This window comes from Lontra canadensis, unplaced genomic scaffold (genome assembly GCF_010015895.1).
Source record: "Lontra canadensis isolate GAN:19392208 unplaced genomic scaffold, GSC_riverotter_1.0 scaffold114, whole genome shotgun sequence".
In the NCBI taxonomy this organism is placed as follows: Eukaryota; Metazoa; Chordata; class Mammalia; order Carnivora; family Mustelidae; genus Lontra; species Lontra canadensis.
In genome coordinates this window covers 5,448,038-5,520,126 of record NW_022631108.1, presented here as the reverse complement: position 1 = coordinate 5,520,126, position 72,089 = coordinate 5,448,038, and the positions used below count along the sequence as shown (strand labels likewise).

Here is a 72,089-nt window from a genome sequence, read left to right as displayed (position 1 = left end):
ACTGCATTAATTAAAGGGAATTACAGGAACACATGGAATACTTAATTGTGCCCATTACCACTCTCTAATATTTCTATGTTTATTATTTGGTACCAAACAGTTTATTATTATAATTTATTTATACTTTATTATTATAATTAATATTTAGTTCATACTTTCTAATTGAAATTATTGTCAGAGGGTGGTAAGGTTGAATTTTAGTATAGATAATTTTGCCAGTTTGTCCTGTCTTCTTGCTGCTCTGTTGATTTCCCTGTTATTTCATACCTCCCACAGCTATCCTACTATGGTGGAGGTATCGGTACAGCTAAAAAAAATTAGTAGTTCAGCATCTCAAGCAAGTAGAAATCCATGGCCTTGCTACATGACTGCACTTTCCCTGTATGGAAGAACAAGAAGATGATGTAATGGATATTTTCCCATGATATACTTCTGTCTGAAACACAGAGGGCTGGTCAGATACCAGAAGGGAAACTATCATTTGGACATTGCTTCTTTTTCATGTCCTATTTTGCACCCAAATATTTTTAATCATATCTTTTCTTCCTCATAAGGTCATTTTAGGTCTTATCTTTAAAATATCACATGAAAGTAAGTTGTTATAGAACTATGCTTAAGAAAGCAATTCAGAACCACTGACGCTAACCTCTGTTCAAGTTTATAATCAAGAAGCTCTGCTTGAAGGGTGAGGAGGGAGAAAAAAAAAATGCTCTATCTTATAAATTGGTAGGTTGGGTCTCAGATTAAGGAACATTTCCTTTGAGGAAAATGTAAAAGCTAAATATATGAAATGGGCATTTTTAAGATGTTGCATCAAGGTAGTAATTAAAAGGATATTTTTAAAGTTTTTGTTTAAATTCCAGTTAGTCAACATACCATATAATATTAGTTTCAGGTGCAGAATTCAGTAATTCAACAATTAGATACAACAAAAATTCTTGATTTCTTGAATTGTTATTTCTCTGAAAGACTTGGTGTCATAATACCTGAAGGACTTTGAAATGTTAGATAATAATAAAAGTACATGTTTTTCATTGTGAGTTTTAAAGACTTGAATATAAGGGACAGATAATTCTGTAAAGTCATGGTGTATTTGTAGCTCATAGGGGAAAAGAGTGATGTCAATAATGGCTTCAAGTTTGTGTCCATATCTCCACTACTCCTTCTTCATGCACACCACATTCCTGGATACAATGAAAGGAAAGAAGATGAGACATAACTTATGGGTGTCTGACATTACTTTATAGTCTTTACTAATGTTGATCATTTAGCCACTTTATCCTTCCTGTTAGATTTATATCTGGCCCATACGTGTTGCAAAGCCAGGAAGTTTTAGGCAAACCATGAATCATGCAACACTAAACCAAAAAATAATGATGTACTGTATGGTGACTAACATAACACAGTAAAACAATAAATAAAGGTAAAATTCAATTTAAAAAAAGAAAAAGATATTTCTTGAGGGGTGCCTGGGTGGCTTTGTAGGTTGAGTGTCTGCCTTCAGCTCAAGTAATGATCCCAGGACCCTGGGATCAAGCCTGCATGAAGCTTCCTGCTCAGCGGGGATCCTGCTTCTCCCTCTCCCTCTGTGTTCCTGCTCTCTTGCTCACTCTCTCTCTCTATGTCAGATAAATAAATAAAATACTAAAAAAATAAAATATTTCTTGAGTCCAAGTTGGGAGTTACATTTTTCTCTTATATTACTTTCTTCAGGGTCAGGAGTAATTGTTTTCATTATGAAGTATACTGTATAGGGAAAACACATCTTTTTCTTCCTTTTATGTATTTCTCACTTGTCCCCTCCTTCCTTCTTACCGTCTTTTCTTCCTTCCTCCCTCCTTCCTTCCTTCCCTCCTTCTTTCTTTCTTCATTTCTTTTTTCTTTCTTTCTCACTTGCCTTTCTTCTTTTCCACCGTCCCTTCTTTTTTTATTTTACTGAAGTTGATTCTACGTGCCATCAACACATGACAATCACAAATGAAAATAGGTAAGAAACAGAAAGTTGCTTCATATAAATTGTGCTTCTCTCAAACATTATGTATGTCCTGTTTTTCTATGAGATTGCAATTTCTAATCACTTATTCCATTTTTCTTTATTTTTGCATTTTTCTTGATATAACATTGTCACCTACAATATTATTAGGGACAGGCAGGGGACTAAATTTAATGCTGGAGAATCTCAGATTTCCAGTGTGTGGAAAATACATCTTGAAAATTGCCCATTTTACTTGGCAAGAAGGATTTAAAGACTTTTGTGATTGTTATTTCCCATGTTAAATGAATTTTTAGCGTCTCTCTTTCTTTTTAATTCTCTTCTTGGTACTTATTTCCATATGTTCTTTTCTCCTCATTGCACAGTGAAAAAAACAGTCAACAAAACTAAAAGGCATACTATGGAATGGGAGAAGATATTTACAAATGACATATCTGATAAAGGGTTAGTATCCAAGATATATCAAGAACATATAAAAATCAAGACAACGCAAATTAATCCGATTTAAAATGGGCAGAAGACATGAATAGACTTTTTTTCCCCCAAAGAAGACATCCAGATGGCCAATATACATATGAAAAGATGCTTGACATCACTGATCATCAGGGAAATAAAAATCGATATTACAATGAGATATCACCGCATACCAGTCAGAATGGCCAAAATTAATAACACAGGAACAACAGGTAGTGAAGGGGTTGTGGAAAAGGGGGAACACTCTAACAAGTGCCTGGGTGGCTCAGTCAGTTAAGTGTCTGTCTTTAGCTGAGGTCATGATTTCAGGGTCTTGGGATCAAGCCCAGCATTGTCGGGCTCTGTGCTCAGCCAGGAGTCTGTTTGTCCCTATGCCTCTTACGCCCTCGGCACATGCATGTGCATACATGTGCTTTCTCTCTTGCTCTCTCAAATAAATAAATAAAATCTTTAAAAAAACGGAAAAGGGGGATGCTCCAGCACTCACTTTGTGGGAATACAAACTGATGCAGGCACTCTGGAAAAAAGTTCAAAACAGTTTGACATTTTAATTTCAAAAAGCTATGATCCAGCAATTGCATTACTAAGTATTTACCCAAAGGATACACGAATACTAATTTGAAGGCATACCTGCACCCAGATGTTTACAACAGCATTCTCAACAATAGCCAAGTTATGGAAAGAGCCCAAACGTCCATTGACTGATGGATGAATAAAGATGTGGTGTACACACACACACACGCACACACACACACACACACACAGGAATATTACTCAACCATAAAAAGGATGGAATCTTGCCATTTGCACCAGTGCGTATGGAGGTATAGAGAGTATTATGCTAAGTAAAATAAGTAAGTCAAAGAAAGACAAATAATATTATTTCACTCACATGTGGAATTTAGGAAGCAGAACAGATAATCATATGGGAAAAAGGGAGGTAAACCAAGAAAGACTCTTAACTATAGAGAACAAACTGAGGGTTATTGGAGGGGAGGTGAACAGGGGTATGAGTTAAATGGGTTAAATGGGTGATGTGTTGAGGAGGGTACTTGTACTGATGATCACCAGGTTTTGTATGTAAGTGATGAATCATTAAATTCTACACCTGAGACAAATATTACACTGTATTCTAACTAAATAGAATTTAAATAAAAACTTGAAGAAAGAAAAAAAAAGGGGGGGCAAATGACCATATAGAAGTTAATGCTTATATATGCTGGCTGGCAGATGAAAAGCATACCTTTTTTTTTTTTTATAAGATTCAAGCCTGTCACCTTAGTTTTTGCAAGTCTCAGCTATCTAATCCAACTCTCCTGCTTCATAACGGAGACTTGATCATGTCCACTTCTTGTCTTTAAACATAGTTCCTTAACAATAAATGAGATGATTAGAGCAGCCAATCAAGGGGATCCTCAAATGCATTGATGTGGTGGTGCCTTAATGCTAAGTTGAGCTCCAGCAGAGAAGTATCCATTAATATCTCTAACTTGATATTTTTTAAGTTTTTAAGTCTGTTGGTTTGCAGACCAAGAAATGTCTCTAACTTGTATTGACTTCTACCTTCTAATGTCAATTTATGTCTTTATATACACATACTACCAAGGAAAATGAAATTATAATAATAGCTAATGCATAGAGTGGTCCTCACTATGTGGCAGACACAATTTTAATCAATTCCCAGGAACCTGTCTTCACAATAACGCTAGGAATTAGGCAACATTTTTACCTTCATTTTACAGCTAAGTAAACACCCTTCAAAAGAGAGGTTAGACACTTGGCCAAATTTACATAACTAGTAACAGTTTGAACTCAAGACCATGTACTCAACTAATGTACTCTATTGAAAATACTTCTTGATTGTAGTTAGAAAAATAACAAATGTTGCATTAAAAATGCAAAATGAGATGGCAAATAACAATTATTTATAAATGCCTTTCTCTCTACAGGATTACAAAGCTTATATACAAATGTCCAGCTATTTCTGCATTTCTTCCCCTTTTTTTAAGATTTATTTATTCATTTATTTATTTGACAGACATCACAGGTAGGCTGAGAGGCAGGCAGAGAAAGAGGAGAGGAAGCAGGCTCCCTGCTGAGCAGAAAGCCCGATGTGGGGCTTGATCCCAGGATCCTGGGATCATGACCTGAGCCAAAGGCAGAGGCTTTAACCCACTGAACCACCCAGGTGCCCCTGCATTTCTTCCTCTTGCTCAAAGTTAAAAGCAAACAAATATTATTGAATTTCTTTGTTTTACATATTCAAATCTACTGTAATGTGAACACAGTAAAAACTCACAGGGGACAGTACCATACTGTTCTGATCATGACAACTTTGTAATATGACTTGAACTCTGGAAATGTGATGCTTCCAGCTTCCAGCTTTGTCTTTCTTTTACAAAGTTACTTCAGTTATTCAAAGTCTTTTATGGTTCCATACAAATTTTAGAATTGTTTGTTCTAGCTCTGTGAAGAATGCTGTTGGTATTTTGATAGGGATTGCTAAAAGTGCATAGATTTCTTTGGGTAACACAGACATTTTAACAATATTTGGTCTTCCAATCCATGAGCATGGAATGTCTTTCTATTTCTTTGTGTCATCTTGAATTTCTTTCATGTGTTCTATAGTTTTCAGAGTATAGATCTTTTACCTTTTTGGTTAGGCTTATTTCTAGCTATCATATGGTTTTTCTTGTGCAACTGTAAATGAGATTTATTCCTTGATTTCTCATTCTGCTACTTTTTTATTGGTTCATAGAAATGCAACAGATTTCTATGGGTTGATTTTCCATCCTGCGGTTTTCCTGAATTTGAGTATCAGTTCTAACATTTCTTTTTGCTAAAGCTGTAGTGATCAAAAGAGTCTGGCACTGGCACAAGAAGCAGACACATAGATCAATAGAACAGAACAGAAAGCCCAGAAATGGACCCACAACTATATGGTCAATTAATCTTTGACAAAACAGGACAGAATATCCAATGGGAAAAGGTCAATCTCATCAACAAATGGTGTTGGGAGAACTGGACAGCAACATTTAGAAGAATGAAACCACTTTCTTACACCACACACAAGAATAAATCCAAAATGAAAGACCTAAATGTGAGACTTGAAACCACAAAAATTGAATTGAACCACAAAAATTCTAGGGAAGAAGACAGGAAATAATGTACTTGAAATGTGTCATAGCAACTTCTTTCTGATATGTCTCTTGAGGCAAGTGGAACAAAAACAAAAATAAACTATTGGGAGTTTATCAAAATGAAAAGCTTCTGAATAGTGAAGGGAACTATCAACAAAACTAAAGGCAACTTACCAAACAGTAGAAGACATCTGCCAATGACATACGTTATAAAGGGTTAGTATCCAAAATATATAAAGAACATATAAAAACTCAACACCCAAAAGACAAATAATCCAATTTAAAAATGGTCACAAGATATGAATAGATATTTTCCCAATCAACAAAACAAGAAAAAACAAGTGTTGTTGAGGATGTGAAGAAAGGGTAACTCTCTTGCACTGCTGATAGGAATGCAAACTGGTGAAGCCCCTCTGTAAAACAGTATGGAGTTGCCTCAAAAAGTTACAAATCAAATTACCCTAGGATCCAGCAATTGCACTACTAGGTACTTACCCAAAGAATACAAAAATATTAATTCAAAGGGATACATGCACTCCATTGTTTATAGCAACATTATCCATAGTAGTCAAATTATGGAAACAGCTCAAGTGTCCATCGACTGATGAATGGATACATATATTTATAATATCTTACAATATATAATATCTATATTAAAATTTATATTAAATTAATAATTTAATAATTAATAATTATTAAATTTATATGTGATAAATAGTGAAATAAGGTAGTTAGACAAAGACAAATACCATAGGATTTCTCTCAAGTTTGGAATTGAAGATGCAAAACAAATGAGCAAAGTGAAAGAGAGAGAGAGAGAGAGAGAGGCAAACAAAGAAATAGAACCTTAACTACAGAGAACAAACTGATGGTTGCAAGGGGGGAGATGTGGGTAGGTTCATGGGTTAAATATGTGATGGGGATTAAGATGTGCATTTATATTGATGAGCACAGGGTGTTGTATTGAATTGTTGAGTTACTGTATTTTTTTTAAACCTGTTTACTTGAAAAAGAGAGTAAAGGGAGGAGCAGAGGGAGAGGGAAAGAGAGAATCTCAAGCAGGCTCCCCACTGAGCATGAAGTCTGACATGGGGCTTGATCTCAGGACCTGCAATCAAGACCTGAGTCAAAATCAAGAGTTGGACACTTTAACCAACACATAACCAAGCCATCCAGGCACTCTGAATTACTATATTGTACACCTAAAACTAATATTACACTGTATGTTTACTCAGTGTAATTTAAATTTAAAAAATTAAAAAAAAACTCACAAAGGACTTGACTGTGCAGGGCAAATCAGTTCTATCCATTTGTAAACAGCTACATCCTTATATAGAGAAGAGTTTTACTCTTTAGATGTGGCTGATCTGCCTATTTGCAACTTAGCTCTGAAAATAGGTTATAATGTATCATGTGTAGTGTGTGAAAGTCACATAAATTTAACCTCTTTTAAAAAGCTATTGGCCTTGTTTTTTTAAAAACAAAGTTAATCCCTTCAGAGAACATATAAAACCCTCTGGCTCCCTTATACTTAGATGATACCCAAAGCCTGATGGCTGATTTTGATGATGGGTGAAATTGATTAATTTAAAGTGATTTCACACACACACACACACACACACACACAATTCACACACTCTTGCCATTTTAAAAAATTATTTCTGGAGGTACTTAAAGGGCACTCCAATCTCTTTACTGCACCTCTCCCTGGTTGCCTTTAGGTTCAATTTTACTGGTAACTATTTGACAAGAAAGAAATCCAGTTAAGGTCAAGTAGTGATAATTATGACCTCTCTGGCTAGCTGAATCTACACACAAACAGCGAAGTGGATAATTGAGGCAACTATCAGGATTATTCAAAATAAAGCAACAAAAAAAGAATTATTGCTTTGATAATCTGGTTGTTTCAGATGAGTGTGTTTCAAACTGAATTACTTATCTAATTGCTTTAATTTTCTACTTCACCTTGTACAGGGTGACCCCAAGTTGCTAGGTGCTAAGCTGATGAATATATCTCTCCAAATTTACTGTTTCACCCTTTCATTTACCAATTTTTACACTAGACTGGCATTTTTATTTTTTATTAGAGAGAGATAGAACATAAGTGGGGGGAGGGGGCAGAGGGAAAGGGAGAGAGAAAATCTTAAGCAAGCATGGAGCCTGATATGGGGCTCAATCTCACGACCCTGAGATCATGACCTGAGCCCAAATCAGGAGCTGGACATTTAACCAACTAAGCCACCTCGGTAGCTCAAGCCTGACATTTTAAAAATCAAGTCCTTCAGGAGTTCTAAGTTGTTCTAGATTTAGAGGTTGTTTTTTTTTTTTTAGATTTTACTTATCTATATGAGAGAGAGAGAGGATGAGGGGGGAGGGTCAAAGGGAGAAGCAGACTTCCTGCTGATCAGGGCGCCTGACATGGGGCTTGATCCTGGGACTTCAGGATCATGACCTAAGCTGAAGGCAGCCGCTCAACCAACTGAGCCTGGCACCAACCAAACCAGGCACCCTGACTTAGAGGTTTGAATTCCATTGTGACCTTGGGAAGTTGTGGCATCTCTCAGTACCCCATGGAAAATTTAATAATCTCATAGGACTCTTCCAGTTTTGACATTCTGTGAAAAATTTTCTCCCACAAATCTAGGATTAGAAAAGTCTGTACAAACAATAAAGCTTAGTGTAAGGCCACTTATGTCCATATAGGCAACATCCATGCTCATGATGCTGGACACTGACAGCCTGTGGCTGGATCCTCAGCTCCAGAGCTGCAGTCCCAGGAACAATCTCCCCATTGCTATAGAGCTTGTCTGGCTGCTGCTCTATTCTGAAAATTTGGTGAGGAAAGCATAATTTTCAAGAGAAAAATATCCCCATGTATTTGTGCAAATATATGCTAGAACATCTACTGCTGCTATCCTTGTAAAGCATTTCCTTTCCAGAGCAGTGACAGTTAACAAGCAGCAGAAGCTGCCTGCAGGGAACACCAAGAGGAAAGTAAAAGGTGAAAGAGTATAGTGGTGTTGCCTGGTGGTGTCAAATACTTATTAAATGAAACTGTCAAGTTGATTTTCAAAAGGATAGGTTTCAGAGACCTATTAATGAGTTGAATTCATTTGCCATGTGAATTAACTGGAGTCCCCATTTCTACAGCAGCCTGCTGTTAGACCTAATGTAAACACTATCAACTGCTTCTGTGATTCTTATGGAACCAAGCTAACTCAACAGCTGAGTTAGGTTTTACTTGCAGATTGAAAACTGTATTGGTAGATTGCTCATTTGTTCCAAGAACAGGAAAGATGTTAAGCTGTTTTTTGAGATATTTTTTCTTTACCTGCAATAGTGTTTTTATTTCTAATGCTGCAATCCTTTGGGAATGGAGATACCCATTGGCTGCTTGGTTCTCCCCACCCCGACCAGCCCCTGGTGCAATGCGCCATGCCTCTAAAAGGAGGTGGGAAGTCAAGTAAGGATCTGTCTTTCTGACGGCCCCACCCACAGTGGATGAAGGACCCCCAAGAGTGACTGAACACTAGGACTTACTCCTGGATTAGGAGTGGTGGGTGGGCAAAAGTCTCACTCTTGCCCAAGGGGCCCCACATTTTAATTTTCTACTGGGACCAATAAATTATGGGTCAGTTCTGCTGGAGAGGTAATCAACCAACCAATTTTAAGTGGCATCCAAGTGGCCCACTGGCAAGCTATGATCATGTAAATAGGATTTCCTAATTTGAGCATGCTATGGTGGCTCAAACCCTAAAAAGGGATTGGGAAATCTGGATACAAGACAACTCTCTCAATTACCTCACTCTGTGATTGTGAGTCTCTTTATTCTCTGACCTTCAATTTATTCATTAGTAAAATGAGAGGGTTATTTTCTTTTTTTAAGGCCCTTCCAATGTTAAAATTCTGTGCTTTCTGTGAACATTTTATTAGAAATAATTTGTGCTTTAAAATCCAGAGGACAGTGTAGTAATTATATTCTTTCTATATCAGTGGTTCTCAAAAGCGGAAATTTTGCCCCCTAGGGAATGTTTGGCAATATCCAGAGACATTTTTGATTGCCACAACTAGGAGAATGTTATTGGAATCTAGTGAATAGAAGCCAGAAATGCTGCTACATAGTCTGCAAAGCACAAGACAGCCCCCACAACAAAGAATTTTCCATCCCGAGATGTCAATGATGCCAAGGTTGAGAACTTCTGGTCTATATGAAAGATACACTATCTCTTTGGTTTCATATTAATTTCTATTTTTTTTTCCTACAATGGTTTAAGTGCTGATAATATGAAGTAAGTCTTAATGGCCAAAAGAAAATGCAGAAGATGTTGGCTAAATTTGCTATTGAATTATGGTGTCTAGAAATGGGAACATCTGTCTCGTATAATCACTTGTTTGGTTAGATAGGAAAAGAATTATTAAGTGTAGTTATAAAATTTTCTATTGCATAACATATGTAGAAGCATATAATGTTAGTACTATGTTTTCCTGGACTAATGATTAAGTTTTCCACCAGCCAAATTTATTGTGTTCATGGAACACTGAGAGTGATGATTTCGTTGTCGCCATATTTTTACATAGGAGGTAAGCAGAGAGCCATTTAACAAAGCTAGTCACCACTATCAGTAATAACATGAAGAAGACCAACCAGGATACTACTAGCTAACTCTAAGACTTGTTAGTTCATTAATGCATTCATTTATTCAATAACTTTTATTCAAATATTACCATTTGCTATGCTTTCAGAGACTATAGTGATTAATAATATGATAATAATAACAACCCTACATAGGTCTTTGTTTGCATTTTAATAGTTGTAGTGAGGCATTCACAAATAACTAAAACAAATTTGTAATTAATAATGTGATAGGCACAAAGAAAATACGGAGTGTCATAGGTTGTAAAACAAAAGAGAGAGTTCTTTAAGAGTTCAAGGAAGAGATTGTTTATAACTGGGTTGGTCAGAAGGCTTTTGTGCAATTGGTGATTATTAATCTGTATTTTATTCACATGGTACAATTTGGGTAATTATCTGTTATACAGTGAATACCCAGTAGGGGAAGGTAATTCATTCCTGGAATCAGATTTCTGTAATACGTAATATAGTGTATAGACAGAACTTTTGGATTATAATTATCAGAAGCCCAACTCAAACTAATTTAAGCCACAGACCAGTTTATATTAAGGATCTAGGGGTATCTTAAAGAAACTGAGGACAAAAATTAAAGAAAGAAAAATGAGGCACATACACAGAAGAAAGCAGAGACTAGAGGATTGTTTTCATTGAGTTTCAGATCCTGGTACCAGTGGTTCCTGAAACCCAGCTGCATTTCCTCTGAATCCCAAAAACTGACTGATGCCTTACTTGGTTTTGATGCTCACCCTAGGTTAATCAACTATGGTTAGAAGTGGCAATACACATTGTACTCTTAAGTCAACACTCTCAGTCACTATGAATGGACTTGGAGTGGGATGGCAATTTTCAGAAAGAAAGCATTTGTAGGAATAGGAGAGATGTATACTGAAAAAAGTGTCTACCAGACCTAGTTATTTCTAGACATTTCATGGCCTCATCCAAACTCTTTGAAATTAAATGACATAACTTACCTTTATAAAATGATATATGCCACGTGATTTGTATGCACAAAAACTGTTTTAAACTTCAACAGTATGTTTTTTATTTTTTTTATTTTCAGAATAACAGTATTCATTGGTTTTTGCACCACACCCAGTTCTCCATGCAATCCGTGCCCTCTCTAATACCCACCACCTGGTTCCCCCAACCTCCCAACCCCCGCCACTTCAAAACCCTTAGGTTGTTTTTCAGAGTCCATAGTCTCTCATGGTTCACCTCCCCTTCCAATTTCCCACAACTCCCTTCTCTCTAACTCCCCTTGTCCTCCATGTTATTTGTTATGCTCCACAAATAAGTGAAACCATATGATAATTGACTCTCTCTGCTTGACTTATTTCACTCAGCAAAATCTCTTCCAGTCCCGTCCATGTTGCTACAAATGTTGGGTATTCATCCTTTCTGATGGAGGCATGATAATCCATAGTGTATATGGACCACATCTTCCTAATCCATTCGTCCATTGAAGGGCATCTTGCTTCTTTCCACAGTTTGGCGACTGTGGCCATTTCTGCTATAAACATTGGGGTCCAGATGGCCCTTCTTTTCACTACATCTGTATCTTTGGGCTAAATACCCAGTAGTGCAAAAGCAGGGTCATAGGGAAGCTCTATTTTTAATTTCTTGAGGAATCTCCACACTGTTCTCCAAAGTGGCCGCACCAACTTGCATTCCCACTAACAGTGTAAGAGGGTTCCCCTTTCTCCACATCCCCTCCAACATATGTTGTTTCCTGTCTTGCTAACTTTGGCCATTCTAGCTGGTGTAAGGTGATATCTCAATGTGGTTTTAATTTGAATCTCCCTGTTGGCTAGTGATGATGAACATTTTTTCATGTGTCTGATAGCCATTTGTATGTCTTCATTGGAGAAGTGTCTGTTCATATCTTCTGCCCATTTATTGACATGATTATCTGTTTTGTGTGTGTTGAGTTTGAGGAGTTCTTTCTAGTTCCTGGATATCAACCTTTTGTCTGTACTGTCATTTGCAAATATCTTCTCCCATTCCGTGGGTTGCCTCTTTGTTTTCTTGACCGTTTCCTTTGCTATGCAGAAGCTTTTGATTTTGATGAAGTCCCAAAAGTTTATTTTCGCTTTTGTTTCCTTTGCCTTTGGAGACATATTTTGAAAGAAGTGGCTGTGGCTGATATCAAAGAGGTTACTGCCTATCTTCTCCTCTAGGATTCTGATGGATTCCTGTCTCACGTTGAGGTCTTTTATCCATTTTGAGTTTATCTTTGTGTATGGTGTAAGAGAATGGTCAAGTTTCAAGATCCTAGCAAACAGGATCCAACAGCACATTAAAAAGATTATCCACCATGACCAGGTAGGATTCATTCCTGGGCTACAAGGATGGTTCAACATTCGCAAATCAATCAATGTGATAGAACAAATTAATATGAAAAGAGAGAAGAACCACATGGTCCTCTCAATTGATGCAGAAAAAGCATTTGACAAGATACAGCATCCATTCCTGATGAAAACGCTTCAAAGTATAGGGATAGAGGGAACATTCCTGAACTTCATAAAATCTATCTATGAAAGACCCACAGCAAATATCATCCTCAATGGGAAAAAGCTTGCTGCCTTCCCGTTGAGATCAGGAACACAAGGATGCCCACTCTCACCACTCTTGTTCAACATAGTATTAGAAGACCTAGCAAGAGCAATCAGACAACAAAGAGAAATAAAAGGTATCCAAATTGACAATAAAGAAGTCAAATTCTCTCTCTTCGCAGATGACATGATTCTTTATATGGAAAACCCAAAAGACTCCACCCCCAAACTACTAGAACTCATACAGCAATTCAGTAACGTGGCAGGATACAAAGTCAATGTACAGAAATCAGTGGCTTTCTTATACACTAACAATGAAAATACAGAAAGGGAAATTAGAGAATCGATTCCATTTACGATAGCACCAAGAACCATAAGATACCTGGGAATAAACCTAACCAAAGAGGTAAAGGATCTGTACTCGAGGAACTACAGAACACTCATGAAAGAAATTGAAGAAGACACAAAAAGATGGAAGACCATTCCATGCTCTTGGATCGGAAGAATAAACATTGTTAAAATGTCTATACTGCCTAGAGCAATCTATACTTTTAATGCCATTCCGATCAAAATTCTACCGGTATTTTTCAAAGAGCTGGAGCAAATAATCCTAAAATTTGTATGGAATCAGAAAAGACCCCGAATCGCTAAGGAAATGTTGAAAAACAAAAATAAAACTGGGGGCATCACGTTACCTGATTTTAAGCTTTACTACAAAGCTGTGATCACCAAGACAGCATGGTACTGGCATAAAAACAGACACATAGACTAGTGGAACAGAGTAGACAGCCTAGATATGGACCCTCAACTCTATGGTCAAATAATCTTCGACAAAACAGGAAAAAATTTACAGTGGAAAAAAGACAGTCTCTTCAATAAATGGTGCTAGGAAAATTGGATAGCTGTATGCAGAATGAAACTCGACCATTCTCTTACACCGTACACAAACATAAACTATTTTTAAAAATTTTTTTAAAGATATTTTTTATTTATTTGACAGAGAGAGAGAGAGGTCACAAGTAGGCAGAGAGGCAGGCAGAGAGAGAGGAGGGGAAGCAGGCTCCCTGCTGAGCAGAGAGCCCGATCCAGGGCTGGATCCCAAAACCCTGGGATCATGACCTGAGCTGAAGGCAGAGGCTTTAACCCACTGAGCCACCCAGGTGCCCCTAAACTTCAACAGTATTATGAAGAATGTACTTTTATTATCACAATACTTACAGATGAGTAAGCCTAGAACTTAAGAGGTAAAAATAACTTATCAAGCTAATACGCATATCTGATAAGTTAAGGAAAAGATTCAAACCAGATGCTTGGACTCAAAACTAGACCATACTGACTCAGATACTTTTGTGAAATAGTTGCAGGGCCAGACTCATAAGCATATGACCAGTACAGTCACACAAAGCCACACACTCAGCAGGACCCTGTGATTGGGATTTAATGTTCCACGGTCATAGGATTTTAGAGAGGAGGGAGGTGGGGGGATGGGTGAGCCTGGTAGTGGGTATTAAGGAGGACATTTATTGCATGGAGCACTGGGTGTTATATGTAAACAATGAATCTTGGAACACTACACCAAAAACTAATGATGTATTGTGTGGTGACCAACATAACACAATTTTAAAAAAAAGAAATTCTTAATACATTTATCTTTGAATTTGTTTTGCAACTGATGTATAATGGAACATGTGCTAGCGGCTTGGAGTCTTGGTTCAAGTGTGACCCAGCCTCTTTCCATTTCCCTGCTTCCCTAAAAATATCCCTGTGCCTGAGGGATTGTAACATTCAATGGTAAATTTAAAATGCCATGACAGGTTGTGGGAGAGACTGCAGAGGAAAAGAAGGTATCTATTTTAGAATCCTTAACAGCATTTCCCCCATACTTTTGGAAGAGGAAGACCTGCATTTTCATTCTGCATTGATCACTTAAAAGTATGTAACCATTTCTGAATAGTGGTTAGGAATGTGGTCTATGGCCAAATAGTTTTTGAGGTACAAAACTAACTTCCTAACAAAGGGAGAAAAAGACTACTTTAGTCTACCCATCTCAGATCACTATCTAAGAAAAAAATAATAATACCATTAGATAGAATTAAAGCAGGTATATTAGACCCCATTACCTAACTATCTAGATGCATCAGAGCACAATGATATTGAGTCCTGAGACCAGAACCAGTTGCCTCAGTTCATATCTTATCCTTTCTTGATGTGCAACTTTGAATAAGTTAGTTAACATCTCTGTGTTTTCACTTCCTTATCTTTGAGGATAGTGATTATAATGATAGCTACCTATAAAGATATTATGAAGATATAATGAGTTGAGATATATATATATATATATATGTATATATATATATATACACACACACACATCTATATGGATGGAATATACATAAAATGTATATTGAACATTTCCTGATACTTAATAAATTCTCAGTAAATGTTTTTCCAAATAGCTATGGACCCAACATATGAGGACAACTCTATAGGATAAATAATTAATGTTATCACAGAGCTTGTGTCCAAAAAAACACTATTGAGTTCAAGTTTGAACCTTAAATATCTCAAATTTACAAGCTTACTAACAGTATTCATTTTCCAGCAAAAGTTTCCAATGCTTACTAAGTCATGGAGTGCACAGTTCAAGGTAACAGAATTTCATTCCTTGAAGAAAATATAATGAGTCCACTGTGTGGAAAATGTTCAGTTTTGAAATGTATTTGGACTTCATGGTAAAATATTCTAAATAAGATTGAACTGCTGTAGCAAGTTCAGCACACAATGTTTTAGATTTGTACGCATTAAGACTTGCAGCCCAAAACACCATGACTGTTAATGTACACAAAAGATATTACTGCTTAACTTAAACTACCTAAAGTAACTTAACTTAAACTATCTAAAGCATCTAGCATACTTTGTGGCATAAAAAAGATGCTCAGTAAATAAAGGCTATTATCATCAATATTGAAATTTGTTGAAACCTCTGAGACTAGGATGTAATTCAGCTGTCTGACCACTGGGTCATCTCTAGGGTGTGATTGAAACTGAAGCTCTTTTAAAGGATTTCAGATCACCCATTATTATTATGCTGCATTTTATGACTGAATAAATTCATGGCTATTAACTTTTGGGGAAGAAAGTGAAGAATAGTATATTATAAGAAAGGTCACAGATGTGAATTTTATGGACAGTTTTATGAGAAAGCCATTAGATGGCAACAGTAGTTCACAGAGTTGTTTTGCTATTTAGTTCTAGTACCTGCAGGTGCTGAGTAACAGTGTAGAACCATAGAAATACAGACTCCCAGAACTTCAAGAGCCTTTAAAATCATACAACACAGGGTCAGACACATAGGAGGTACTCAAATGCTACCAGCCTTGTCCCCTTCCTTTGAGACTGTATAGCTCAAACTCCCAGTTCTACAAATAAGGATATGAGCAGGAATAACCTGCCAAAATTAGTAATTTTTTTTGTTAATTAGGAACTAGAAAGTCTACAAAATGTCTCAAGAGACGCGGATGAGGTTCTTCTCTATTTTTATTTATTTATTTATTTTTTGTTTATTTATTTGACAGACAGAGATCACAAGTAGGCAGAGAGGCAGGAAGAGAGAGAGGAGGGGAAGCAGGTTCCCTGATGAGCAGAGAGCCCGATGCGGGGCTCGATCCCATAGGATCATGACCTGAGCCAAAGGCAGAGGCTTTAACCCACTGAGCCACCCAGGTGCGCCTCTTCTCTATTTTTAAAAGGTTTTTTTTTTTTTTTAATTCCAGTTAGTAAAGATACACCATAATATTAGATGCAGGTTTACAATATAGTGACATAATGCCTTGTGCTCATCATAGCCAGTACATTTCTTAGTCCCCAGTACCTACTTACCCATTCCCCCACCCACCTCCCCTCTGGTAACCATCAATTTTTCTCTATAGTTAGGAGTCTGTTTATTGGTTTGCTGCTCTCTTTTTTACCCCCCTTGATTGCCTTGTTTCTTAAATTCCACTTACAAGTGAAATCATATGGTATTTGTTTTTCTCTGACTTATTTTGTCTCACATGACATTCTCTAGCTCCATCCATACCCTTGCAAATGGAAATATCTCATTCTTTTTCTGGCTGAGTAGTATAGATAGTATATGTACATATATAGCATTTTTTCTTTATCCATTTATTAGCTGATGGACATGGGCCGTTTCAATAATATGGCTATTGTAGATAATTCTGTTATAAACATCAGGGCACATTTATCCCTTTTAATTAATATTTTTGTATTATTTGAATAAATACCTAGTAATGCAATTGCTGGATCATAGGATAGTTCTATTTTTTTTAAAAAAAGGTTTTATTTATTTGACAGAGAGAGATCACAAGTAGAGAAAGAGAGAGAGAGGGGGGGAGGCAGGCTCCTTGCCTCGTAGAGAGCCTGATGTGGGACTTGATCCCACAACCCTGAAATTAGGACTTGAGCTGAAGGTAGAAGCTTCACCCATTGAGCCACCCAGGCAGCCCTCTCTTCATAACTTTTGAGGAACTTCTATACTGTTTTCCAGAGTGACTGCACCTGTTTGCATTCCCACCAACAGTGCACAAGGATTTCCCTTTCTCCTCATCCTCAGTAACACCCGTCACTTCTTTAAGCCATTCTGACAGGTGTGAGGTGATATCTCATTGCTTTGATTTGCATTTCCCTGATGATGAACGATATTGCACATCTTTTCATGTGTCTCTTGGTCATCTTTGCGTCTTCTTTGGGAAAGTGTCTACTCAAGTTTTTTTTTCCCATTTTGTAAGGATTTTTTGTTTTAAGGGTATGCAGTTGTATTAGTTCTTTGTGTATTTTGAATATAAACTCTTTATCAGATATGTCATTTGCAAATATCTTATCTCATTCTGTAGATTGTCTATCAGTTTTATTCATTATTTCTTTCATTGTGTGAGATGTTTTTATTTTGATGTAGTCACAATGGTTTATTTTTGCTTTTGTTTCCCTTGCCTCAGATACATATCTAGAAAGATTTTACTATAGATGGTGTCAGAAACACTATAGCCTGAGATCTCTTCTAGGATTTTTTTGATTTCCTGTCTCACATTTAGGTCTTTAATCCATTTTGAACTTTTTTTGGTATATGGTGTAAAAAAAAAAAGTGGTCCAGGGGCACCTGGGTGGCTCAGTGGGTTAAAGTCTCTGCCTTCAGCTCAGGTCATGATCTCACGGTCCTTGGATCGGGGGGTGGGGGGGGGTCTCTGCTCAGCAGGGAGCCTGCTTCCCTCTCTCTCTCTCTGCATGCCTCTCTGCCTACTTGTGATCTCTCTGTCAAATAAATAAATAAAATATTTAAAAAAATGGTCCAGCTTCGTTCATTTTGCATGTAGCTACACTGTTTTCCCAACATCATTTGTTGAAGTGATTTTCTTTTTCCCATTGGGTATTTTTGTTCCTACTTTGTTAAAGATTAATTGACCATACAGTTGTGGATTCCATTCTGTATTTTCTAGTCTATCTTATTGATCTATGTGGTTATTTTTCTACCAGTTCTGTACTGTCTTTATCACTGCAGCTTTATAATATAACTTGAAGTCTGAATTGTGATGATTCCAGCTTTGTCTTTCTTTTTCAAGGTTGCTTTAGCTATTCAGCATCTTTTGTGGTTCCACACAAATTTTAGGATTGTGTATTCTAACTGTGTGAAAAATGTTGTTGGTATTTTGATAGGGATTTCTAAAAACATGTAGGTTGCTTTGTGTAGCATAGACATTCTAACAATATTTGTTCTTCAAATCCATGAGAATGGAATGTCTTCCAATTTCCTTGTGTCATTTTCATTTTCATTCATCAGTGGTTTATAGTTCTCAGAGTACAGTTCTTTTACCTGTTTGGTTATGTTTATTCTTCAGTATCAAGTGGTTTGCTACTTGGCCTTTAGATTTAATCTAAAGCCTTTTTTTGCGGTGAGTGTAAAGCCTTGATCAATTTGACAACCAACACTTAATTGGAAGCAGTTCTTCTAAAGCTTCTGGGTTATTAAAGTGTGGGTTATCATGTAATTCTAAATCTTCCCTGTAATTCGATCCTTAATCCTCAGAGTTCAAGAAGACTATATTACAAAGGTAACAGTACTAGGATACTCTCCTGGAAATGCAATACCTTCATTCATTTTCGTTACTGATTTGTTCTTCTTTTGAAATACAAACAGGCCAGGGGACAGAACTGTTTTTTTTTTTTAAGATTTTATTTATTGGGGCACCTGGGTGGCTCAGTGGGTTAATCCTCTGCCTTCGGCTCAGGTCATGATCTCAGGATCCTGGGATCGAGTCCCGCATCGGGCTCTCTGCTCAGTAGGGAGCCTGCTTCCGCTCCTCTCTCTGTCTACTTGTGAACTCTGTCTGTCAAATAAATGAAATCTTAAAAAAAGATTATATGTATTTATTTGACAGAGAGACACACAGTGAGAGAGGGAACACAAGCAGGGGGACAGGGAGAAGGAGAAGCAGCCTTCCCTCTGAGCAGTGGGCCTGATGTGGGGCTCCATCCCAGGGTCCTGGGATCATGACCTGAGCCAAAGGCAGATGCTTAACACCTGAGTCACCCAGGTGCCCTGATAGAACTGTTTTTAAAGACCTTATCTTTAAAAGTACTTAAAAGTAAAAGTATTTAAAAGTAAATACTTAGACAAGTATTTAATGAACTGCTACTACTTATGAGTCATCATGGAAAAGAAGAAATGAAATTTAAAGTTCAGGCTTTTAGTATACTTAACACAGTGCTGTCATTCATATATTTAGCCTGAAATACTATATTCATGTGGCCAAACATTACTTTATCAGGTCAGAATATCCCCCATATTTTGATTAAGGAGACTTGAGTTAAGGATAAATTGAAACTGCTGAAGAAGGAAGGCTTGAAAAAGAATTTGGGACAGGTAGAAATGAGTATATGAGACTGGAAGATGATTGAAGAATATGTGTTGGGATGAGCACTGGGTGTTATACACAACTAATGAATTGTTAAACACTACAACAAAAACTAACTGACCATAATGAAAAATTAAAAAAAAATTAAGAAAAAGAATAATGGTCTAGAGTGGGGCATAGGAGAAAGGGAATGGAAGATGTTAAAGGGAAACTTTTGAATACTCTTTTAGCAAAGCTTCTATGTCTTTTAGAGTATAAACTGTTCAAGGAATTATCTGTTTGTCTTATTTGTGTATCTCTTCCAAAAGATTATGAGGACAGATTACACTTATAAAACATTTGTTGAATAGAAAAAATTGCAGACTTCTGTTCAAGTGATGGATAACTCCTATTTTTATATCAATTTCTGCTCATACTTAAGTGATTGGGGACCAGAGTCTTACACCCCCCCGCACCGACTTAGGGAAATCCAGTCCATAAACACAATTGGTTTAGCCAATATCTAGTTTTAATTTTGTCTTTTGCATAAAAGCCTTGAGAAGGAGCATGCACTCTCCAGTTCACCTCGGTCATTGTTACTCCCTGCTAAAACTCAGCTTATGTCATTCCCTTAAATTACCTGTGTTAGCCTAAAGACATTTGAGCTTGTGAGCCTGACAGATATATTTTGTCCTCATTTCAGCTTTTTACTCTAGAATTGTTCTCATTTGTCTTGCCTCCTTTCATTTTTTCCTCCCAATTTCCTCCTCTCATTTATTCTACAATCATTTTTTGGCCACTTACTATACATCAGACTCATAGCCAATACTACGATAAATAAAAGTCATTTGACCTATTCTGGGAGAGCTCATACTACAGTTGAAGAGATGGACAAATAATCTATTATATACAAAGAATGAATAGAACTATGGATAGTATGCCATAAAAATATATAGCTACTGGGGCGCCTGGGTGGCTCAGTGGGTTAAGCCTCTGCTTTCGGCTCGGGTCATGATCCCAGGGTCCTGGAATCGAGCCCCATGTCTGGCTCTCTATTCAGCGGGGAGCCTGCTTCCCTTCCTCTCTCTCTGCCTGCCTCTCTGCTTACTTGTGATCTCTCTGACAAATAAATAAATTAATATATATATATATGTATATATATATACATATATATACATATATATATATATAGCTACCAATTCCCTTTATCTGTTTTATTTTCCTCTCTAATGATATCTTTTCTTTCTCCTTCCATCTTTCTTATTTATTTGTAGCTAAGAAGTATTTTGAACTCAGAACTGAGATAAAAAGCTAGGTGAAAATTTCCACTCATCCAGAATGGAGGAATTGACTATCTTAGCCATTGTCCCATCCTTGCACAACATCATGACAAGCACATAGACTTTGGGATATAATATAGGCTTGAATGATGATTCTGCCAACCAATAATTTGTACTCATAAGTTAAACTCTCTGAAACTGAATTTTCCAATTTTAAATTGAGGGTAATGATACTTATCTTATATTTGGGTTGTCAAAGGATTCAATAAAATATACCTGAACCATGTTGCATAGAGTCTAATACTTGGTAAGTAATTATAACTAGTAGCTCTTGTTAGTCACTTATTCAATGTATTATTGAATATTTATCATCTGTATCTATTATGTGAATCTAATAGTCTGTATCTATTATGTGAATCTAATAGTCATGCCTCTAAGTTCTGAGCAAGTAATGAACAGTCCCTGACATCAGTGTCTAGTAGAGACTATTTGAGGCAGATAAACTCAAAGTACTATTTTAGATTTGATCATAAGATGAAGTAATTCCATAGCAAAATAAAATTAGATTATGTTTATTTAATCATTACTATAAGGATCAAAAATGATTTATTAGTTGTAATGTTCACATTTTCCAAATCTAAATATTTATATGGGAGCTTTAAATTAGCTTTAAAGTGTAAAGATATAACAAATAGATTTGGAAAACACCCAATTCTCAGTCTTTGACTATCACTGTAGGGAGGGAGGATAGTATAGTCAAGAGCACAGACCCTAGAGCCAGGTGTCCAAGTTTGAAGTTTACTCTGGCATGTTTTAGTTATATAACCTTAGGCAATTTCCACAATTTGTCTGACCTAATTTTCCTCATCTGTAAAATAAGGATAGAAATAATACCTATATTTTAGGATTATTATGACAATTAAATGAGTTAATATATGTAAATTACTTAGAATAATGGCTTATAAATGCTATATAAGCACTAAATCCTGTTGTTGGTTATACAAGAAATATAAGCTGTGATTTCATTAAAGCCACACCGATGTGACAAACATCTGTATAAAAGTGGAAAATAGGAATCTTTTCTATGACTTATTTTATTACTATGCCTATTCTTCATTGGAGACTAGGTGGTCCTGTGGGGTAGATGCAGAAAATATAGGCAATCTTCATTTAAAATAGGAAAAATACTAAGAGGGTATCTGACCCAAAGACAGTAAGTAGCTCCAATGAAGTGATGGTCTTCCAATGGATTAGAGAGGGAAAAGGAAGAAATGTTCAGGTTATATGTAAGACTTAGAAGGGTTCTATAGAGCTTGGACAGCCAAGAGTAGCTGTGCAACATGCCCAGAGATAAGTGTCTAAGATGAATTTTACCCTCTTCAACATTTTTTCAAGGAAACCTATAGGCTTTTAGTATGAGAATTTTGTTATTCATTCATTCAATATACTAAATATCATTTATTAGAATAAAGCATCTAGACTTCAAAGGGTTCTAGGAAATCATCATGTTTTAAAATTAGGTCATTATGGTAGCCATAGATATGATATAGATATTATATATGATATATGATATCTATATGATATGATATATGATAGCCATAGATTCATTCTTATTTTCTTTCCAACTTATATTCTGACGAGTGATTTCTTTCTCCAAAACTGCTGGAAACAGAAAAGGATGACTCATATAAACTAAAATCAGCTTATAATGCTACCTTTCAAATGAAAATATTTATTAGCCACTAGAAAGGATGCTCAGTATTTAACGTTTTCCACAGTTGAAAAGGAAAGCACAGATGATTCTCAAAATGATATAATTTAAAATTCTGTATTGTTGAACTGCTAAGAGGTATTTTTCATTAGCTTTATATGATAGAAGTCACCATTCCAAAGAACCTAAAATGTCCCTTCATTCTCTCTGGCAGGAAAAAATTCACCTGTAACAAGATTGTTCTATTGCTGTTGTTTCCAGGATTTGTAGTAATATTGGTAAATCTTACTAAATTCATTTTCATAATAAAGGAGATGGATTTATATATTTTAGCCAAGGCCAGTATGACTGCAGCTGACATCTAGTGATCTGTGTCACATAGAGTAAGATACTTTAGCTTTTCTTGAAGGAGAAAAATCTAAACACAGTTAACTTGGATAAGGATAATATATAGAAGGAGATGATTTTTTATTTATTATAAAGTCTAATATCTGACCTAATGATCAGATAAACATGTTTTATATAACATATAATTATGCTATGAAACTCTAGATGCTTCAAGATATCATCCATGCAAATAATAATATGTTTTAAATATAAAAGAAACATGTGAATAATAGCACATGCACATCTGTTACCTGGCAAATGAAATAAATGCAGTTACTAGGCTTTGGCTAGAAAGGTAAGAAAGGAGTCAGTTGGATCATGATTATGCATTTATGGAAGTTCAAAATTTCCTTACCTTTCTCAAAAGCAACAAAATTTCTCACTATAAGGACTAGACTTCTGGAGTTTCTTATAATTCCTTCATAATTCCCGTCTTCACCATAATTCTTACTTAGGTTTGTATTATTTTTCATTTTTCTTACAGTTATTGTCATGGGAACAAATTAATACATATTACACTATTTTGTAGTTATATTACAAATTTTGCCTTAAGAATGAAATTGTCTTATTATTGACTATACTTCTTATGCTGTACTTTTTACAACCGTGACTTTTATTTTATTACTGGAAGTCGGGACCTCTTAATCCCCTTTACCTATTTTGCTCATGCCACCCCACCTCTCTTCTGGCAACCACCAGTTTGTTCTCTGTATTTAAGAAGGAACTTTTCTTTAGTATATAAAACCTATAAAGAACTTATCAAACTCAAAATCCTAAAAATAAATAATCCAGCTAAGAAATGGTCAGAAGAAATGAACATTTTTTTTTTCCAAACAAGACATACAGATGGCTAACCGACATATGAGAACCATTTATAATGACGTGGGTGGAACTAGAGGGTATTATGTTAACCAAAATAAGTCAATCAAAGAAAGACAATTATCATATGATTTCACTCATATGTGGAATTTAAGAAACAAAACAGAGGATCATAGAGGAAGGGAGAGAAAAAATAAAATAAGAGGAAATCAGAGAGGGAGACAAACCATAAGAGACTCTTAACACCAGGAAACAAACTGGAGGTTGGTGGAGGGTGGCAGGTGGGGGATGGGGTAACTGGATGATGTGCATTAAGGAGGGCACATGATGTAATGAGCACTGGATGTTTCATGCAACTGATGAATCACTGAACTCTACCTCTGTAAGTAATAATACATTATATGTTAAGTAGTTGAATTTATATAAAATTAAATTAAAAAAAACACACCTTAAAAAAAATCACTCATTGTCAGAGAAATACAAATCAAAACCATGAGATACCACCACTCACCTGTCAGAATGGCTAAAATTAACAACAGATGTTGGTGAGGATGTGGAAATAGGGGAACTTTCTTACACTGTTGAAGAGAATGCAAACTGGTGTAGTTACTCTGGAGAACAGTATGGAGATTATTCAAAACTTAAAAATAGAACTACCCTATGACCCAGGGTTCCTCTGTGGCTCAGTGGGATAAGCCTCTGCCTTTGGCTCAGGTCATGATCTCAGGGTCCTGGAATCTAGCCCTGCTTTGGGCTCTCTGCTTGGTGGGGAGCCTGATTCTCCCTCTCTCTCTGCCTACCTCTCTGCCTACCTGTGATCTCTCTCTCTCTCTGTCAAATAAATAAATAAAATCTTAAAAAATAGAACTACCCTATGACCCAGCAATTGCATTACTAGGGATTTATCCAAAGGACATGAAAATACTGACTTGAAGGGTCACATGAATCCAGATGTTCATAGCAGCATTATCAACAATAGCCAAATTATGGAAAGAGCCCAAATGTCTATCAACTGATGAATTGCTAAAGAAGATATGGTATATGTATAGAATGGAATATTACTCAGCCATTAAAAGAAAGATATCTTGCCATTTGCAATGATGTGGATGGAGCTACAGTGCGTTATGCTAAGTGAAATAAGTCAGTTAGAGAAAGATAAATTCCATATAATTTCCTTCATATGTGGAATTTAAGAAGCAAAGCAGATAAATATAGGGGAAGGGAAGAAAAAAAAGAGAGGGAAGCAAACCATAAGAGACTCTTAAGTATAGAAAAGAGACTGATGGTTGATGGAGGGGGGTGCGTGGGGGAAATGCTAAATGGGTGATGGGTATTAAGGAGGGTACTTGTAATGAGCACTAGGTGTTACATGTAAGTGTTGACATTAGGAGAAAGAAAGGAAAAGTGAATTGGGGTAAATCGGAGGGGGAGAAGAAGCATGAGACACTATGGAGTCTGAGAAACAAACAGGGTTAGGGAAGGGAGGGGAGTAGGGGATGGGTGAGCCTGGTGGTATTAAGGAGGGTACATATTGCATGGAGCACTGGGTGTGGTGCATAAACGATGAATCTTGGAAGACTGAAAAAAAAATAAAATAAAAAATATGTAAGTTTGAATCACTAAATTCTACACCTCAAGCTGATTTTACCACCTATGTTAACTAACTAGAGTTTAAATTTTAAAAATTGAAATAAAAAGACTTCTTTTTAATTTAATTTTTTCTTTATTTCATTCATTCATTCACTATTTTAAATTCCAGTATAGTTAACATACAATGCTGTATTAGTTTCAGGTATACTATATAGTGACTCAACAATACCGTGCATTACGCAGTGCTCATTTCAACAAGTGCACTCCGTGGTCCCCATCACCTATTTTGCCCATCCCCCTCCCCCTCTCCCCTCTGGTGGCTATCAGTTTGTCCTCTATAGTTGAGAGTCTGTTTCTTTCTTTTTTTTTTTTTTTGTTTAAAGATTTTATTTATTGATTTGACAGAGAGAGATCACAAGTAGACAGAGAGGCAGGCAGAGAGAGAGAGAGAGAGAAGCAGGCTCCCTGCTGAGCAGAGAGCCCGATGCGGGACTCGATCCCAGGACCCTGAGATCATGACCTGAGCCGAAGGCAGTGGCTTAACCCACTGATCCACCCAGGCGCCCGAGAGTCTGTTTCTTGATTTGCTTCTCTCCCTCTCTCTTTTATTACTTGCTCACTTGTTTTGTTTCTTGTATGCCACCAGTGGGTTAAATTGTGTGTTGCTTGTCTTTCTCTGACTGACTTACTTCTCTTAGTGCTACACTCTCCAGCTCTCTTCTATTTTAATGATCCTCTAAACTTGACTTCCATTCCAATTTAATTGCCATGATCATGGTCACTCCCTGGATGTTGTTCCTTCTTGGACTGCCCCATCTCTGTTACGTTTGATTGTTTTTATAGCCTTCTTGTAGTTCTGTGCACTTTTGCTTCCTATGTTTTTGTGGCTATGTTATCAGGTAAACGTAAGTTCAGATTTTTTAAATGTTTGACAAATGTTCTTTTATGATGGCATAGTAGCCTTATTTATTCCAGTTAATGCTTGTTGTCCTATTTTGCCTGGTAGTAATACAAATAAATATACTGAGGGGGGGAAAAGAATCAATTTGTTTTTTCCCACTTCTTTCATGTTGCAATATTTATTACTGAAATGAGATAAAATAAATTTAATGTTCAATGCAATCTGTGAAAGACTGTGAACACTGAATAAAGTCATAAACATAGATATAACTTTTTCAATATTTTGCAGTTTGATTGGTTGTCCATACTGCTTCATCCCTACAGATTACTGAGACTATAAACAAGAGGAATAGGAATGGACAGTGAACCAAATAAACTTCAAAAATTCTGCAAAGGTCAAGGTTATTTTTTTCATCTAGAATATATACGGTTTCATAATTTTAGGGAAACCTTCTTGGATTTTTAGAAGTGTTTTTAGGGATAGGATAATATGAATCTTTCTTTTTTTAAGTGATAGTGAACACAAAAGAGACATTTAACTGTATTTTCTAGGAATTTTTACATTGCTATAGTGGAGTTACTTTGAATTCTTTTCCTTAATGGGAACAAGACATATTAATGGTTAAAATGCTCCAAGAGAACAGCAGCATTACTTGCCCATGCTTTAGGTTAGGAAATCCATTGACATCCTTGTGTGCTAGCAATTTTCAGTTGGTGTGACAACACACTGCTGTGTTTCAATGTGTTGTGAGGTGTGTCACAAACAATGTGTTACTAATGGTATTATAATATCAAAATGTACTTTATTGCTTTTTTAAAAAATAAAAACAGATTACAGATTGCCTTGATGATATCACTCTGCTCCTGTGATATAGTTAATGTCCAAGGAATAGCACACAATCCTGGGAAAAGCCATCTAGTGTGTTCATGTAAATGTCAACTGTCTTGTATACTGCAGTGTGTGTGAGGAGGGATGTGAGTCATTGCAGTAGTCAGCATGAAAAAGGGAATTTCATTTTTTTTTTTAATTTATTTGTCAGAGGGAGAAAGAGAGAGAGAGAAGAGAGAGCACAAGCAAGGGGAGCGGCAGGCAGAGGGAGAAGCAGGTTCCCTGCTGAGCAAGGAATCGGATGCGGAACTCAATCCCAGGACTTTGGGATCATGACCTGAGCCGAAGGCAGATGCTTAACTGACTGAGCCACCCAGGCGTCCTGAGAAAGGGGATTTCTTTTTAAGTTTGTTTAGATAAATTTCAAACATATCACATTGTTCCTTATAATGTAGAGCATAGAAAAGCAGTAGAAATGTGCAGAGCAATCACAGCTAATATCAAATGAGTACTTACTATGTGTCTTGCACTAAGTTATGTATTTTGCATGATTTGTATTTTTAATTTTCACAACCCTGTTAGATAGTTGTAATTATTATTACTCCTATTTTACAGGTGAGAAAATTAGGTAGACATTAAAGAAGTCAGGGCACCTGGGTGGCTCAGTAGGTTAAGTGTCAGATTCTTGGTTTCAACTCAGCTCATGATCTCATGGGGTCCTGGGATTTTTCCCTGTCTGGCTCTGTGCTCAGCGGGGAGTCTGCTTGGGGATTCTCTCTCTTCCCCTCCCCCCACTTGCACTTGCTCTCCTTTTCTCTCTCTCTCTCTCTCAAATAAATAAGTAAATTTTTGAAAAAAGAAGAAGTTAAAGAACTTGGTCAATGCCCCACAGGTAGTTAAACTGCAGACCTGTTATTCAAAATCAGGTCAAAATCCAGAGCACACACAAAAAAACTGCCAAACTGTACTGATTTTTAATTTTCGGGTATGGCAGAGTCTTAATAAATATCCATTGAATTAGTTAACTGTTTTTGGATAATTAAAACTATATGTCCCCAAGAAGTCCATGCATAGTTTTGATAAGTTATTCCTTCAGCACCCATTTAATTGTGTTGCCTTTCCCTGGGTTGAAGCTGGGACTGGTTTTGTAAGCAGTCATCTCAGCTAGGAGCTAAACCATTCAGACAGCATCCCAGGTGTATAACCAAGGCTTCTAGACTCAAAGTATGGGTTAGGATGTTCTATAAGCACCAGATATTGTTTAAAATTAAAAAACTCAGAACAAGCTGGTTTTATTCAGACACTGCTTCCCTTAACACCTCCCTCTCCCTGCAAAAAAGAAAAACTTAGAAAAATGAAAGGCCAAGATTTAGAGTCCTGAAAATTACTAAATGACAGGAAAATAATTGGTACCAGCTCTTTTTTTTAATTGCTAAAATTGTGCCTTGATGGTAAAAATGAACTATTGGGATTTCATCAAGATCAAAAGCTTTTGCACAGCAAAGGAAACAGTTAACAAAACCAAAAGACAACTGACAGAATGGGAGAAGATATTTGCAAACGACATAACAGATAAAGGGCTAGTATCCAAAATCTATAAAGAGCTTAGCAAACTCAACACCCAAAGAACAAATAATCCAATCAAGAAATGGGCAGAAGACATGAACAGACATTTCTGCAGAGAAGACCTCCAGATGGCCAACAGACACATGAAAATATGCTCCACATCACTTGGCATCAGGGAAATAAAAATCAGAACCACAATGAGATACAACCTCACACCAGTCGGAATGGCTAAAATTAACAAGTCAAGAAATGACAGATGCGGATGAGGATGTGGAGAAAGGGGAACCCTCCTACACTGTTGGTGGGAATGCAAGCTGGTGCAACCACTCTGGAAAACAGTATGGAGGTTCCTCAAAAAGTTGAAAATAGAGCTACTCTATGACCCAGCAATTGCACTACTGGGTATTTACCCTAAAGATACAAACACTGTGCTCCAAAGGGGCATGTGCACCCAAATGTTTATAGCAGCAATGTCCACAATAGCCAAACTATGGAAATAACCTAGATGTCCATCAACAGATGAGTGGATAAAGAGGATGTGGTATATATACACAATGGAATATTATGCAGCCATCAAAAGAAATCTTGCCATTTGTGACGACATGGATGGAACTAGAGAGTATTATGCTTAGCGAAATAAGTCAATCGGAGAAAGACAACTATCATATGATCTCCTTGATATGAGGAAGTGGAGATGCAATGTGGGGGGGTTGGGGGGTAGGAAGAGAAAAAATGAAAGAAGATGGGATTGGGAGGGAGACAAACCATAAAAGACTCAATCTCAAAAAACAGACTGAGGGTTGCTGGGGGGAGGGGGGACTGGAGAGGGTGGTGGGGATATGAACATTGGGGAGGGTATGTGCTATGATGAGTGCTGTGAAATGTGTAAACCTGGCGATTCACAGACCTGTACCCTTGGGGATAAAAATACATTATATGTTTGTTAAAAATAAATAAATAAATAAATTTTAAAAAATAAACCAAAAAAATTGTGCCTTGATTTTTTAAATTAAAAGTTTTATGGAGATAATTATAGATGCATATGAAGTTGTAAGGATTAATATAGAAAGGAAATTTGGAAAAAAATTAAAGAGGATTTGGTAAAATAAAACAGAAATAATACAGAAAGCCTTGTGTACACTTTATTCTTTTTCATCCAATGATGACAGCTTGCAAAACTGTACTATAATTCCAACAGCCAAGATATTGACATAAATACATCTGGGATGCCTTTGACAAACTCAAAATGCATTTACTGGCAATAAGGGTCCCAATTTGAGCATTGGTCATTGCTGTACTTATGTGAGTTTACTTAAAGTTTATCTCAGTTTCCTGAAACGCATGACTGACAGCAGAGACAATTTGTCCTAAAAGGCTTAGATGGGAAGACGGCATATTCATGAGAGTGTTCACGGTGTTTCTAGACCTTTCCTCTAAGATATGCTCCTGCCTCCCATTACTCTGTACTTATTTAAGCACATGAAGGCTCATTGAGAATAATTTTCTTATTCTTCTGATTATTTATTTTATCTGTGTTAAGGAACATATTTCACACTGACCATAGTTCCCACAATTTAATTGGGAATTTTGAAATAGTGCTACAAACCTTACTTTGTTGAATGCATTTGGAAGAGGAAAAAATACATTAAAAAATTAGAATATGTTCCCCACTTACTGAGCTTTTGTTAGAGATTCAGGTTTCTTCAAACTCTGTAAATTATCCTAAGAAGTCAACTAAACAGTCACACCTTAAACATCAGTGCCATTTCCCACAAAGGATTCTGAATTCTTCGAAATTATTTCATCCTCTGCTAGTCAGCAGAAACACAATACAGAAAATTTCAATGAGTCTGGCTTTTAGCTGACAAAAACTTGATTTTAAAAAGGGGTTTGCAAGGCATTTTTTTCCCCTTTCTTGTTTAAATAACAACACCCTTAAATTTTCCAACAAGAATTTCTGATCCGGAAATCTATTTTTCCTGCTCTTCTTTGCCTTGTGTTTTTACCATGTCATAAATCTCATACAATGAAATCCATCGTGGGAGCAGAACAATCACACAGAATCTTGCTGGAGTATGATTCTCAGCTTTTGCTGGTGAAGTTTACACTCCTCCTTAATTCAAACACAAGTTATTAATTGCAGAACTGTGGGATAGACTAATTATCTAAAGGGTAAAGAGATGAAAATCAGGAGAGAGAAACATTTTGTATTGCTCATGTTGCCTGACATTTATCCCAAGTTTTCGAAGTGTGGAGAGGAGAAACAGGAAGGGAGTTTTAGAAGTTTACAATGTGTTTATCTTTCTGCACTTTATCCCTTTTTAAAATTTCCTTACAAACATAATTCAATCTCATCAGAGCTAGATACATTTTTAGGAATTTGCAAATAATGCAATGACTCTCAGTGTCTAATTGACATATAAGTCAACAATTGCATTTAGCTGGGCTTCAACAAAAATGCATGATATTATCAAAGTAGTATAAACAAATCTTGTGCTTACCTTGGAGAGAGTATTTTTCAAAAGTAACAACAAAAATACAGGAGAGTGGCACCTAATTTGACAACAGTATCTCCAACACTCCAACTAAATAATACACGTGTTAAATTGGATGTTGTAGCTATTTTTATTCTACCGACTTCCATGTAAAATCTTCCAATATTTATCTGACAAAAAAATACTGGGTTTTGAAATTCATATGTTTGTATGTGGAAAGGTGGAGAATAACTTTAAGCTATTATTATGCTGCCCCATTCTTGTCACTTTTTAATTTGACATTGATCTTTGAGTAGGGACTGTGCAATTCTGACAGCCAGAGACATGGAACAGGGTCAGGGCAGGCACAAAGAGATTAGATCAACAAATATTTTCCAGTAAATACCCAGCTTCATTGCAGGTAGGTTAATTTTTTGATGTGTTTTCCAGAATTTTTTTTAAAGAGCTCATATGCTGTCAAGAGGTAATGATAGTATAGTTTGCACTGCTTTCACTAAAGAGGAGTTCCCATTTGTTTCACATATCCCACAGTCAAAAAGGTTAAAAGTGAGCCAGAAAATAAATTATTCTCTATTAGAGTATTAAGGGTCCCTGTCCTGAAAGCCCCCTTTACCTTAATATATTTACAACATACCGAATCCACCCCCTTCAACTGAACAGCTTGTTCATTTTAAAAAAACTGAACAGCTTATTCATTTTCACAAAATACAAACTGGGTGGTGTTAGTGGGGGGTGGGAGGAGTTACTTGCATGGTGATTATTAGCTTAAGAACAGTTTCAATGGTTACTTTTAAAACAATTAGTCCAGCGTGTGTACTTTCTGTGCGTGAGTGCATGCTTGTGTGTGTGTGTGTGTGTGTGTGTGTAATTAGAAACAGCCAAGAGACTGTAAGTTTAAGATTTTTCCACTTAAGCTTTTTTTTTACAGATGTATATAACAATTTTAATTTAAAATATTATGCACAATTACTTTTGAGTATTACTGGTTTTTCAGTTACCAAATAATGTTTTTCTCCAAAAGGCTCAAAGATAAATTTAAGCCACAATTATCGAATATATGTGACTTCCTTTTGCATTTTTTCTTCAAATATGACATGTGTTTAAAATGTAAGACTTTATTCCTTTCCAGTTAGAGACATGTACTTTTATATTCTCACACAGCAATGAATGAGACCCATGGCATATACTGACTGCCCTTCAATTGTGCACAGAACTCCTATTGATATTAATGAGTTTTTGCCTGGACTGACTGTGGTCATTTTATGTGGCCTGAAGTGGTGATTTTGTTGTGATTTGCATATTGGTTGTTGCAGAGTATATTGTATACATCATTTCTAAAGTGCCTAGGGATCCTTAAGGAGGAAAGGTAGTGCATAAATTGAAAATCTTATTGCCTTTATTTAAATTCTTCTATTTGCAAGTTCTCTAAATCATGCATAAATACAGTACAAAGTACAAATCAGACACACAAAGCTCCAGAAAATAAAATTATTATAAATCAGCAATTTCTAAATTATCCACTTGTAGACAGACTTGTCATCCACTGAAAACAAAACTAGTTAGTCTTCAGTAGAAGACATCAAACTAGCACATGGAGAAGCAGAGCACTAAGGCGTGGAAGAAAATATAGAACTTGAACTTCCACTGCAGATGAGAGACTGGAGCTCTCAGGGTGAGCAGCAAGCCCTTTGTCCTGAAATCCCTTCTCTATGAGCTTCCTTAGACCTGTCCTAAGGAAGCCAATGGGAAATATCCATAAGCCAACAATGTCTACTCATCCATGGACAGTGGTAGAGGGAAGACTCAGGATGGATGAAAGAGGTACTTTGAGATATTACTTTAGTTTTAGTTTTAATGTAAAATCTGGAGAAGTTTGGATTTTCTCTGCCAGGATATAACATAGAAAATGAATGTGATTAAGGAAAATATGTTTATCTAGAATTTCAACTACTCTCGCCCTAAAGGCTCAGAATTCAGAATATTAGGTTAAACACACTCAGCTCCTCTTCTTATGATAAAATGATTCATTTGTAGAAAATCCCTGTTCACAGTTGAGCAAGGCAATCCCTATCCACTAACAGTGGCTATTGTACATTGTTTTGGACACAGTCCCTGCTTATCCAATAAATTTCACAAATCTGTTTTTTTTTCTGTTATTTTTCTAGGCTTCCACAGGTTTAAAACAGACTTCTGTCTTTGATTCTGACCTTTTCTATGTATGTATATATGTGTGCTCCTGTGGCAATAAAGAAAAAAAAACTGATGTTAATTAAACACGAATACTACCAACACCTCTGCAGGTATACTGTGAATAGTAAAACATTAAGAAAAATGGTATTCTTCTGTGCAATGGATCCATTCACATCGTTTTTTTTTCCTGCATTTTGGAATCATATGCCATTTGAAGCCCAATTAACAACTGCTCCTGGTCCATAGCCTTCTACTTTCTGTACTTTCAAAATACGACATCAAGCAGTGATCTTAGCAGGTGGTGTGGGTATGTGTGTGTGTGTTTTTTTTTTTTTTTTTTTTTTTGTGCTGAGATTGCAAGTATTAAGGAAGGGAAAATCTTTTACTAGATATAAATTCTGTGGAACAAACTACTTTTTAATATTGATCTTGGGAGGATACTAACACTCACTTTACAAGTACACTTTTATAGGAGGCTTTTCTCTATCTGTGAAAGGGGGCAGAGTAAAGGCTTGTCTCCAGTCTGGTCAAATCTCGGAGATAATCAGCCACATTATAATGAAATTCTCTGGTCTGTGCAAAGTCATTGGGGGAAGATGAGAAGCAAGTAATGTGAAAAATGTTTACATGACCCCCTTTCTCCTAAGAGTCAATGCTATATAACAGACATTGTTTATAAGATGACAATGCAAGCAGTCAATTCAGTTTGTGTGTGCGTCAGAGTTTGGGGGAGGATCACTCAAACTAGATTATTTTTTGGCATTATATAAATAAAACAAGAGTTTGGTAGAATAAATTTTTTTTTTGTCTTTTCAGTTGGCTATACCAGAATAGTGTGGAAACTGAGTGGCTGGAGGGATGAAAAGACATACCTAAAGAATTGTCAGTGAGATGATCTATTTCTTGTCTTTGAGAACAGCCTGCTTTCTCTTACATCACCCTGTCAGTATGCAAGTATAAGGAGAGAAGGAGGGGGATGCAGGAGGGAGCAAGTTTACAGTTGTGAGTATGTCTATATACATATATTAAATACTGTAGAGTTTCACTCAAAAGCCAACTGTCCTATGATTCTCTCCCTTACAGAGTGAAACCACCTAATAATAAGGCCCTTTTGATAGCTGAGCAAACAAGCCTCCTTGGAAGGCATCCAAGATGAACCCATCTTATACTAAATCCTCCTTGATAACAATTAAGTTTGTAAAGAGAACCCAGTGTTCTAGCTAGTGAGTCAGATAATGTGTGAATAGGTGAAAGTTCTATACTCACATTTGTGAAAGAAAGCATAAAATCTAATGTGTTTTTTTAACTGGAAGACACAAGGGTTTAATTTTGTGGATTCTTTTTATAGAAACAATAATCTAGTTTCTTACATGTGACCTTCCCTACCCCCACATTTTTAGAGGCAGTCTAATTTAACTGGATTTTTGTTTTTAAGACTGTATTCTTTTAAATAATCCCTGGATTTTAGAAATGTTCCATCAACAGTGCTCTTAAGAAAAGTATTTTATTTCATCTTATTAAAAAAACTTAATTGATTTCAAATATATTTTATATCCCCTTTTCTTAGTGCTTTAACAATTAACATCTCTAAATGAGTAAAGTGTAGGATTTATATTTTTTTAAAACTATTATTTGGGGGCATGCATAAAGAATATTCTATCCTTTATTTTAGAGAATGCATTAGTACAAGTGATACCAATTTACATGGTAGTGTTTTGCATCATTACTTCTCTTGATTTGAAAACTTTTTGAAAGAGCCATATTTTGGGATTTTTCAATGCCAATTAATAGAAATAATTTCCATAATCCTAAAGTTTCATATGTGTCTTTAAAAGAATATGACAGGTAGAAAAACATACATTATTGTTTTGCAAAAACTATGTTTTAACCTCTAATCACTTTCCACTAATCCATTTCCCTCTTTTTTTTCTTCCCTCCTTACTAAAAAAGATATTTTTAAAGTAAAAACAGAAATTTACATTTCTGCTTATAGCCTACAGGCAATTAAAGCAACAACAGCCTGACTTGGGAGCAAGGGAAATATCTGAATGCTAAATATTTCCAAGGGAACAGTGTTTGATTTTATTGAAGACAAACACAGCCCATGTACTAATGTAGACAATGGTTTCCCCTGCCTTTTTCTTTTTAAAGACAAGAAACCAATTCCCAGGAATAATTATTTCTCTTCTTTTATTGTTGGGAAGATACATGTTGGAGGTTAGCAATTTATTTAGCTTTTGTTATACATACAGAGAGCCACAACCATGTAGACAATCATTTATACATACAAACACATACTTGATTCTCATATTTGACTTTGTTAAAATATCTGTAGCATCTACATACTTGCTTTTTTCACATCCAACTGCTTCCAAAATCTCACCCCCTTCACAATCTCTTAATTTTCTATTGCTCTGATCAGGTGATGGGGATGAAACTTTTACCACCACCCATAAAATATTATTATTATTGAACCCACAAATTCTTATTACGGGAGAGAAAGCCACTGCTATGAAGGTCTAAGAGAAACAGAGGTCAAAGCTGCTTTTCCTACAAAGACTTTGGTTGGTAATGGGATGGCAGCAACCTCAATACAAAGAAAGTCCTAGGCAAAGGCACAAACATCCCCTGAATTTTAATGAAAATTTTATGTTAATGATATAACAAGGTTGATAAAGAGGACCTCATAAAAGCCAACTAGGCCTTAGTTATATTTTAAGAAAGAGAAAACAGTCAATAAAAGAAACAAGCCTTGTAAACATGTGTAAAATATATGTATCAGTAATACATAGTAAAAATATTGATGAATAGTAACAGATGTCTATATCTACAAATTTATGTAAGTATGTCCTAAAGCATCTGCTTTTATGGCCTCATTAAAAACTTTAGAATGCACTGCTAGTTGGTTGCTGTGTACTTTAATGAGAACAGCTATAACTTTTTGATCAATTAAAATCATATAGGATATTGGAAAAGAAAGAGGTTGGCTGGTATGAACAGAAAGAGAGCCAACAGATTTAAGACTATATGTTTTGTGATTGTAGACACATCTCTATAAAATCAGTATTATTTATAAAGAGAGATATGCCTATGGGCATACAAAGAACATGTAGCATATTTCATTCACAACACTCACATGTGCATTGTGCACTGTGCAGCTGTAAATAATTAGGCAATCTAAAAGATGATGGACATTACATGTGATAATCTTTACCTATTAAAGTGATTTAATGATTTGCTTTGTTTACCAAGAAACATTTTAGAATATGAATTGAGAAGGGATTTACTATAGGAAAGTTATAGCTAAATGTCTTGTTTATTGCTTGATATGCGTCTGCTAAAACAAAAAGTTGGATAAGTCTTGTGCGTACATACAAAGCCTTAAAACAAACTGCTTCTGATTTAGTAAATTACTCCTCAGCTATCACTAAAGGTAACTGTCCCTTTTTTTATGGAGGGTCTTGTGACAAAACAACAGAGGTAAAAAGTAAATAGGAGTGGAAAGAAGAATAATAAATTAAACTTCTCCTCCAAATGTCTCTAATGATTTTTTCTTCCACCCTAAGTTATATAGGAAGGAACAGAATTCAGCTTTACTGGGCAACACTAAATGGACAACAGTTTATCAGAGTTTCTGGGGCCAGGGGAGCCTTAAGAAGGACAGAACTTTTTACATTTAGTCATCTTTCCATCCTTCATCAGGTGAATGAGGGCTCATCTACCAGAAGGGTACTGGTCTCTAACCAGAAGAGGAGTGGTTGCAGGGAAGCAAGAGGAAAACCTTAGCGAAGGTCTGGGTCCTAAGTTTCAGGAGGGGCAGTTTTAGAGACAGGTCTGTCTGCTGGACTAGAAACACACTCCTTTCAGAGAACATTAATAATATTACACTTCCTGAAATAATACCCGATCCTGCCAGGTTTCCCCACTCTATTTCCCACCACTTAGGGTGTGTTTTGCATGAGCGTGGGCAAGTGCACGATAACAGGCCCTGCTGTGTGTGCAAGTGTATGAAAGGCCAAAAGTCAGAGGGAGAGAATCAAGAATCAAAACAATGACTAATGATTTCTAACCTGAAGCAGAACAGATGCGCTGCTTACCAGAAATGTGCCTCTATTTAAATGCTTCACTTCACACACCACACAATTAAAAAAAAAGGAGGAAAGAAAATAAAAACAATATATTTTTGGAAAAATGTTTTATTTTAAATCTTTTACAACAATAAAATATTGTGTCAATATAAACCCCTTGACTAAAACTGTTCACATCAAACATTACAGCGAATTGTTTTCTTTTTGACACCCAACTCATCTTTGAGTTTTCTTTAAAACATAATGCAGAATGTATTGAAAATAAATAATTGCTGGCAACTGCAATAGGCATTTGAATAAAATAGTTGAAAAAGCAACTCTTAATGAAAATAGTGTTTATTATACATCAGTTACTAAATGAATAAACTAAATGATCTTTCTTTAAATTAAGAACTTCAAAAACGTTTAATATACAAAACTGTACAATTATAAAGTCGGCAGAAATATTTGGGTTAACTCAGGTTTGAACCATAGTACTTAACTACAAAAGGGGAAAAATCAAAACAAACAAACAAAAAACTGCTAACAGTTGTAAAACACAAACTCAGTGTGGAAAGACAAAACAAACAAAAAATTTACAGAACTAAAATCCAACTACCAACAGAATGCAGACTTCTGATAAAAAAAGAAAAAGGGTCCAGGATTTGAATTAACACATGTCCTTCAACCTGCAGCTGGGGGAGACACAGTGTGGTGGACCAGAAGCCTGGCAGCCCATACTAGAGTATCTTCCACAAGGGCCCCTAAGCATTTTGGTCCTTAGGTAGTTTGAAGCTTTGTCTACTGAAGCTGCACCTGAAGGTCGGGTCAGGCAGCCGACCCAGGCATGCGGAGCCCCCAGCCATGTCTGGCGGGCTGCGTCTGGGTGTTGGGTGCTTGGCCTGCCCTGCACATGTGTGCTCATTGAGAATGAGGTGCTCCTGTGGACTTGGCGTGTAGACTTGAGAGCCAGCAATAAAGCCACAGCAACTGCATATTTTTTTGGATCTCTACACAGCCTAGCGAGATTTTATGTAATTTTTTTTGTAAATAGTAATACGATACACACAGCTATCTACACACACACGTTTGCACTCGCGCTCACACACACACGCATACACACAGGAACAGAGATAAAAATCAAAATAAAAAACAAGAACACCCAGAAACCCAGACTCCGGGGCTCTCGCTACCTAGCTTAATCTTCGCTGTGGGCTAACAGCTGTGCTTGTCAGAGGCGTGGACCCGTGAGCCCACTTAGAGACAGCGATATGTATATACGGGAGAAGAGGTGGTAACGAAGCTAGAGCAGAATCCTTGTGACCTTTGCCAACCATTTCATTGTCGTTCTGCCCCAAGCAGAGAGCACCTGTCTACCACCCCACTAGCCACCCCTCCCAGACGGTTTCTCACTCAGGGATCGGGCGGTGAACTGGAGCTGAACGGAACTGGGAGGCACTGACTCAGTCTGTCGCCAGCATCTCAGGGTCGTCGTCTCCAGGGAAAGCAATGGTATGTGAAGGCAAAGTCCTTCGCTTAGGAAGAAGGAGGTGGGGCGCGCTGGCGGTCCTGGTGAGGCACGGGACCCGTGGGGAGCTCTGAGTGCAAACATTCCGGACCTCCGTAGGTGCAGAGCCCTCTTAGCTGCTCAGGCCGACCTCTTTCGTTCGACGCCGCCGGCAAATCCTTTTCAGGCACCCAGATCTGCTCTGTAGAAGCCTGGCAGGACTCCACAGATCCAGGGAGGGAGGGCAGAAAGCTTCAAAATCTCCTCTCCTACTTCACAGTACTTTGCAAACCCAATCGGCTTGCCTATTCTGCCTACCCTAGGCACTCTGCCCTCTGAAAAAATTATATCTATATATCTACAGATATATAGATATATATCTCCACTATCATCATGAACAATTCTATCCATTGTACCTCTCTTCTCCAAACAGATTTAGTGTAGGGGGTGGGTGGGTGGGTAGGCATATCTTCCCTTCCTCCTCCCACGACCTTCCCTTTTTTAAGCAATTAGAAAACCGCCAGCTCAATGAAGGAATAATCATAGTAGCAATAATAACGTGGAGTGGCCGATTAGATACAAATTATCTCACAAATATTGTGTACAGCTTGTAGTAACACCGCAGACATTTAGAAACGCTATAGAAGTTTTAAAAAATGCAAAACTAGTCTATTGTAAAACAGATTTCACCTGAAATACAGCTGCTATAACCAAGGCGCTGAAAGGTTATTCAGAGGCACACATCTGTCTTCCCTCCCCCCTCCCCCATCTTACCCCACCCCCAAGTTACCCCACTGCTTGTTCTTCAAAGAGAGGAGCAACCCAACAGATCTTATTCGAAGTAAACAGTACGTATTGATCTGCAGAAAAGGTTGGAGCAAACATTTCCCTGGCGGGAGGCGGCAGACTATAATGAGTTCCCTGCCTGGACTGCTTAACGCAACTGTGTATCAGCCTTGAGAAGCCTGAAGGCGTGTGAGTGTGTTTCCTTTTTAAATATAAGTTAGAATCCCCTATTTGGGGGGGGGTGAAAGAAAGAAAGAAAGAAAGAGAAAAAAATATATGGGGAGGGAGGAGGAGAGAGAGCGAGAGAAGAGCCCTATCTAGATATTTAGATATTGCTATGTCTCTAGATAGCAATAATAAAGCTGAAGTGAAATGAAGAGAGTGGGAGAGAAAGAGAATTCCGCGCTGCTCCCAGCGTGGCGGGCCGCTTTCTTGCTTCCTGCAGTCAGAGATCGTGGCAGGACGTGTCTGTTTTCACGGTGTGCGAGTAAACCTCATGTGGCTGCTGATCCCCTGGTGGAGTCATTCTTTTCTCTTTCTGTCTTCGATTACAGAACCAGACACGCACCACTTCTTTCTCCAACTGGAGGCTGTCTGCCAGCGAGGAAATCTCCTGCGCGGCAGGCTTGGGACATTTGAGGAAATGAGTTTCCAGGACGCCCTTGACACTCACCTCGATGGAGGTTCGCTTCTTGCGCTTACGGCCCTGAGCGGCGATTTTGTCAATGCTGGTCGGGCTCCCTGTGGACGAATCAGCCTCCTCCAGCCACTTGTTCAGCAGCGGCTTCAGCTTGCACATGTTCTTGAAGCTCAGCTGCAAGGCCTCGAACCTGCAGATAGTGGTCTGTGAGAACACGTTGCCGTACAGTGTGCCCAGCGCCAACCCCACGTCGGCCTGGGTGAAGCCCAACTTGATTCTTCTTTGTTTGAACTGTTTGGCGAACTGTTCCAACTCATCCGAGGTTGGTGTCTCCTCGTCCGAGTGGTCCTGGCAGTGGTGCGAGCCTAGGTCGCTGTGGTCTGGGGGATCCCGGAGCACGGGGTGTAGGCTCTGTGCAGAGGCAGAGGCTGGAGGTGGGGTGAGCCCTCCGTGCTCCAGCATGCCGCTCACTGTGAAGCCAGGCTGCGAGTACACATTAAGGGGTTGGCCGCTGGATGTGATGGACGGGTTCGGAGCCGGGCTAGCCCCCCAGGCATTCGGATGGTTAGTGTGCGGAGAGTGGTGGGCGACATGCGGTGAGCGGTGATGGATGATCGCACCCAGCTGTAGGTCTTCGCGCCCGGGCTTCACGTCCTGCTGGTCCAGGGGGTTGGTGGCCAGTGTGGAAGACCATGGGCCTCCATCGCCCAGACTGGTCACCCAGTGATGCCCGAGAGGATGCCCATTGCTAGGAACTCCCTGCAAGTAATCACTTTGGAGAAGTTTCTGAGGGTTTCTGAAAGGACTCCCCTGCTGCATGCCCGAAGAGTCCGCATGGACTAGGGAGCTAGAACTGAGAATGCTGTAGGGATTCGAGGCAGCTGTGGCCATGGTCGATGAGGATCCCCTACTAGTTATAATGTGGCAAAGGGAGCAGCTTCAGCCTTTGACATCTACGGTGCGGGGGAGCTAAAGCCGCGAGAGCGAGTTACCGGCACGCGCTGTGGCCAATTGCAACACGTCTCGGCCTGGCCAGCCACGGGCTCGGCCAATGGCGGCACGGGAGGCCGGTCTAACTTTCCAAATTAGGCTAGCTAAGCACTAGAGTTTCAGTGAGACCAGAGCAGGAAGTAAATCAATCTTTTGGCTCCATTGGCTGCTTCGGGCTGAGTGACGGCAGTTCATTTGGTTAACCCTTCCCCCCTCCCTCCTCCCCACCTCACCCAGACTTAATGGATGTTTGTAGTGGAGGGGAAGTGTAAGAGGGAAGTGTGTGTGTGCGTGCTTGGTGGGGGGGTGGATAAGGGGTGAAGTAGCAAACATGGTTTTAGAATTCCTTTTGTATTATTTAGATTAACTGAAATAGAGAAGAAAAAAATATATTAAGAAAACAATATAACCAGTTTAAATGTCATCTAAATGTTAGTGGATTGGGATTTTTATCAAGTTCGTTTAGCGTTCTGGCTTAGTTGTATGCAGGGCACTGCAAACCAAAATCTTGCTACAAAGTTTGAGCAAAGGAACCCCTTTTGGATAGGACCCTAAATCTGTAAGACTAAAGTCCATGATTCCAATAAGAACTATTTTGACTTGTTTTATTTCATTTTTTCATTTATGAGAAACTCAATACCAAGATGAGAAAGCATCTAAGAAAAAGATGTCCAGCTTCTGAAAATTTTTATTTAAAGCATGAACAACTGCAAGATTCTGGGAAAATCTAATGTGATAAAAGTAAAATCGAATGTGACAAAAATCTGACAAATTTCAGTTACTGTGAAGTTTGCCTTCCAATCCAGTTGGTCAATTGGATAACTTGGTTTTTACTACTGCTCCATGTCAGCTCGCACCAGCGGTCCCACAACTTCTTTCAGAGGCAGTGCTTGCTTAAATGGACAGCCCTCCCTCACACTCACCCCAGACACTTAGAGGACCCAGTTTCAGTAGGTACAGAGGAGAGCATTCATGATTAGGGCGCCTGATGCTATACCCTAGGAAAATTCTTTTTACCATGCACTGCCCTCCTCCTCCCCATCCCAGACAAGTTGAAGTAAATAGAAATCATTTAGTGTGCCCTGAAAATTCAGAGAGAGAAAGTGATGAGAGATGAGAGATGGCAGGCTGTTCGGCATTAAGCACCCCCCCACCACGCACCCATCAGCTTGAATTTGCTTTCAGCTTGGGAGGACAGGAATGTTTTCACATTTTGGTTAAGAGGAAACAAGAAAGGCTTGTACTCCTAAGCTTTTATAAGTTAGGGAAGGGCAAGTCCATGTACTTCACAGCCCTGTGCAAAGACATTGCATGTAAGCTGAGTGAGGTGAAAATGCAAAGATTTTAGATTTGCTCTAGCTGAGAAAAAGCAGCACAGGATACCCAGCTGGATTTCTGAAGTTAAAAAAAAAAAAAGAAGAAGAAATGACCTTCCGTTGCATAATTTCGAAGGTAACCTAGCTGTGTAATTATATTTGCACTTACAGAAGACAGAATCAGAGTTCCCTTATTGGTTTGAAATTCCATTAAATATATTGCAAGAGCTCCTAGGTTTAGCTTGATTTAAATTTGCATACATTTTCATATATTTAGCAGAAATAAAGGAAGGCTTGCAGCTACCAGAAAGTCATTAAGGCATTAGTTTCTCTAAGAAGACAGATCTGAAGATAGTGCAAGAAAATGAGAAAAAAATAAAAACAAGGTGAGCTTATTCTGCCATTCCTTTATATAGATAAAGAGCATATATTTCCCGTGAAATGAGTAATTTCTTATGAGAGTAGAGAGCGATAGGAGTTTATATTGGTAAATGTAAATTGTGTCTATTAAGCAGGAAAACCAGGTGTCTGTTTAAGATCTATTTCTTTCTTTCTCTTTCTCTAAAAAAGAAAAAAAAAAGGATAAACACTTAGTAGTTATTGGCAGAGATGATAATTTGTCTTCTCCTCCTCCTTTTCATTGAAATTGTGGTTTCGTTTGCTGGTATCCTTTTATAAGTTTATCTGCTTTTAACCTAGAAATTGTTTTTTTTTCCCTCTCTTCCTCTGCCCTCCTCCTTCCTTCCCCTTCCCTGCTCTTCTCTTTCCATAGAAGAACGTCTTTTCTTTACCGCCAACTAACTGTGTATCTTCTTTTGTAAGAATACAATCTCATTTGTGCCTGAACTTTTGCTTCCTGAAGAAAAAAGTACTTGTTAAAATCAAACAAAAATGAAAGTTTTCAGGTGCTCTCTTAGGCTGCCTGTTCAAGGGTCCATTTGCTAGTTTATGTCATGTCAGTTTAGAGGTCAGAGGGAAACACATTAAAGGACCCATACCGGCAAAAAGATCATGATCATTGCCATGTTGTTATAATGGTGTGTTCCCCACCCCCACCATTGCAGCTACCTTTGGGTGAAAGAGTTACTAATCTTAGTCTGGCCATTCAGGGGGTTAAGGTGATTATCAATTTTTAATGCTTTTACATGGAAAAAAAGGGGGTCCTTTTCCAATTCTGACTAGCCTGAAGTCTTATAATCAACCTTCCTCTAGCCCTTGGCCTCTACTCTGGGCAACCACTTTTGCCAGGCTTTCAAAAGCGGTTCACACCATGCCCAGAGGCTGGGGAGGGGCAGCTATCCCGAGGAGGTTTCTGCATCCAGCGACAGGTTTTACACACCTTTGTTCTGTAGTCCTTTAATTTAAGAATAGCTTATGACAGGAGCAAAAACAATGTAGTCATCTTTCTTTCTTTTCCTTTTCTTTTTTTTTCCTTTCCTTTCCTCCCTCTCCCCTCCCTTCTTCCCTCCCTCTCTCCCTTCCTTCCTTCCTTCCTTCCTTCCTTCCTTCCTTCCTTTCTTCCTTTTTAAAAAACAGTTCCCATGAATATGGATACTGCCTAATTCAGGTGCATTCCCCTCCTGTAGCAGCTGTAATATAATCTTCTCTTGTATGTAAGATGTTTTGTTTTTTGAAGAAAATATCTGCATATAGTAAAATCTTCTTACTGCTCTAACTAATCTGCTGGAGAGGTTTCCTTCACCCTCTCCTGTCAGTCTAACTTCCCAAGTGTAACAGATGCCGCTCTCAAGCTCTCCTTTCTGTGGCTTCTCTTTATTCAGCCTTGCATATTTCTCCCCATGATCTGGGTTTCCATAGAGAGAGGAATAAAAGAGGGGACCATGGTCACAAATCCCCTGCCCCATGCAAAATAAAAGAGCCTCATTCAATAGACGACCCCGTCTGGACATGGGAGAGAAATAAGTACATGTGAAGCTACTGTTTCAAAGAGCTGGTAGCTTATTTTTCATAGACTGATTCTGCCTTAAACTCAGAGTTACCACTGATAAACTGCTCTCTTGGGTAGCTGGGCCAAATACACAGCTTGGTGTTCTTTTCATCTTGATCTTGAAGTCCACTGTGGGGTTCTCAGATCTGAATCACTCCACCCCCTCTACAATTATTGTTTGAAAATAATAATAACTGACCCACCCTATGAGGTTGGGTAGCTAAAATCTTGAAGGGGAGTCTAACTTAAAAATGGAGGAACTATGATTTTATGGAGTCCACACACCTATCTGCAGTAAAGAAGAATAGGTTTTGATCTCTTGCTATGCTAGCACACAGCACAAACTTCATTCTTCCTTGGACTGCCTTCACATCCAAATATGCCACTCCACCCTACGCATCATTGCGCTTGTTTTATAAGAGGGAAATTCCATTAATTCCTGAAAGCAAGTCAGATTGGTTTGATTTGTTTGTATGTTCATTCATTTATTTGTAACCTGGGGGGTCACTGTGACTCTCCTTCCTCACAAAATTTAAGGATACATGACAATTCCTGAGTGCCTTAGCAGACATTCCTGGCCCCTTTGGAAGCAAGGAAGGACTCACAAAAGATATTAAGCAGATTAATGTGGTTTAAGTCACACTCCGTGTTAACAAGGGAGCTTGGTGGCAGCTGGGCAGTCTATGCCCAAGGTTCATTCAGAAATGGAGATTATGTATCTTGTAGATTTCATAAATGAGCGTAGATTATGAAGCATTCTCATTATCTGTACAAATTGGCGGAGGGGGAGGTGGTCTGGGACTGATGTTTCAGGTGAGGGTCAGGAAGGAAGTCCAGGAGGCCAGATTTGAGTGTGTATAATACAGCATGAATTTCCAGACAGTAGAAAGTGGCACATAGGTGTGATCTCAATATTGAAAACTTCATCTTCAACACAAGTCCACTTTGGAAATAAGATTACTTAGGTTGGGCTTGGAAGGGACAAGTACACACTTTCTCTTTATAACCTGGAGCTCATAAGGGAAGGGAAACAATTAGACAGCTTCTGAAAGCAACAGAGAAAGAAACCTTTTTCTTAGTGTCTGCACTTTGAGCTTACTAGAGGTTCTCAGTCACAGCTGCCCTTCAGAGCACCAGCCTGCTGTATCTCCTCTTACAGTCCTCCTCCTCCTTCTTCTTCTTCCTCTTCCTCCTTCCCCTCCTCCTCCCCCCTCTTCCTTCCTTCTCCTTCTCCCTCTCCCTGTCCCCCACCCCCTCCCCGCCTCCTCCTTCTTCTCCTTCTTCTTCCTTTTATTCCTCCTCCTTTCCACCCTCCTCCTCCCCTTCCTTCTCCTCCTCCTCGTTCTTGACAAACTGTGTGGGGGAATGTAAAGGGGCTCAAAATATTCTGGGGGAGAATCTTTAAAAAATTGGACAGCATTAGCAGACATTAGCCAATAGCAATTCAGGCTCAATTAGTTCATTTTTTTAGCTCGCTGTTGGTTTTCCTTGAACATGAGGAAAAAGATCTTAAGAGAAAAGGGGAGATGGAGCGGGAAAGAGAGATAGCATACACTGAATGCTGCAGCAGACACAGGATAATTTAAAAAATAAAACATTCATCATGAAAAAAATTAATACAAATACCTCAATCTTAGAGAATATTAGTCATTTACTAGCAAAATCAATTGTCATTTGGGAAGTGCTGAGGAATTGTGAGGTTAGGGCTGCCCAGAAGATGGTTAGAGGAAAGACCAGGACAATAGAGACCATTATTGCTAAGGGAAAGGATGTGGGCTCCCGCAGCTGTGTTGTCAAGGTCGCCTTGATTCAGTCTCAGTTTCTCTTCTGAGGTCAATTCTCCCCTTTCCATTGCCATTGTTAGTGAGTGAACCCTGATCTTACAGGTTTCCAGGGAAAGAGTTCTACAGAGACAGAGCTATTATGCAGTATTCTGTGTGGCTCTCATATTCCCAGTACCAGGATTTGGGGTGTCTAGGAATCTTTGTGGCCATTTTCCAGTCCCTTCAGACAGAGCCTAGTTGCAGAGAAGTCCAGTTGATGATTTGACTAAATACAGACCCCATATTGAATTATTTTTTTTTAAATGGAGTTGCAGAATATTTCCAAATTTAAACTGCAGTGGTGGTTTTTATCTTTATTTTGATTTTTTCTTAAAGTCAGAAATGGTAGGTGTATTAAAGAAGAGAAAATAATCGTTCCAACTCCATAATGGATCAGAGGGAATGTAGAGATAGTCCATTACTTTAAACTCTGTGGATTGGTATTCAAGGTATCAGTGAGCTATCTAGCTGAACATTAGACACCTTCTTAGACACCACTTTCTAGTTAAGAAAGATGCCCCAAATTGCAATACACTTCTTTCTTCATGGGTGGATTAAGATTTTAACATGCAAAATTATAAGAATACTCAGATTTCATTCATAACCGAGATTCTGTTTTCTGTGTACTCTTGCCACCCCCAACCCTTTCCTTAGTAAATAGTATTTATTGAAATGGCTAGCATTCTATATCCCCCTAAAGTGAAGGGACTAGAGGAAACTTGATTACAAATCAAAATATGTGCTTCTTCTAGGAAAAGAAATTTAGTAAGTAATCTGCTGAGTGTTCTGGGCTCACATTACTATTTCCAGGCCCCCAAGTCAGCAAGATATCACATTTGAAGATGAGCAAGTGACCAGATTTAACTTGCTATTTTTTATTCAGAACTTTAGTTGTTTTTCTTTTTTTCCCCAAGAGGGATTGGGTAGGGAAGGAGGCTGATGATTGTGAGAAAAAAAATAATATGATATAGTATAATATAATATAATCATATAATAAATTTTATATATATACACACACACACACACACATATATATATATACACTTATAAAAATAAGTACCCATATATATCTTGCAAAGAGGAATTTAAAGCAAAACATGTTAACCACATGTTTGGGGAAAAGTCCGCTTTGCAAGGACATAATGGGAACTTATTTTTACAAGAGTTTTAGTGCTTTCTCTGTTGTGATTGTTGTTATGTTCGTTTTTGGGGAAGGGTCCCTGAGTGCTGTATATCCCTATCTCTTGTAACCTTTTTAAAGTCCTCTCTTATACTTTACCTCACTTTCTTTTTTTTTTTTTTAAGATTTTTATTTATTTGACAGAGAGAGATTACAAGTAGGCAGAGAGGCAGGCAGAGAGAGAGGGGGAAGCAGGCTCCCTGTTGAGCAAACCCTGAGATCATGACCTGAGCTGAAGGCAGAGGCTTTAACCCACTGAGCCACCAGGTGCCCCTTTACCTCACTTTCAATTGGGGTAAATCAATTTGGTTCTGCTGCTTGGAAAATACATCTACTTGATCTTGTATTTTGGTTTCCAGCTGCTTGTGGACACATGCCATAGCATGTGCGTATTTTACATGCAGGAACTTTTGGAGTTTCTTTTCAACGCAGAAGCACTCAGGCAGACTTCAAGAGAACCCAGTCCTTTAAGGAATCTTTTTCCTTGGTGGGTCTGCCCCTCCCCTGGCTAAGACTCTGAGGCTAACCTACTCTCCATTCTGGCGTTGCTAAGAACCCAAGTTCACTTGTGCCAATCTGCAGAAAGTCAAGGCCACAGAGAATCAAGAAGCTGTCCCCAAAGCCCAGCACTCGGCCTCAGAAGGAGGGGGGAATAATCTGGGCAACAACAGAAGCCCACACTTCTGGGATAGCCTGGCTAAAATGCCCACATGAAGCCCAAAGGCTGGACCTGACTTTAGCCTCCCAGATACATCTGAATAAAGGGGCTGAACCAGGTCAAGGGTGGGGGTATTAAACGGAGAGTTCCCATCTTAAGATAATTGGTGGATGACAATTCTTTAAGACCAGTGGGTCCCACTCCAACTATCAAGCAGCCCGCAAGAGGGACTTATTTTGCCAGTCTCCTGGCTCTCATTGTTCTGCCAGCCACAGGTTCTTGTGTCCTCCATTTGGAGCAGGATCCCTGTGATTGCGGCAAGACTTAATTCCCATGGTTGGAAGTGGAGGGAGGGAGGGTCTAGAAGAGCCAGCACCAAGGCAGCTGTGTGAGCGTGGTAGCTTGTAGTGGTTAATTTCTCAGGATCCCCCAGACCTGACCACCCTGGCTGAGTATCTTTGTCCCTGGGCAGCGTCTGCCCTTCACAGATGAGTCCCTTGAACAGCTTTAAGACCAATACCTCCCTCTGTAGGCCTGAACAGAGGTGCTCAAGGTAATCCTTTCTCAGAAAACAAAGCCCAGCCTTTTCACTGACAAATGTTGTTTGTTACCAGAGCTCTGATTCAGTGATAGCCTTCCTTGGGGGTGTGTGTAGGAGAATATCACGTCCTTGACTCTTCCTGAATGTGTGTATGGGAGGGTGGGGGGGAGAGAAAGTCACCTTAAAACATTTTGTTCAGGCATGAAAATGTTAACTCAGATCACATTAAGGACAGCAGGATTTAAACTTGCCTAATTCTTCTTAAAAATAGCCAATTTTTTTTAAAAAGCAAATTTTAAAAAATAGCACATTTCCTTGTTTCTAACAATGGACTGGGTCCAGAGAAATCTTAGTTCTCTAAGTTAACATGCTTAGGGCAATCTAAATACCAACACTCAAATTTCTCTTGTATATACTAAATATTCATTTTTACTTATTGAAATGGCAGTGAGAATGAGACTGTCTCCTTTCTTCCACCTATCCTCTATTTACTTCTTCAACATTTAGAAAGAAATTGAGGTTACTGTTTGCAGTAAAACTGTAATTCAATCATGTCTGCACTCATTTTTATTTTTAAATAAACATTTCCCCAGGTGCATGATGTAGACTTTAGATACCCCCTTAAACAAATGGATCACACAAATTCGTGTGTGTGTGTGTGTGTGTGTGTGTGTGTGAGTGTGTGAGAGAGAGAGAGAGAGAGAGAGAGATTGTATGGATGAACATTTCATATTGAAAAACACACCTATGTGAGTGTAAATTGCCTTCAAAAATTATCTGAACTCTGAGTATGGATCTCAACTCCACAGAAGCTGAGAATTAGAGCTGTGGAATTTTGGTTTTGTTTTAACAGCCAGTTGACAGCTTTGTAAAGAACTGAGATTTGTCCTATACAAATACTCACATTAGTGATGGAAAGAAGCATTTGAGCTCTCTACCCCTTTTCCTTACCCTGCAAAGTAGAATAACTGTTTTCAAATACATTTTATATGTGTTCAATTTTGTTGAGAAGTATATGTTTTGTAAGGATGAGGAAAATAAGTCACAACACACAAATAGAAACATTTCAGTAAAAATAGAGTTTTTTTCCTGAGATTTCACTGCTAGAAATGGAAAGAGACCAAGCTTTCTAAAAACACTTCTAGGGAGATAATGACTCACATTATAAATACACTTATTCTTCTCTTTTCATGTTCTTAGAGCAACTCTCATTCCAGACAATTAGATTTAAACCCCTATTTAATATCAATTCTACCATATTTTAAAAGTTGTGACAACTATGCTAGCTATGAAAGGAAACTGGAATATAGTTATCGGAAATCTTGGGGATGTTGGGGAACAACACAATGAATTTGAGAGTAAAAAGAAGTGTGGCTAACTTTCACTAGCCTTTAAGCATTCTTTATAAACTCTTCTGATACATATTTGTAAATAAACATCATCTCTGCCATGTATAACATATTGAAGATCATTTTGTCTTCATGGGATGATGCTTACTTTTGGAGGTGATTGCTGAAAGTACATAATGATCACAAAATAAACTAGCTTGGATGAATGATGGAGGTTTATTGACAAAGACAGGTTAAAGTGTTCCTAGCTTGCATACTTAGAGCTGGACACTGTTTTCAGATGTACTGGAGTATTTCTGATTTGGTGGATCTGCAAACTGCTTTGAAATGACTAGTAGCATAGAAGTACATTGCAAGTAAACCTAGTGAATTGGGATGATTCTCTATCAGTTTAATTTATGTTTTATAGTTAGTTCAGCATTCTGATTTGATTGTCTTAGTAATGTGAATTGCCTACAGCTGCTGATGATACAGCTTTAATTCTGTTTTAAAGGTCATGTAAACGGGTGCCTGTAGCATAAGGAATGCAAATTCAATTCCCTTTTAATGTTTCCTCACATTCACTTCACAGCCTTCACCTAGAAAGCTAGCAGGGTTTAATATAAAACTATTTTAATGTTATGATTTCATTAAAGTCCTTTTTCAATGTTTTATTTTTCCTTTCGCGGGATAGAAAAGTTTCCTCTACTTTGCAGTGCATAGCGCATGCAACACACATCACTCATACTGGAAGGCAGAAAAACATTTCTGTTAAGATCTATTTATTTTTCCAATGCTTTTTACTAATAAAGAGCTGAGAACTTCATTTTAATCTCCCTGTAGCTGCAGGTAAAAAGGACACAAAGTAGATAATCTAACTGCATTTTGGATTGTATGGAGAGAGTCAGAATGTTGTGCACCTGTATAAGAGCTTCTAGTCAAAAGAAGTGGTACAGTACGAATACAATATGAAAATGAACTAGGGAAAGGATATGTTAAGGGGAAAAAAACATTTAAAATAGAGTTGACATAGACAAGAATGCTTTATTTGTTTCAAATTAATAAAAAAGTATACATGTTATGGTTTCACATTTCTAAGACTTAAATATTGGTTGCTATGCAGAGTACTTTTTATATAACTTTCTAAAATATATTGAGGCCTTGAAAGTAGTGCAAGTGTATGCCACTAGATTATATTAAAACTTTATAAAGTGTGCTTTAAGTAATTGAATGCATCTTTACAAAATATGCAGTTGTTAGTGGAAGAGATAGTCACGTGGGGTTGAGCGAAGTGGGGATGTAAACACACAGGTTGAAATAAAATGGAAAGATTAACTTAATGTTTGTGGTAATATTATTGTGTTGTTTTAGTTTATATCTCCATTGTGTGAATATCTCTAACCTAAAACTTGTTTGCACTGGAACTTAGCTAGAGATAATTTTTAAAATACATTTTTTCTTAAATCAGAATGGCCAAGCGATGGGAGTGTTTAAAAAGTATAAGTAAAAATATTTAAATAAATGACCTTTTAGCATATTGTTAAGAAAACAAAAATTAAAATAAAAAACATCTATAAATGAAGTCTGAATGTGATGAGTCTCAAATGCAGTTTTATTTGGTGTTAAGGAAAAATAATTCAAAAGTTTGGACTTCAATTCTGGAAGACAACTTCAGTGCCAGTCTAGGAAATAGGTTTTGTTCTGTGTTTGTGTTTAAAATTCACAACACGTGAATAATCATGAATGCTCATAGAGTAAAGGAGCTAAGGCCATGAAAATCTTAAGTGCCGATCTAAGTGGTTGACTTTTTAAAAATTTGTTTTCTTTTGTTTTAAATTTTGCCCCTGGTTTGCTGCTATGCGTTTTTCGGACACATTTTTTTTTTCTTTTTCTTAGTAACAGAGAACTCATCATACAAAGTTTGTATTTAAAGCCTGGAAAAAATTGTTACATTTTCATTAACACTTTGGATTCTAGCGATATAATACAGCCGAGATAGCTGATTGGAGATAAAATCAGTAAGAAAGTAGACTCTGCTTTCTATGATTTGGCCCCCCTACCTTATGTTAGTATAAGTTAGAATTAAAATTGCATGGAGATAAATTTGATCTTTGTTGTTATTTTTACATAATCTTAGTATTGGTTTATATATGTTCTTAGAGTGAAAACCACAACTGGGAAAGTCATATCACACATCAAGTTATAAAAATTCCCAATGTGTTTTGCTTTTGATAGAAGATCTTTAGTTACGTGACTATTCTCCTGCTTCAGAGAATTTAAATTGTACAATGACGCAAGCCCTACATTTTTTAGCAATAGATTCTAAAGAGCAAATTTCTGGCTTTTTATCCTGATTTAAAAGTTTGAAGACTCTGTTCACAAAAGTGTTCTTTTAAATAGAAATAGGCAGTAAATAAAATAGAACTCTGTATGTAGTTCTGTGTGTCACGTCTGAGCTGAAAGATCATCACTCACTCATCTGGTTGTGGGCATTTGATGCCACCTTAGTCAGATGATATGCATCCACAGGTGTCATTTTTAATGTAGGTACACATTTTCCTTTGATTTCAAGGCCAGTTTTCTGTGAAAAAGATACAAAGATACTTCTCACAGTTGAAAATTAACTATTTCATGACCATTCTAGTGCACCAAAAGAGAGATTCTTATTCATGTGTGGGTGGTATGTTATCCCAGGAAAGTGCTTTGTCTGGAGTAGCTGGACTGAAAATAACATTTAAAAATAGAAAAGAAAAACCACAAGGAAACAAAGAAACATTGACCTTTACGTCTAATCCAGACATGTTATAACCTACTTGCTAGATAGTTAATAGCCATGCTTCTTTAAATTGTGTGCATATGCAAACATATCCTGAAAACAAACCAGGGTGCTTTATAATGCAGTTACTCCTACTATTGCTTTCAGATTACTTTCAACTGCAACCTATTTCCATAATTTTCTAATATTCAGTATCTTCCCCCATTGGGCAAAGGCACCTTCTATTTGTGTTCTGAGAATGAGTGATTTGACCATAAATAGATTATATAGAAGCAGTTTGTGCTGACTCTGTTAGTGTCCTTATCATTAAGTAGCTTTAAATATAAAGAGATTTAAATGACTTTATTAAATTAAATATGGCATTGTAAAACCCCTGTCTCGTGTCAAATCACTACATAGTAAGACAGATGGAAATTCTTTGTTATACCTATTCAGAGAAAGTTTATATACATTTACTTAAAATCAACTTCATTAGAACAAAGGGAAACACAATGTGCTTGAAACAATGAGCCACAATTCAACATTTCCTAACAATATATGTTCTTGTATGTTCTACTATGTGTTTTTCTTCGTTATCTTCTTATATCTGAAGTTCTATTACCACCCCTTTACCCTCCACCCCATGTATTTGATCATTTCTCTAAGTCCCTTGGCTGAACCAATCTCTTTTCATGCAGAGGATAAAAAGAGAAGAACTTCAAAGTAGGTTCAGGTAATTAACAGCTGAGGGGAATATAATCTAAACCATAGGCCCTGCTTTGCACCCAGGCTGGATCGTTGAGCCAGCCGGCAAGGGAGCACCTATTCCCTATAGCATCTAAATCTGCTTCCTCTGAACAGCATGGCCAGGCCTCCAGTTATCACATCTGCATTTCAAACACCATGGCTCTGGCATTAATTATTAATTAGCCTACAGTCACCCTAGAGGATTCAAGTTCCAGTCTGCACATAGTTATTCATTGACCTCTATCTTAGTTTTTGTTGGGGAGAAAAAACTCAGGAGAATGCTTAATAATTTCCTTTCTCTCAGACCTTCTGTTCTAGTTTCATGGAGGGGAAACAGTATATTTTCCAAGGGGGAATAATCACACAGCGGCCCCCAAATTTGTTTACAATAAAATGCTTTGTCAAACGATTAGGGGCATAGAAGGAGTAGAATGATTTTTATATGGTATTGAGTGATGAAATGTACTTTTTAATGTTCAACACACTGACTGTAGTTTCCTCAAATTGGGAGATGTAGTCATGAGACAAAGTCATATATTCCTTAGCTCTCAGTGAGGGCAAGTGTGGAATTTGTAAAGTAAGATAGATTTCATCCTTGGAAAATATATGTGCATGATCAGTGAGACTAGTGAGAGGAGCATCAGATGCTGGAATGTCCAACAAAATTATAAACACAAAAATGATTTTTTAAAAAAGGTAGATCTCTTAATTTTGGTTTATTTCCAACAGAAATCTAAACATGCTCCTTTCTTGCTAGTAAATATTTTAGTGTGTAAATCAAATTATTAAGCTATTTGTGATAAACCTATGGGCCTAAATGTAGAAGAAGCATTTACATAATAGAAGAGAGATTAATTGAGTTGAGCTGAGAGTTATACAAGACCGGGTTTATATCTCAGTCCTACCACTTAAAAAGTGGCCTTAAATCTATATCATTTCTGGAACTGTGACTTCCTTTTAGGAAAATGAGGATAGCTTTGGGACCTACATCATGGAGTTGTTATGAGAATTAAATGGCATGATGCATATAAGTTACTTGTCATATTCGTCATAGTGCCTGACATACAATAATGTTCAATAAGTGTTTGTTATTTTAATATTTGTTCCATTATTTTATTGTGAGATTTCTATAGTTTCTCTTAATTTGGTTTTATTTATATGCCAATTCCTTACTGAATATATTGTCCGATATTGGAGCTTTCAACAATTGCTATCACTTGCTTTCCTACTACCACTCACTTGCCATGGTAATTGCCTGGTTTTTCACTCCCAATATTGTTTTCTTGCTTTGTACTCTGACATTGTTTCTGGAATCTAGTCATCACGACTGAAAATATCCTCCCCTTAATACAAGAGCTCCTGTGTGGCTTTCTCAAACATTTCAACTTTTATCATTCACATGTAAAGCATCTTCTAGAAAGAGTCCCTATAAGCTATTTCTATCCCTGAAATTCATCCATGAAGTCCTCCCAGAGTAAAATGTGGCAAGAGTAGAATTGAGACACAAGTCTATCTATCTCTGTCAAGACTGAGAGTCTGCTTCTAATACTGAAGTGGAAGGAGATGGTATCCTGTTGTCCTGAGTTTAAATTCAGAAATACTATCCCATGCAAGTAAATCTGTAAGTGGTAGGTAAGGCTGAGTACAATAAACATCATACAATGTTTTGATTATTTCGCTTATTTTGGAACAGTAAGTGTTTTTCTTAATGATTTATACATTTTAAAGTTCTTATTTTACCACAGTTTTCATTGTCACCATTCACATCAGAGGACAATTAGGTTAGTCAAATAAATGAATCAACGGAGGTAAGAATGTTAATTTTTAAGGAAAGATAATTATATAAAAGTGGATTTTAAATAAATAGCACAGGTACAGGTATAGAGAACCTATAAAAATAGTTACTTAAAGAACCGCTATATTATGGAAATGGTCAATGGTCAATGAATCAGAGTTCTCTAGGAACATGGAGTATGGCTCTATATTAGGTCTTGCTCCATTCTTCATGTTTTAATGAACAGCTGAAATAAAAGCATAGAAACCATACTTAGATAATTTCAGGGATAATTAATACAGTATACTAAAATTAAAATTCTGAAAGATTTCAACAGTGTGGAATGTTGGGATAAAATCTTGATACAGAGAAACTTGAAGTTAGATGTGAATTCAAAAGTCATCTAAATTAATTCAGAAATCTCTTCTACAACATTCTTAAGCAATGTCCTCTGGTCTTTGCTGATGTAGACTGGTAAGCAGCTCACCACATGCAAAAGCATCTTATTCCATTTTGGCACAGGTTTGTTAGAAAGCTCTTTCTTATATTGAACTCAAGTCTTCTAACCTTCTAGTTTGACGAGACAATTTCTGTTTCCATATGCCATATCTTTAAATATCCAAAAATTTCTCTGCCTTACCTTCTTCATTTTCTCCAGTCTTAAAATCCTCAGTTATTCTACCCATTTATCCCTGAATTGGTTTTAAGGTCACTCACTGTATTAGTCTATGTAAGCTGCCATAAAAAATACCATAGACTAATATGGCATAATGCTAATAATACCATAGGCTTAAAAAACAAACATTTATTTCTCACTGTTGTGAGCTGGAAGTCCAAGATCAGAGTATCTGCATGTTTGGGTCAGATGCTGTTGAGGGCTGTTTTCCTGATTTGCAGATGGCTTCCCCCTTGCTGTGTCCTCACATGGGACAGAAAGGGAGAGCAAGAGAGTGAGAGAGTGAGAGAGCATGTGCACACCTGAGAGAGAGAGAGGGAGAGAGAGATAAATCTGCCTCATAAATTTTATCAGATTAGGATCCCAGCCTTATGACCTCGTTTAACCTTAATTGTTTCCTAAAGACCCTATCTCCAAAGATACAGTCACATTAAAGGATTGGGCTTCAGCATATGAATTTGAAAGGAGGACACCATTCAGTCCATAGCACTCATTGTCCTAGATTCCATACAGTTAGCACTCTGGTATGGTTAAAACTACTCTTATAATGTAGTGAATGAGAGTAATTCAGATGATATTCGAACAGTACAAGTAACAATGGGACTATTGCTCTTTTTTAAAAATAAACCACAATTTTGTTAATATGACCTAAGACTGCATTCAGTTTTTCAGTAGCTATGGAGAATATATAAATACTAAGGAAGAAAACAATCCCACCACTTACATTTAACATTTGGTGATATTTTGCACTTTTCTTTGCTTTTAAATATATACATATAATTGTGATAATACTTTAAGAAATCTTTTATGCTTAGGGTGCCCGGGTGTCTTAGCTGGTTAAGCGTCTGACTCTTGATTTTGGCTCAGGTCATGATATCAGGGTTTTGAAATCAAGCCCCATATTGGGCTTCACACTCAGTGGGGACTCTGCTTGAGATTCTCTCTGTCCCTCTCTTTCTGCCCCTCCCCACTGCTCTCTCTCTCTCTCCCACTCTCTAAAATAAATGAGTCTTTATAAAAAGAAATTTTATATGCGTTTGTTTTCAACATTACATTACATTGTCCAACTTCTCTATGTTATTACAAATTCTTCCTAAATATTTTTTAGATGTTCCATACTATTTCATCTATTTTTAGGGAATTTTGAAGTTTATTAATTTTTTTAGCAAGCTCTACAGCCAACGTGCGGCTTGAATGTATAACTCCCAAGATCAAGAGTTGCATGCTCTTCAGACAGCCATCCAGGCACCCCAGATACTATTTCTTCTTAAGGATATACCATAATTTACACACATATTCTCCTTTTGTTGACTTTTCAATCAAGTCATATGTAAATTTAAATTTGTGAAATGTTTTATATATTTTCATTCTTAGTTTTAGCCTAAGGATGAACACACACACATACACATCATGATTTTTTCACAAATATTAGCTGTTCTTCTTATGACTGTGTCATGTGCAAATTAAAGACCCTTCTATATCATGTCTACATTGAAAAAAAAAAACCTGTTGAAAATGATAAGACCAAAGACAGAGCCAAAGTTTTGCTGCTGGAGATTTTTGTTCAGGTTTACAAAGTTTTTTTTAATCATACTCTTTAAGAAAACTTGTATATCAAATAATGAATGGATTTCATCTAGCAAAAATTTGTATCTACCAGCTGAAACACATGGGATTTTAAAACCAAAGGAGACCTTAGATAATCATATAGTCCAGGCCCCTAATATGAAATTTTTAACGATTTGTTAAAAGACCACCATGTCATCTGACTCCCTCCTCAGTGGGAAGCCTGCTTCTCCCTCTTCCTCTGCCTGCTGCTCCTCCTGCTTGTGCTCTCGCTCTCTCTCTCTCTCTCTCTCTCTGCCAAATAAATAAATAACAATCTTTAAAGAAAAAGTAAAAGGCCATCATGTATGTGGCAGTCTTATCTAGTAATCCTATCAGGAAAAGAAATGAAATTTGTTCAACATGAGTTGTTTTTGGTTGAACTATGACAACTCCTATGATCACCCCTGGATTTTTTTAAGTTCTCATAAAATTTTTCATAATCTATTTGAGAACTTTATTGGGCAATGATAGTAAGCTTACTGGTCTATAGCTTCTAGTATCTATCTTTGCTCTCTAGTTAAGATTCAGTTGTTATCTGCCAGTTAACTGGCTCTTACATTTAAAAAAAAACCAACGTGATGAAAATACAGAATTATAATTTTATGTCACTAATCAGCACCAGGTTTGGGGGCAAAAATATTACAGAATTAGCATTACAAAGTATGCCTACAATAAGCACTGCCTCTTCTGGTAGATAACTGCGGTAATAGGAGATGTGTGAAGACTTTTTATGGTTTCAGGTTTCACACTTAGGCCTATAATTGATTTTGAATTTATTTTTCTGTGTGGTGTAACAAAGTGGTCCAGGTTCATTCTTTTGCATGTAGCTGTCCAGTTTCCCCAACACCATTTGTTGTAGAGACTGTCTTTTTCCCATTGTATATTCTTTCCTTCTATGTCAAGGATTAATTGACCATACACTTGTGGGTTAATTTCCAGGTTTTCTATTCCATCTTATTGATATATGTGTCTATTTTCTGTGCCAGTACCATGCTGTTGTGGTCACTACAGCTTTGTAATACAACTTAAAGTCAGGGATTTTGGTGCTTCTAGCTTTGCTTTTCTTTTTCAAAGTTACTTTGGCTATTCAGGGTATTTTGTGGTTCCATAAAATTTTAGGATTGTTTGTTTAAATGTGTAGATCTCTTAACAATATTTGCTCTTCCACCTCATGAGCATGGATTGTCTTTCCATTTCTTTGTGACATCTTTAATTCCACCCGTGTTTTATACTTTTCAGAGTACAGGTCTTTCACCTCTTTAGGTAGGTTTATTACTAGGTATTTTTTTAAATTGGATGTAATTGCAAATGGAATTTTTATTTAAGTTTCTTTTTCTGCTGCGTCATCAGTAACATATAGAAAGAAATGCAACAGATTTTTGCACAATGATTTTCTATCCTGCAACATTAGTGAATTCATTTATCAATTCTAGTAGTTCTTTGGTGGAGTCTTTTGGGTTTTCCTATATGGTTTATGCCATCTGCAAATAGTGAAGGTTTTCATTCTTCTTTACCAATTTGAATGCCTTTTTTTTGTTGTTGTTGTTGTTGACTGCTGGGGCTAGGACTTCCAGTAGTATGTTGAATAAAAGTGGTGAGTACACATGCTTTAGTTGTTCCTAACAGGGGGAAAGCTCTCAGATTTTCCCCATTGAGTATGACATTCATTGTGGGTTTTTAATATGTGGCCTTTATTATATTCAGTTATGTCCTCTCTAAACCTATGTTGTTGAGGGCTTTTATTATGAACTGGTATTGTACTTTGTCAAATGCTTTTTCTATGTCTGTTGTGATGATCATATGGTTTTTTAAAACTTTCTCTTAATGATGTGACATAACACATTGATTGATTTGTGAATACTGAACCACCCTTTCATCTACAGAATAAATCCCACTTGATCATGGTGAAGGACAATTTTTAAAAAATATTTTATTTATTTATTTGACAGAGAGAGAGATCACAAGTAGGCAGAGAGGCAGGCAGAGAGAGAGGAGAAAGCAGGCTCCCTGTGGAGCAGAGAGCCTGATGTGGGGCTCGATCCCAGGACCCTGAGATCATGACCTGAGCCAAAGGCAGAGGCTTTAACCCACTGAGCCACCCAGGTGCCCCAAGGACATTTTTTAATGTGTTGTTGGATTTCATTTTCTAGTATTTTGTTGAAGATTTTTGCATGCGTGTTCCTCAGAGATATTGGCATGTAGTTCTTTTTTTTTTCTTTTCAAATTTTTATTTAAATTCTAGTTACTTAACATAGAGTACAATATTAGTTTCAAGATTAGAATGTAGCGGTTCATCACTTAAATACAACACTCAGTGCTCATTATAAAAAGGGCCCTCCTTAATGTCCATCACCCATCTAGCCCATCCCAAATCAACCTTCCTCCTTTAACCTTCAGTTTGTTCTGTATCATTAAGAGTTATAGACAACTAGTGAATCATTTAACATTATATCAAAATCGAATGATGTACTGTATGCTGGCTAATTGAATTTAAATAAAAAGAAAAAGGGTTTCATGTTTTGCTTCCCTCCCTCTTTTCCCCCTCCTATATGATCATCTGTTTTGTTTCTTAAATTCCACATATGAGTGAAATCACATGATTTTGTCTTTCTCTGACTCACTTATTTTTCTTAGAATAATACACTCTAGCTCCAGCCACATCATTGTAAATGGCAAATTTCTATTCCCTTTTGATGGATGAGTAATACTCCATTGTATATATATAACAGGTCTACTTTATCCATTCATAAGTGGATGGAAATTTGGGCTATATACATAGGTTGATATTGTTGATAATACTGCTAAAATTTTGGGGTTCCTGTAGCCCTTGGAATCTCTATTTTTTTCTTCTTTGGGGAAATACCTAGTAGTGCAGTTGCTAGGTCATAAGGTAACTCATTTTAACATTCTGAAGACTTCCATACTGTTTTCTAGAGAGGTTACACCAGTTTGCATTCCTATCAACAGTGAAAGAGGTTTCCCCTTCCTCCACATCCTTGCCAAAACCTGTTCTTTCTTGTGTTGGTTAATTTTAGTCATTCTGATGGGTATGAGATGATATCTCATCATGGTTTTGATTTGTATTTCCCTGATGATGAGTGATGTTGAGCATCTTTTCATATGTGTTACCATGTGGATCTTCTTTGGAAAAATAGTTCTTCATGTTTTTTGTCCATTTCTTTACTGCATTATTTAGTTTGGGGGTGTTGAGTTTTATCAGTTCTTTATAGAGATTTTTGATTCTATAACTCTTTATCAGATATGTAATTTGCCATGTCTTCTCCCATTCCATAGGCTCCCTTTTAGTTTTGTATATTGTTTCCTTTGCTGTGCAGAAGATTTTTATTTTGTTGAAGACCCAATACTTCATTTTTGCTCTTGTTTCCTTTCCCTCTGGTGATGTGGCTAGTAAAAAGTTGCTATAGCCAATGTCAAAGATGTTGCTGCCTGTGTTCTTCTCTAGGATTTTAATGGTTTCTTGCCTCACATTTAGGTCTTTTGTCCATTTTGAGTTTATTTTTCTGTATGGTGTAAGAAAGTGGTCTGGTTTCATTCTTTTGCATATGGCTCTCCAATTTTCTCAACACCATTTGTTGAAGAGACTGTATTTTTTCTATTGGATATTCTTTTCTGCTTTGTTGAAGATTAGTTGACCATATAGGTGGGGGTCCATTTCTGGTTTTTCTATTCGGTTCCAATAATATATGTGTCTGTTTTTGTCCATGTACCAAATTGTCTTGATCACTACAGCTTTGTCATACAGCTTGAAGTCCAGAATTGTGATTCCTGTAGCTTTGCTTTTCTTTTTTGGAATCCTTTGGCTATTTGGGTTCTTTTGTGCTTCCATAAAATTTTCAGATTGTTTGTTCCACCTCTGTGAAAAATGCTGGTGACATTTTGATAAGGATTGCATGAAAAGTGTAGATTGCATAGTATTGACATTTTAATAATGTTTGTTCTTCTGATCCATGGGCATGGAATGTTTTTCCATTTTTTTGTTTCCTCTACAATTTATTTTGTAAGTGTTCTATAGTTTTCAGAATACAGATATTTACCTCCTTGCTTAGGTTTATTCCTAGGCTTCTCATATTTTTTTTGGTGCAGTTGTAAATGCAATTGATTCCTTGATTTCCTTTTCTGTTTCTTCGTTGGTGTATAGAAATGCAACAGATTTTATAACCTGCGATTTTCTTGAATTCAGATATTAGGTATAGGAATTTTTTTGGTGGAGTCTTACAGCGGTTTTGTTTTGTTTTGCTTTGTTTTGTTTTGTTTTTGTTTTTATTTTCACATATAGTATTATGTTGTTTGCAAAGAGTGAAAGTTTGACTTCTTCCTTGCCAATTTGGATGCCATTTATTTCTTTATGTGACTGACTGCTGACATTGTCTTCCATTACTATGTTAAATGGTAATGGAGGAGTAGATACCCCTGTCTTCTTCCTGACTATAGACAAAAAACAGAAACAAAAACAAAAACAAGAAAAGAAAAAACCAATGCCAAAACAAAACCAACCAACCAACCAAACAAACAATAAACCTCTCAGTTTTTTTTCTCACTGTGGATGATATTAGCTTGTGGGTCTTTGGTATATGGCCTTTGTGATGTTGAGGTATGCTCCATCTATCCCCACTTTGTTGAGGGTTTTAAATATCAAGAATGGTTGCTGTATTTTGTCAAATCCTTTCTGCATCTGTTTACAGAATCATGGTTCTTATTCCTTCTTTTATTAATGTGGTGTCTTACATTGTTTGATCTGCAATATTGAACCATCCTTTGAGCCCAGGAACAAATTCCATTTGATCATGGTGAATAATTCTCTCAATGTTCTGTTGGATTCAATTTACTGGTATTTTGTTGAGAAATTTTACATTCATATTCATCAGGGTTATTAGCCTGTAGTTCTCCTTTCTAGCATACTAGGATGAGTTTGGAAGTTTTCCTTCCATTTTTATTTTTTGGAACAGTTTGAGAAGATTATGTATTAGCTCTTCTTTAAATGTCTGGTAGAAGGGTGCCTGGGTGGTTCAGTCTTTTAAATGTCTGCCTTCAGGTCAGGTCATGATCCCAGGGTCCTGGGATTGAGCCCTGCATTGGGCTTCCTGCTCAGCAGGGAGTCTGCTTCCCTATCTTCCTCTGCCCCTCTCCCCTCCTTGTGCTCTCTCTCTTAAATCAATCAATCAATCAATACAATCTTTTGTAAATAACTAATAAATAAATAAATAAATAAATATTTGGTAGAATTTCCCTGGGAAATCATTTGGTCCTGGACTTTTTTTTGTTAGGAGAGTTTTGATGACTCTTTCAATTTCATTGTTGGTTATGGGCCTGTTCATATTTTCTTTCTAATTTTTCCTCTTTTAGTTTTGGTAGTTTGTACATTTCTAGGAATTTATCCATTTTCCAGATTGCCCAGTGTGTTGGCATATATAATTTTTCATAATATCCTCATATAATTGTTTGTATTTCTGTGGTGTTGGTTCTGATGTTTGCTCTCTCATTCATGAGTTTATTTTTTATTTTTATTTTTATTTTTTTAAAGATTTTATTTATTTATTTGACAGAGAGACAGAGATTACAAGTAGGCAGAGAGGCAGGCAGAGAGAGAGGGGGAAGCAGGCTCCCCACTGAGTAGAGAGCCCGATGCGAGGCTTGATCAAAGTACCCTGAGATCATGACCTGCACCGAAGGCAGAGACTTAACCCACTGAGCCACACAGGCGCCTCTCATTCTTGATTTTATTTTCTTTTTGGTAAGTCTCCCTAATGGTATATCAATTTTATTAATTCTTCCAAAGAACCAGCTCTTAGTTCTTTTGATATGTTCTAGTGGTTTTGTTTCTTTTCTTTTCTTCTTTTTTTCTTTCTTTTTTTTTTTTTTTTGGTTTCTTTTTGTATTGTTTATTTCTGCTCTAATCTTTAGTATTTCCCTTCTCCTGGCTATAGGTTTAATTTATTGTTCCTTTTCCAAATTCTTTAGGTATAATGTAAAGTTGTGTATTTGAGACTTTTCTTGCTTCTTGAGGTAGGCCTATATTGCAAAATTATTCCCTATTAGGGCTACCTTTGCTGTATCTCAAAGGTTTTGGACTGTCATATTTTCATTTTCATTTGCTTTTGTGTACTTTTTTTTTTTACTTCTCCTTTAGTTTCCTGGTTAACCCATTCATTCTTTAGTACTATGTTCTTTAACCTCTAAGTTTTTGTTGTCTTTCCAAAATATTTCTTATGGTTGACTTCAAGTTTCATAACATTGTTGCCTGAAAATATGCATGTTATGATCTTGATCATTTTGTAGTTGTTGAGAGCTGATTTGTGAGACAGTATGTGATCTATTCTAGTGAATGTTCCATGTGTACTAGAAAAGAATGTGTATTCTTCTGCTTTAGGATGAAATGCTCTGAATATACCTGTTAAGTCCATCTGGTCCAGTGTGTCATGTCATTCAAAGCCATTGCTTTCTTGTGATTTTCTGCTTAGGTGATCTGTCCACTGATGTAAGTAATGTAGTATAGTCCCTTATTCTTTTTATATTATTATCAATGAGTTTCTTTGTGTTTATTGTTAATTGAGTTATGTACTTGGCTGCTCCCATATTGGTACATAAATATTTACATTTGTTAGATCTTCTTTTCAAAATATATTATTTATTTATTTTGAGAGAGAGAGAGAGAGAACAGAGGGAGGAGCAGAGGGAGAGCAAGAGAGAAAATCCAAAGCAGACTCCTCACTGAGAGTGGAACTTGATATGTGTCTTAACCTCACAACTCCACAGTTATTACCTGAGCCAAAATTGAGTTGGACATTCAGCCACCTGAACCATCCAGGTGTTTCTACAATCATTAGATCATCCTGATGGATAGACCCCTAAATTATTATATAATACCTTTCATCATCTCTTGTTGTGGTCTTTGTTTTAAAATCTAGTTTGTCTAATATAAGTATGGCCCTTCTGTGTTTCTTCTGATGTCCATCAGTGTGATAGATGGTTCTCCACCTTCTCACTTTCAATCTGCAAATGTCTTTCAGTCTAAAATGAGTCTCTTACAGGCAACAGATAGATGAGTCTTTTTTTTAATCCACTCTGATACCCTATGTCTCTTGATTGGAGTATTTAGTCCATTTACATTCAGAGCGATTATTGAAAAATATGAATGCAGTTCCATTGTGTTACTTGTAAAGTTGATTTATGGTGGTATTCTCTGTTCCTTTCTAGTCTTTGTTTCTTATGGTCCTTTCCCCCTCCACTTTAAGAGTCTCCTTTAGTATTTCTTATAGGGATGGTTTAGTGGTCAAAAACTCTTTTAGCTGTTGTTTCTGTGAGAAACTATTTCTCCTTCTATTCTGAAAGATTCTTGACTACATACTTTTCCTTTTCAGTGCATTGAATATGTCATGCCAGACTATTCTGGCCTGCCAAGTTTCTGTGGTCAGATCTGCTGCAAACCTTCTCTGTCTTCCTTTGTCAATTTAAGGACTTTCTCCTTGATGCTGTCAGGATTGTTTGTGTATTTTGTGAATTTGACTATGATATGTCTTGGTGATGGCATACTTTTGTTGAGTTTATTGAGAGTTATCTCTGCTTCTTGGCCTTCTCTCTTCATCTTCTGGGATGCCTATGATACAAAATGTTAATAAGTTTTAAGAAATTGCTGTGCTCCGTATGTTTACCTTCATGATTCAATACCTTTCTCCCCCTCTTCTTTCAGCATCATTATTTTCCATAATTTTATCCTCTATATCACTGATTCATTCCTCTACTTCATTCATCCTTGTTCTTATGGCATACATTCAGGTTTGCCTCTTGATTATAGCATTTCATATATATATATATATTTGACACACAGAGAGCAAGATCACGAGTAGGGGGAGCAGCAGGCAGAGGGAGAAGGAGAATCAGGCTACCCACTGATCAGGGAGCCCAACGTAGGACTCAATCCCAGGGTCCTGGGGTCAAGACCTGAGCCAAAGGCAGCTGCCTAACCAACTGAGCCACACAGGCAACCCTCGATTACAGGACTTTTTAATTTTCATCTGACCATATTTTAGTTCCTTTATCTGTACAGTAAGGGGGTTTCTAGTGTCTTCTATGCTTTTTCCCAGCCCAGTTAGTATCCTTGCAATCGTTGTTCTAAATTCTTATTCAGATAGATGCTTACACTTGTGCTGATTAAATCCCTAGCCATTAATTCTACTTCCTGTTTTTTCTTTTAGGGTGAGTTCGTCTGTCTTGCCATTTTGTCTAGAAAAAATAGATAAAATAAAATTAAATAAATAAAATAAAATAATAAAAAGGTAGATCTTAGGTGTGTTTTGGCTTGCTTGTTAAAAGAAGCTAGACCCAGAAACTAAAAATCAATCAATAAATAAGTAAATAAATAAATAAATAAATAATATATGTATATTTAAAGTAATAAATAAAAAAGAGTTAAAAAATAAAAGTGATAAAGTAATGAAGTGAAAGAAAGATATAAAAATGAAAATAAAAATAAAGCTAAGTCACATTTCCCCTAGAGCTGAAGCTTTGCAGCACTCTGTGATCAGTAGACTTGGCTCTTGTGAGGGCTTTGTTCTAGTCTTCTAGAAAAGGAGCATGTTGTACTGATTCTTGGTTGGACTTGCCCAAGTGGAGATGCACTTGTGCCTGCAGCATGCTGGGGGTGTGACTTGGCATAACTGGCTCCAGTCTCCAGTTGGTGGCATTATTAAGTTCATTGTGGTCTGTTAGTGCTTATGAGCAAGAGGTCAGTATGGTGTCACCCCCTCTCTCCTCTGTGGAGCTGGGAGTTCAACACCGACACTCTTCCGAAAGCTCTTACAGAAGAGTAGACAATCACTGTGTTTCAAAAACTATAAAGTTTAGAGACTACTGCTAAGTTGCCCTGTGCTGATCCTTTAGGGAAGGGTCTCACCCCAGTTTTGCCAGTTGCAGACCCATCCTAGGATAGTGGTCCCATGACCATGCAGCAGTTTGGAGTTTATGGAGAAGTGGAGCAGTTAGTTAGCACCCAGGCTCACTGCTAAGCCAACATCCCCACTCCTATGCCTTGGAACAGTGCAACATGTTGGTGCCATCCATTATTCTGACCCTGAAGAGGCCTTACCATTATTCTCAAATGCATTCCAAGCAGGGGAACCATTTCTCCCCGTGGAACCCAGGGGATCCTCACACCATGTTGTCTGCTCCCAGGACTCTGCCCTCCTTCTCCACAAGAACACTGCTAAGCTAGACAGGCACAAATTCAGTGGTGTAGACTTCTAAAATTTCAGATTTTTCTCTCTGCTGCTTATGATGCATCTCTAGAAGCAAGACTCCCCCTTTCCACAGTACCCCCAGTTCTTATCTCTCCCAAGTCAATTCTTTGCAGATCCTACCTTCCACAATTCTTATAGACTCACAGTTTTGTTCTTTTAGTCTTCAGATTGACTTCTTTCATATTCAGAATGATTTGATATAAATCTAGCTGTGTTTCAGGGACAAGGCAAGGTTAGGGTTTCCCACCCCTCTGCTATCTTCTGTAGTTAGTTCTCTTTTTTGGTGGTGTCTTTAACTGGTTTTGGTGATACTGGCCTTATAGAATGACTTTGGAAGTTTTCCTTCTTTTTTTTTTTTTAAATAGTTTATGAAGCATAAATGTTAACACTTCTTTAAGTGTTTTGTAGAATTTGCCTGTGAAATCTGGTCCTAACTTCAATGTGTTGGGAGTTTTTAAATTATTGATTCAGTTTTCTTGCTGCTTGCTCCTTTGGTCTGTTTACATTTTCTATTTCCTCCTGGTACTTTTTTGTTATGTTATATGTTTCTAGGAATTTATCCATTTCTTCTAAGTTGTCTAATTTACCAGCATGTAGTTTTACATGATATTCTTATGCAACTCTTTGTATTTCTGTGGTGTTATTATTTCTCATCTTTCTTTGGTGATTTTGTTTATTTTAGTTTCCCCTCCCCAATTTTGTTTTTGTTCTGTTTTGTTTGATAAGTCTGGTTAGAAGTTCATCCATTTTGTTGATCTTTTCAGAGAACTAGTTCCTGGTTTCATTAATTGATCTGTTCTTTTTTTTTATAGTTCATATATCATTTATTTCTTCTTTAATCTTTATTTCCTTCCTTATGCTTGTTTTGGGGCTTTTGTTTGTTCTTTCTCTCATTCCTGCAGGTTAACTTGTTTATTTGAGATTTTTCTTGCTTCTTGAGGTAGACCTATATAGTTATAAATTTCCCTTTTAGAATATCATTTTTAAAATTTTATTTATTTATTTGAGAAAGAATGAATGCATGAATGGGGTAAGGGACAGAGAGAGAAGAAGACTCTCCAAAAAGCAGGGAGCCTAATGAGGGACTAGATCCCAAGACTCCAGGATCATGACCTGAGCCAAAGGTTGACACTTAACAACTGAGCCACTCGGGTGACCCCCACCTCCCCCAGGGGTTTAGAACATCTTGAGAAGAACGTGTATTCTCCTTTTTTAGGCTGGAATGTTCTAAATATGTCTCTTAAATCCCTGTGTTCCAGTGTGTCATTCAAAACCATTGTTTCTTTATTGACTTTCTGCTTGGATGATCTGTTCGTTGCTGTAAATGGGGTGTTAAAATCCCCTATTATTGTATTACTGTCCATTCTTTCCTTTATATTTCTAGCAACTGTTTTATGTATTTGGGTTCTCTCATGTTGGGTATATAAATATTTACAATTGTTATATCTTCTTGTTGGATTATCCCCATTATTATTATTTAATGTACTTGTCTCTTTTTATGGACTTTGTTTTATTTTTTAATTTTTTTAAAGATTTTATTTATTTATTTGACAGAGAGAAATCACAAGTAGGCAGAGAGGCAGGCAGAGAGAGAGTGGAGGAAGCAGGTTCCCCGCCAAGCAGTGAGCCCGATGCAGGGCTCCATCCCAGGACCCCGAGATCATGACCTGAGCCAAAGGCAGAGCCTTAACTCACTGAGCCACCCAGGCACCCCATGGACTTTGTTTAAAGTCTTTTGTCTGATATAACTATTGTCACTCTTGCTGTCTTTGACATCATTTAGATGATAGTTTCTCCATCCCCTCAGTTTCTTTCTTAGTTATCTTTAGGTCTGCAATGAATTTCTTGTAGGCAGCCTACGGATAGGTCTTCTTTTAATTAATTAATTAATTAATTAAATCCATGCTGACACCCTATATCTTTTGATTAGAGCATTTAATCCATTTACATTCAAAGTATTTATTGATAGATATGCATTAATTGCCTTTGATTAGAGCATTTAATCCATTTACATTCAAAGTATTTATTGATAGATATGCATTAATTGCCTTTTTTTTTACTTGTTTTGTGGTTGTTCTATAGTTTTTTTCTGATTCTTTTTTGTCTTTCTCTCTTTCATGGTTTGTTGTTTTTCTTTAGTGATATTCTGGAATATCACTAGTTTCTCTAGTGATATTCTAGAATCTCTTACTATATTTTCTGCATATCTATTACCATTTTTTGTTTTGTGATTATCATTTTCTTTATCATGTCTTTTGCGTATATCAGCCTATATATTAAGCTGGTGGTCATTTAATGTTGAATTCATTCTTTACTCCTCTCCCTTCCACATTTCAGATATTTGCTGTTATATTTGACATCTTTACATTTTATGAATTCCTTGACTGACTTTTATATAAATGCTTATTTTTACTGTTTTTATGTTTTTTACTTTGCATCTTCTTTTAGTTGTGGGGTTTGTCTGCTGATCTTTGGGTCACTCTTTGGTTTATTCACTCAGATGTATGTGATATCTATTTGTAAACATGAGACGGGGTGAGCTTAGGGTCCCTCTACTCTGCCATCCTGAACCTCCTCCAGATAGTTTCAATTCTTTCCCAGGCATATTGTTTATCTCCATTTCATTTAGCTCTTTTGCTGTGACTTTGTCCTCTTCTTTCATATGGGACATATTTCTCTGTTTCATTTTGTCTGACTCTCTGTGTTTGTTTCTATGTATTAGGAAAGTCAAATACATCTCCTAATTTTCAAAGTAGTTACCTCATGAAAAGTAGGTTCTGTAATGCCCTAGTACCCTGTAGTGTCAAGTTCCCTGTTCACCAGAGCTGCATGCTTTAAGGTTGTCTCTGATGTGTTTTGTATGAACCCTACTGTTGTGGCTGACCATGGTTTGCCTTCATTTCAGTTATCTGCAATGGCCCACTTTGCATATTATGGGTACGGTTTTGTTTCTGTGTTTTCAAGGGGTAAACCTGGAGCAACCTTGGGCTTGTTGTTGGGTCAGACTAAACGTGGGCCCTCAGTGCATTTGCCATGGGTCTGTAGCAGCAAACTGCAGGGTGTTGTCCATGCATTATCCCCTGAAAGGCTTTCATCTGTGGTTAATGCCTGTAGTTAGACCAGAGATCTGCCTCCAGTCTGTACATTGTGTTTGTAGTAACCCTAAACTACAGGGCTTTTTGCTTTGTCCTGCTCCTTTGACATTTTTGGTGGTGGGTAGGGCTGGCAATCAAATCAGTTGTCTGCCCCCCACCAGTGTTGAGGCTGCTGTGGAACTGTTGAATGTGGTTATCTTCCCTCCCCCCATGGCAAAAGTGATTTGGAGTAGTGTTGGTCTTTCTCTTGGCTGCTTTCAGAATGAAATTAGTTAGGAGCCTCATGGACGGACTCCTGCAGAGTGTCGGGGGTGGGCTGGGGGGGTAAGTCTGTGGAACATAGGGAGGGGTATTGAGTGTTAACAAGGCAGATAAAGAGTGAATGTGGCAGTGGTCCCTGTGGGGGCTGCTTTCAGGGTGAGATATGAGAGGCTAGGTTGGATGGAGAAAATCTGCAGATCATGGGATGGGACACAGTGTCAGCAAACTAGGTTGAGAGTATTCATGCTGGTTTGCACAGAAGTCTGAGTATCTGGGCTAGGAGGGTGGATAGAAATGGTGCTTAATAGCTTTTTTATTCTTAGAAAAGTCTTCTAAAGATCCCTGCCCCTCCAGAGCATGTTCTGAGATTAGTAAATAAATCTACTTCCCTTCCATATACTCTAGGTGCTCTACAAACTGCTTCTTCCATGCCATATCTTGGTAGGGTTTTTTTGTTATGCTGAATCTTTAAGGGTGGGGACTCAGTATCATTCAGTTCTCCCAAAGCTAAGCCTTCTGATTTTGAAAGTACTGAGAGTTAAGCCAGTTTGTTGCATAAATTCATGATGTTATGCCCTACTATTTTTCAAAGCCAAATGCTATGAGGACTGTTTTCCCAGTGCTGGTACCCCAGGTCTGTAGTGCCTGTTGTGGGGTTTGTTCCTCTCCCTTTTCCATGTTTGTGGTGTCCCTCCCATTTGTAGTTAGTTCCACCAGGAGTTTGGTTTTAGAACACTTTTCCCACCCTCTAGGATTAACTGTGAGAGTCTGTTCTGTCACTCTTCAAGTCATTTTCTGGATCAGTAGCACTAATGAGGCTGCTATTTTTGTGTATCCATGGGGCAAGATGAGCTTATGCTTCCATCTTTCCAAACTTCTAATTTATTTATCATTTGTAAGCAAAACAAGAGAACTTTTATGATAGTAGGAACCCTGGATTTGGAATGAAGCATATTTGGGTTCAAATTTCAACTCTGGTCTTCCTTAGATGTACAGGAAAACCAATAAAATTCTCTATGTCTCAATTTCTTCATTTGTAAAATGGAGATAGAAAATAATCCTAGCTTACAGGATTCTCTTCAGATTTAGATAAAGTAATGTCTGGATAGTTTCTAGGTTTGTGCCTGGTATATTGTATAGTATTCAATAAGATGTAGCTATTTTTATTGATATGAGATTTTCCATATAGGTATACTAGCCAGATAACCGTTTTACCTCTAAATGACAAAGAAAAACTTCATTTTGGATGGAAATATTTATATTACTTTTTTTATTATTTCAGTAGACTTTCTGAACATAAGTGACATTTTTAAAAGTTTTAATTCCAGTACAGTTAACATACAATGATATATTAATTTTATGTGTATAATATATAATTCCACAATTCCATATTTCACACAGTGCTCATCAAGACAACTGCACACCTTAATCTCCATCACCTATTTCACCAATTACCCACTTACCTCTCCTCTGCTCACCATCATTTTGTCCTCCACAGTTAAGAGTCTGTTTCTCAGTGTGTCTCTCACTCTCTCTTTTTCTCCTTTGCTAATTTGTTTTGTTTCCCATATTCCACATGTCAGTGAAATTATATGGTGTTTGTCTTTCTCTGACTGAATTATTTTGCTTAACATAATACTCTTCTAGTTCTATGTCTTTGCAAATGCCAAGATTTCATTCATTTTTAAG

At 37.2% G+C, this 72,089-nt stretch overlaps 1 protein-coding gene across 1 annotated transcript; it reads right to left on the bottom strand.

Annotated features, from left to right (window-relative positions):
• Window positions 1–40,102: 40,102 nt before the first annotated feature.
• On the bottom strand, window positions 40,103–41,372 carry POU3F4 (POU class 3 homeobox 4). The gene has a single exon (XM_032840624.1). The coding sequence runs from the start codon at window positions 41,335–41,337 to the stop codon at window positions 40,252–40,254; it is 1,086 nt and encodes a 361-aa protein (XP_032696515.1). The 5' UTR covers window positions 41,338–41,372; the 3' UTR covers window positions 40,103–40,251.
• Window positions 41,373–72,089: the final 30,717 nt, after the last annotated feature.

Excerpts from the sequence above, each read along its gene's own strand:
- POU3F4 (XM_032840624.1), bottom strand. The coding sequence starts at position 41,337 with ATGGCCACAGCTGCCTCGAATCCCTACAGCATTCTCAGTTCTAGCTCC.